Source organism: Mustela lutreola, chromosome 5 (assembly GCF_030435805.1).
Source record: "Mustela lutreola isolate mMusLut2 chromosome 5, mMusLut2.pri, whole genome shotgun sequence".
NCBI classification, from domain to species: Eukaryota; Metazoa; Chordata; class Mammalia; order Carnivora; family Mustelidae; genus Mustela; species Mustela lutreola.
The window spans coordinates 26,038,510-26,110,598 of record NC_081294.1 but is presented as its reverse complement, the minus strand read 5'-3'; the positions used below and the strand labels follow the sequence as shown (position 1 = coordinate 26,110,598).

General features: G+C 39.3%; 1 long non-coding RNA gene across 1 annotated transcript; it reads left to right on the top strand.

The window, feature by feature from the left end:
* The first annotated feature begins 30,764 nt into the window (after positions 1 to 30,764).
* On the top strand, positions 30,765 to 65,084 carry LOC131831317 (uncharacterized). Its single transcript, XR_009353595.1, has 3 exons — positions 30,765 to 30,858; positions 33,425 to 33,586; positions 64,992 to 65,084. It is a non-coding gene; the product is annotated as an uncharacterized LOC131831317 (long non-coding RNA).
* The last annotated feature ends 7,005 nt before the right edge of the window (positions 65,085 to 72,089 follow it).

Sequence of the window (72,089 nt, the reverse complement as noted above, 5' to 3'; positions counted from 1 at the left end):
TGAGAGTAGGATATATTTTGTCTACATTTAGAAAATGGCTTCAAGTTATTGAGATCACTCTCTTTTTTTCTCCTGATTGATTCTTTCCAACTTCTAGAAAGTAATGTATTTCTATCTTCTAAAATCTTCTAAAAAGTTAGATATCAGAATTTAAAGGTATTTTTTAGTCATTCTACTCTAAACCATTATTTTACAGAAGGGAAATAAATCTCAAATTCACAAAATTAGCCTTTTCTGTAAAGAGATAACCAAAAGAGGATAACCAAGTACCTTTGTCATAAAGATATAGTGAAGAAAAACTTCGGTAATGCCTGTAGAGCACTTAGCATAATGCCTAGTAGCAAGTGCTCAGTATAATATAGATCCTTGTCATTGAGAAAAGCCAAGTACCATGGTCTGGTCTGGGTCACGTTGCTAATTGTTGGTAATCCCGGATTTCCAGGGCTTTGGGTACTGAAACTCTTAGATTTCCCCCAAATACAAGCCCAGTGCATTTTTCTGATAATGATAAACTTGATCTGATTTACAGTAAATTTGTTAGGAGCCTGATGAGTTCTTTGATGGGAATTTGTCAGTAAAAGTCACAAAAAAAACTTGGGGAGCTGAATGGTGCAGATCTGCTCATAAACCTTTCACTTGGCCCTTGGACTCAGTCAAAGCACACTAAACTACTGAGCCTACAAGTTAACACCCCAGAGGCCTTTTCCCCTGGAATAAAAACAGATACACAAAAGGCAGTCCAGCAAAAGCTAGCTGGCCCACAAGCTCATTTGATGGGAACATCACCAAGGGTAACAACTGGTAGCCTGAGTTTCATGGGAACCAGTCCTCACAGGCCACCATCCTTCAACCTGGTTCACCCCTAATCCTTCAAAAAAAAAAAAAAAGTCCTGGGTTTACCTTTGACTCTTGTCCTTGGCTATCTACATGGATTCTCTACTGCTTTGTTGAATCATTCCTTTCTACTTCTTTATCTTTGCTTTCCCAGCATTTCCTTTGCTAAGTAACATTTCCCAATTTTCAGTTTGGATTTCAGTGGAATACTCCTTTATATTAGGCTTTGAAGGCTATAGAAAGATTGTATTAGGGACAGTTACCTGCCAGCTATTAACCATTACTTCTGGTCTGACCTGAATTCACAGAGGGCATGGTCTCCTGACAACTTAATCAATGAGCCTCTTTGGCGTTAGAGTGGCAGGGGCCAAGAGCTCCATCAAAGAAGCCTATGTGCTTTCAGCAACTCAGAAGATTCCAGTTGTTTTCAGCAGGCCTGAGAGGTTAAAATAAACAAATATGAAAATGCCAGATTGCCCTCTCATTTCTTCTCATACCTGGTGCCAGACAGGGCCAGTGCTGGACCGGCTGCCCCCAAAGAGACTGCGGTGGTGCCTATGAAGCCAAGCCACGTGACCAGAGCTGTCACTGCAGTAAGTGCCTGCCTTTCTCTCCTTACCCCACTCTCCACTTCTAAAAATGCATGAAATGCCCATTTCTGTGTAATTACCAAGTGAATAAAAGGTCCTCCAACCCTCTCTCCTGGCACAGATTTCACCCAGTTGAAGGCTGCAGTTGGCAGCCTTTGACTACGTGGACCCTTTCAGCAGTTTGAACACAAAGCTCTATGCAAAAAAGCTCAGCAATTGTGTTTGCAACTACCATTGGTTAGGATTTCCCTGTCCCATAGCTGTGCAGCATAGGACAAGAGTAAGATCCCCATGATGATATTACAGAGCAAGTACACATGCTCTCTGTGTGCCCTCAGCCTTTACGCCTTCACAGTTTTTTTTTAAAAGCTCATAAACATGTTTGGCTGCTGGACAGTTCACAAAAAGGAGGCCGCTCACTGAGTGATTGTTCAAGCTGAGGGTCCTACACTTAAGGCAGCTTCTGCTTTGCAGTTTAGGTCCCTCTTTCAGATGTGTAGGCCTTTGGAATTGGAATGGAATTGAAAGAATTTTTAACCGTTTATTGGTTAAAATGTTAAATGCTATCATTCAGTCTTTCAACTCAATTCCAGAGTACTGTCCCTCTCGCTTATGGTAAGGAGAAAAACTGTACAAAACATTTGCAAGTGTCTGTCTGCCTTGCGCATTGATACTGAATTTGTTATGTGTACGAACTGTGTTTCTTACGTGAATGCGCATGTACATACCCATGAAAGTAGGAGGTAGTTAAAGCAGGATATCCCCATAATTTAAAAAAAAATATTACAATTCAGTCTTTGCTGATAATCCTCTCAAAAGTCATCAGTGATTTCCTTATTGCCAAATCCAGTGGCCACGTCTCAATCCTCATTCTCCTTGATGCTCGGGTACCGTTTGATACCATTGATCACTGCTCCTCTTTCTTGACACTCTTTTGGGCAAAAGCATACAAAAACCTGCACGATCATGATTCTTTCTGATATCTGACCACTCTTTCCCTGGTCCTCATTCTCTCTTGCTCACCAAATAGCAGAGTTCCCCACTCAGTATGGTCATGTCCTCCTCTGTCTTCTCTTCTTTTTCTAGTCTCTCTTGAGGAACACTGTTCCCTCCCAAGACTATAAATATTGCCATTACGTGAATGATCCGTAACTATATTCCTCTGGCCCTGCCTCTACTCTCAAATCTTATTACTTTCTCAGCTCGACCCAGCTATTGTACTGAGGGGTGAGGAGTAACATAATAAATAATAAAAACTGTGTTGTGAGACAATTAATCTCAGTATAATGCACAGAATGAAATGGAAGCTGGGGGAAGAGAACCATGAAATTCTGCACAATAGACTTTAACATGTCCACGCAACTATCCTAATCCTAGTTTCCTGCTCCTGCTCTTGCATTCCCTATCTGATTTGGATTGCCAGCATCTTGTGTAACCACCCAAGCTTAAAACCCCAGAATCATCTTCAATTCTCTTTCCCATTGCTCCTTCATAAGGAATAGTTAATGAACTATCTGGTGCCCTGAATTTCCTCTGTCATTTTTCCTTCTCTGTTCCCTCTGCCACTATACTGATCAAGATTTTATCATTTATACCAACAATATTACTAGACTCTCAGAATTTCATGGTTCTCTTCCCCCAGCTTCCATTTCATTCTGTGCATTATACTGAGATTAATTGTCTCACAACACAGTTTTTATTATTTATTATGTTACTCCTCATCCCCCAAATCAAGGCCCCACTGCCAATACAATAAAATCCAAAACACCTTAACCTAAACTTAAGATCACTCCAGGATTTGGCCACTGGCCATCCTATATTAGCCAAATGGAATTTCCAATATTTCCTATAAATATTTTCCAATAGTATTAATGTTTTTGTTCATGCTGTTCTGTCTGCAATACCTCACCCATCTCTTTGTATTCAAATTTACAGACTTTCTGAGACTTGGCAGAAAAACTACACTCACCTTAAATATTCTTCAGATACCTACTTCCCCAAGCCCAGCATAACACAGAGGTTATTTACCTGGATACTTAAGTGTTTATTGGTGGCTTTCTATGGCATTTCTACCAAAGACTCAAACACATACACACAAAATATAATCTCATCCTCTTATCTAAAGATTCCTTAAGAGTAGGGTTCATATCTTATTGATTATAGACTGAATGTGTCCCCTTCCCAAATTAATATATTGAAGCCCCAGTCTCCAAAGTGATGGTATTTGGTGATGGTGCTTTTGGGAGGTAGTTAGGGTTAGATGAAATCACAAGGATGGAGCCCTTATAAAGCAATTAGCACCCTTTTTAGAGGAGATACCAGAAAATGATCAAGCTCACTAGCTCACGCTATCATTTATCTCTCTTCTCCCCCAACCTTGTGCATGTGCACAAAGTAGAGATCATATGAGCACACAGCAAGAAGGCAGCCAACTAAAAGCCAGAAATAGAACCCTCACCAAATCCCATCCATGTAATCCCAATCTCAGACTTCCAGCCTTCAGGGCAGTGAGAAAATAAATGCATTATTTAAGCTATCCAGTCTATGTATTTTGTTTTGGGAGCCCAACCTAAAAACACTCATTGAGCATCCCCCTTACTTTGCACAGTGCCTGTCACATCATAGAAATTCCTAAATATTTGTCAAGTGAATGAGTGAGTATGTTGCCAAAATTGTCTTTGATCAAACAATGCTAGTGGGTTCTTTGATATACTGTCAGACCTGCCACTCAAGCTCCTCTACCTTCTGACTTCTTTCTTTTTTTTTTTAATCTTTTTTTTTTTGTTAATAAATTTTTTTATTTTTTATAAACATATATTTTTATCCCCAGGGGTACAGGTCTGTGAATCGCCAGGTTTACACACTTCACAGCACTCACCAAAGCACATACCCTTCCCAATGTCCATAACCCCACCCCCCTTCTCCCAACCCCCCTCTCCCCAGAAACCCTCAGTTTGTTTTGTGAGATTAAGAGTCACTTATGGTTTGTCTCCCTCCCAATCCCATCTTGTTTTATTGATTCTTCTCCTACCCACTTAAGCCCCCATGTTGCATCACCACTTCCTCATATCAGGGAGATCATATGATAGTTGTCTTTCTCTGCTTGACTTATTTCGCTAAGCATGATACGCTCTAGTTCCATCCATGTTGTCGCAAATGGCAAGATTTCATTTCTTTTGATGGCTGCATAGTATTCCATTGTGTATTTATACCGCATCTTCTTGATCCATTCATCTGTTGATGGATTCTGACTTCTTTCCACTGCTGCTGCCTCACTCCTGCCCTACCTCAGCACAACCAGCGCAAGCTCATCCCTCCTTCTAAGCCAGAGATGATAAACTGAAAATCCAGAGGCCAGATATTGCCCACAATTACTTTTTGCCCCAACATCCAAGTGTTTTCCCAATTTTGACCAGTTGCCACTATTTACAAATTGGGAAATTTCATATGAAAATATGGTTTTGAGACAATGGTAAAACTTCAGTGATACTTGGCTGCCATTTCTAGATAGGGCTTGTACTCTCCAGTTATAGCCACAGCTAGTTTATGTCACTTGCTTGGCTGTTATGTAACAATTTGAATTTGATAACTACATTCTATGTCTTTTCCCACTCTCCCTCATTTCTGTAACTATTTATTTTTTAGATCTCTTAATTTTGCCCTCCTTACATCAGGAAGAAATTACCAACTACCACAGCATGAAATAGCCCATCCCTCCTGTCTTTGTATTTCTGTAGCATAAGAAACTACAGTGTAGGGACGCCTGGGTGGCTCAGTTGGTTAAGCAGCTGCCTTCAGCTCAGGTCATGATCCCAGCGTCCTGGGATCAAGTCCCACATTGAGCTCCTTGCTCGGCGGGGAGCCTGCTTCTCCCTCTGCCTCTGCCTACCATTCTGCCTGCCTGTGCTCGTGCTCTCTCTCTCTCTCCCTCTAACAAATAAATAAATAAATAAAAATCTTTTAAAAAAAAAAAAGAAAAGAAAAGAAACTACAGTGTTTCAACATTGTACTCTCTCACTTTTCTCATTTCTCATTTCCTCACATAAGAAAGGTTAAGAGGAAGGCTCCAGAAAAGTGACCAATGTATTATTTCTTTTTTTATTATGTTCAACTAGCCAACATATAGTACATCATTAGTTTTTGATGTAGTGTTCAATGATTCATTAGTTACATATAACACTCAGTTCTCCAATGGTATTAATTCTTATAAATGGTAACTGACAGATCTGGTATTCAAACCCAAGTCTAAAATACCAGGTTTTGTTCTTTTTCTTTGGTGAGTTCTTTCTTTACTAGTTTGTGCTGTCTTCTGCAATTCAATCCAACTTAATTCAGCAAATATTTGTTGAATACTGGATATAGCAAAGGAACCCACTGCTCTTTAACATGGTGTCAGTAAACGTTCTCTTTCTAATTACTGAGTTCTCATTCATTGGGTACACTGCCCATAGACAACCACTGTGGATAAATTCTCTCCTTCACTTATTGTATAAATGAATATCTACCTTTGATCTAATGCTAGATCCTAGGTAATTAAGAGATATAGGTAAATTAAGAGATATAAAAAATAAATATTTTAGTTACAGAAATGAGGGAGAGTGGGAAAAGACATAGAACATAGTTATCAGATTCAAATTGTTACATAACAGCCAAGCAAGTGACATAAACTAGCTGTGGCTATAACTGGAGAGTATAAGCCCTATCTAGAAATGGCAGCCAAATGTCACTGAAGGTTTACTATTGTCTCAAAACCATATTTTCATATGAAATCTCCCAATTTTTATTTTTTTTTAAATTTTTTATTTTTTATAAACATATATTTTTTATATACATATATTTTTATCCCCAGGTCTGTGAATCACCAGGTTTACACACTTCACAGCACTCACCAAATCACATACCCTCCCCAATGTCCATAATCCCACCCCCTTCTCCCCAACCCCCTCCCCCCGGCAACCCTCAGTTTGTTTTGTGAGATTAAGAGTCACTTATGGTTTGTCTCCCTCCCAATCCCATCTTGTTTCATTTATTCTTCTACCCACTTAAGCCTCCATGTTGCATCACCACTTCCTCATATCAGGGAGATCATATGATAGTTGTCTTTCTCTGAAATCTCCCAATTTTTAAACACTGGCAACTAGTCAAAATTGAGGAAACACTGTAAATAAGCACAATATTTCCTTTTCCTCATAGAACTTAAAATATTTGTCTTAACTATATATACTGTTTTTCCATCAAATTACAAAGTCCTACAGGCAGGAGCTGAGTATGACTACTCAAAGGGAGTTATTCAGTAGATGCTTAATTTTTGCTATTTATGACGAATGTTTCCAGTGACTCCCAGGTGGAAGTGGTAGTTGTCCCCACCTTCTCCACTTCCCTTCAAATCTCTCTCTTATTCCTAGCAGCTAGGTCTTAAAGAACCAGAGTTCCTAATCCTCAGAACAAGAATAGGTAGGGCCAACTTCATGGGTGTCACACATGAAGTCACACAGGGACCTGTGCTTAGAAGGGCCCTGTGCTTGGTTTAATGCTGTGCTGTTATCATCTTGAAACTCTTAATAATTTTAAAAACAAGGAACTCCAGCAATTATGTAATCTGTCCTGAAAACAGAGTTGGAGATATTAGCCAATAAAATTCTAATGTCAACACCATCAGTTTGTCAACAGACTCCTCTTCAGTATATCTTGACTCCTGCTCAAATGCAGAAAAATAGCAGAACATGGTGAAAAATATCTTTATATTTGAAGTTATATATACTCTGTTGTGCCTAACAGTGCTAGTGCTGTCTTCAGATCCAAGAGAAATAACAATGGCTCTAAGATAATAATGTTATGTTTGTTCACCTAGACTACTGGTATCTTTAGGTTCAGTATGCCAATGGTTCTTAAAGGATGAGACCTCACCAGCAGCATAAGAATCACCTGGGAACTTCTTAGTGCAAATGCTTGTACCCCACCCCAAACTTACTGAATCAGACATTTTAAAGGCAAGACCCAGTTATTTGTGTTTTAACAAGCCCTTTAGATGATTTTGGTGTATGCTGAACATTGGCAACCACATAGGTTGTGGCACTGCCAGCCTCTTAAGAGCACAGTCTATGTCTCCTACTGTTTCTCAGTCAGGTGGGGATTATTTAATATAGACTGGCTAAAGGACAACTGGGAAATATTTGGGCTTAGAAAACTTTGCTTTAGGGGCATCTGTGTGACTCAGTCAGTTGGGTGTCTGACTCTTGGTTTCAGCTGAGGTCATGTTCTCATGAAGATTCTCTCTGCCCCTCCCTCACTCATGCACACACTCTCTCCAAATAAATAAACAAATCTTAAAAAAATAAAAAAGAAACCTCTGCTATAATGAATTTGTATGAATAGAGGGGAAAACAGCAAAATTGGACATTCTTTTGGCAATGATTTGTTTATCCCATTCCTTTGAAGTCAGAACCAATAATATAGAAGGCTTTGGTGGCTACAACTTGACATATGAGTGAAATAGAGAGGCCTTCTTTTAATTCCTCTCTTGAACAGACACAGTTTGGAGACAACACCATAGAGTCCTATTGCTGAAGATTGATCTTAGATCATAAGACACCATTGTCACATTTTACAAATGAGAAATCAGGGTCCAGAGAAATAAACTAGCTTTCCAGATATCAGTCAGTTTTCACTCAGGCGTTCACTAAAAGAAAAAGTTTTATTAAGGTAAAAGTCAGAATCCCCTTGCTGATCATTTGGTGGCCTTCATAGCTGGACATTTAGAGAAACCGCTACTCTATCCAGAATCTCTATTAATTCCATCACCATTGAGCATTAATTTCCTCCCAATTATTTTCAGATAGTTTGATTTCAGAACACATACATATTTTTTTAAGAGACAGCCTTCATGTTCTCTACTTTTAAATGCTCAGTTTTTTCTTTGCAGTTGGACATCTCAGCTAAGGAAGACAAGGCAATAGCCAGGCTGTGTGCTTGACTGACTCTCACGCCTCGGAAGGAAGGTGAGCCCTGCTTGTAGGTGGCCATGCTTAGCTCCAAGCTGCTTTTCTCCACACCTGGTTCTCGTTTGTAACACCGAAAGCATTTCATGCTTATTAAGCATCATCTGGTCCCAATTTTTAAACCACAAGTTTGGCTTGGTTTGTTTGTAATAAGTGGTTACAACAGAGTCCACCTTTTCAGTGTAATGATGTCCCTTAAACTCAGCTATTGGCATCTTGGAGATTTAGATTAATATGGCTGTTATAGGGGGTTAAAAACATGAAAGACACAATTCGAATGACATGAAGGACTGAAATTTGACTTTATTGTGCCTAGATAAGATGCAGATTTATTTTCAACACATATATTTGAAGGAAAGAATGATCAAGTTCAAAAGGAATTGTGTAATGGTATTTATTTTTGCATGGTAGACCACATCTCCATTTTTCTTCCCCAATTTTGAATTTAAAGAATTCCTAGATTTTATGCAAAAGTAGTTTGGGGAGAGAAATAGAATTCTTCATCATTGCTCAATTTCTAAGTGCTTTGCAGTTAGTGTCATTTAGTGTTTTGACAGCCAGTGCTTCTTCACCTGGTACTTTGTCATTGTACTTGACCAACCTAAGAGAGGAGAGTTATGACTTTCATCTTTTAAGGAGAATTAGGAGTCTGTTAGTTCCAAGTAAAATACAATTATAAAGTCACAGGATTTTAAAAGGATATATAACTGAGAATTAAACTTTAACAGAATTTTCCAGCTTTCTTTATAATGTATTTTTAAATGCCCATTGCCTGGTTTTAAACATTCATAACCAGGGATATTTTAAATCTAGTGTGTGAAATTCCTTGTTGTTGAGTTAGTATCACAGGTTTAGACCACTGTGATGCATGTTTGAAGCTATCTCAATTCTCTTCCTTCAAATCAGAGGTCTACCTGGATTGATGGGAATGTTTACTTCTTCTTCCAAAGTAAGTGTAATGGATATTTTCAATTTCTACCTCCAGGAGAAACAGTTCTCATATGAATGATCAATAACCAATCTAAATCATCTTCCTGTGTGATTTCAAATATGTGCCTCTACACAACTATCTCCAAAAAGTTCTAAAACATACTTATATGTTTCACAGAGCTATCCTACCATAGTCTTTACTCCATCCTATGCTGGGTCCAGTATCATCAGCTCTAAGCTAAAATAGATGAAGTTCTTTCCTGTCTCTTCACTACTAAATCCTCAATGCCTAGAACAGTATCTGGCATATGATGGATACTAGATTAATCTCTTGGATAATTACCCAGGAGATTAATTATGGTTTGTCTCCCTCCTGATCCCATCTTGTTTCATTTCTTCCCTCCCTAGCCTCCATGACCCCGACCCTCATATCAGAGAGATCATATGATAATTGTCTTTCTCTGATTGACTTATTTCAATTAGCATAATATACTCTAGCTCCATCCATGTCGTTGCAAATGGCTAGATTTCATTTTTGATGGCTGCATAATATTCCATTGTATGTGTGTATATATATATATGTGTGTGTGTGTGTGTGTGTGTGTGTGTGTGTTTGTGTATATATATATATACACACACATGTATATATACACCACTTCTTCTTCTTTATCCATTCGTCTGTTGATTGACATCTAGGTTCTTTCCATAGTTTGGCTATTGTGGACATTGCTGCTATAAACATTTGGGTGCACATGCCCCTTTGGATCACTACATTTGTAACTTTAGGGTATATACCCAGTAGTGCAACTGCTGGGTCTTAGGGTAGCTCTATTTTCAACTTTTTGAGGAACCTCCATACTGTTTTCCAGAGTGGCTGCACCAGCTTGCATTCCCACCAACAGTGTAGGAGGGTTCCCCTTTCTCCTCATCCTCGCCAACATCTGTCATTATCTGGCTTGTCCATTTTAGCCATTCTGACTGGTGTGAGGTGGTATCTCACTGTGGTTTTGATTTGTATTTCCCAGAAGCTGAGTGGCGTTGAGGACTTTTTTATGTGTCTGTTGGCCATTTGGATGCCTTCTTTGCCAAAATGTCTGTTCATGTCTTCTGAATACCACAATATCTTGATCCATTCATCCATCAATGGACATTTTAGTTGTTTCCATATCTTGGCAATTATAAATGATGCTGCTGTGAACACAGAGGTGCAGATATCTTTTCAAGGTAGTGTTTTTGTTGCTTTTGGATATATTCACAGTAGTAGAATTTGGATCATATGATAGTTCTATTTTTTAGTTTTTGAAGATCCTCCATATTGTTTTCTGTTATGGCTGTACCATTTTACAGTTCCACCAGTATTGCACAATGGTTCCCTTTTCTCCACATCCACATCAGCATTTACTAACTCTTGTCTTATTTATGATGGCCATTCTAACAGATGTGAAATGATCTCTTTGTGATTTTAATTTACATTTCCCTAATGATTGTGATGTTGAGCATCTTTTCATATACCTTTTATATATCATCTTTGAAGAAGTGTCATTCAGGTCCTTTGCTCATTTTTTTAACTAGGTTATTTGTTTTTGTTGTTTCTGTTTTGTTTTGTTTTTAGTTTTGGTGTTTTGTTTTGTTTTGTTTTTTGACTATTAAGTTATATGAGTTCTTTATATATTTTGGATATTGACCCCTTGTAAATGTATAGTTTGCAGATATTTTTTTCCCATTCAACAGGTTGTCTTCACTTTGTGGACAGTTTCTTTTACTGTGAAGAAGTTTCTTAGTTTGATGTTGTCCCACTTGTTTATTTTTTATTTTGTTGCTTGTGCTTTAGGTTTCATATTTTACCAAGATCCCTGTCAAGGAGCTTTGTTATTATGTTTTCTTCTAGCAGTTTCATGATTTCAGATCTTACAGTTGAGTCTTCAATCCATTTTGAGTTAACTTTTTTAAGTGTTGTAAAATATGGTCCAGTTTTATTCTTTTATAAGTAAATATCCAACAATCCCAAAACCATTTATTGAACAGACTATTATATGTCCGCTGAGTATTTTTAGCTCCTTTGCCAACTTGTCCTTATTGCATGGGTTTATTTTGGGCTCTCAGTTCTGTCCCATTGGTCTGTTTGTCCTTTTTTAGGCCTGTACCATACTGTTAGATGACCATAGCTTTATAATATAGTTTGAAATCAGAAAGCTTTGTTCTTCTTTCTCAGGATTTATTTGTCTATTCAGGGTCTTTCATGTTCCACACAAATTTTAACAGTTTTTTTCTACTTCTGTAAAAGTACCATCGGAATCTTGATAAGGATTACATTGAATTTATATATGACTTTTGGTAGTATTGATATTTTAACAATATTACTTCTTCTTTTCCAATTCTGATGCCTTTTACTTCTCTTTCTTGCCTAATTTCTTCAGCTAAGACTTTAAGTACTATGTTGAATAGGAGTGGGGAGAGTGGGCATTTTTGTCTTCTTCCTGATCTTTGAGGAAATGCTTTCAACCTTTCACACTGAGTATGATGTTAGGTGTGGGCTTGTCATATATGGCATTAGTTATGTTGAGGTATGTTCAATCTACATCTAATTTGTTAAGAGTTTTTATCACCAATGGATGTTGAATTTTGTCAGATGTTTTTCCTTCATCTATTTAAATGATCACATGATTTTTTTTCTTTCATTCTATCAATGTGATATATCACATTGATTGATTTGTATATGTTGAACTATCCTTACATTCCCAGAATAAATCTTGCTTGCTCATGGTGAATGATCCTTTTAATGTGCTGCTAAATTCAGTTTGCTAATGTCTTATTGAGAATTTTCACATCTATATTCATCAGATATATTGGCTTATAGATTTTTTTAGTATTCTCCTTTCTGGTTTTAGCATCAGAACAATATTGCCCTTGTAAAGTGAGTTTGGGAACATTCTCTCCTCTTCAATTTTTTGGCAAGAGTTTGAAAAAGATTGGTGTTATTTCTTTTTAAATGTTTGGTAGAATTCACTAGCTCAGGCATCTGGTCCTGGGTTTTTTTCACTGGGAGATTTTTTTATTACTAATCCACTCTCCTTACTAGACAATTGGTCTCTCCAGATTTTCTGTTTCTTCCTGATTCAGGCCGGGTAAATTGTATGCTTTCAAGAACTTTTTCATTACTTCTAGATTTTCCAGTTTATTGGCTTATAGTTTCATGCAGTAGCCTCTCATGATCCTTTAAATTTCTGTGATATCAGTTGTAATGTCTCTTTTTTCCTTTACAATTTTGTTGTTTTGGGTCCTATCTTTTTTTCCCTTGGTTAGCCTAGCTAAGGGTTTGTCAATATTGTTTATCTTTTCAAAGAACCAACTCTTAGTTTGTTAATCTTGTCTATTGTTTCTCTGTTCTCTATTTCACTGATTTATGCTTTAATCTTTCTTCTGCTAACTTTGAGTTCGGTATGCTCTTTTTCTAATTTCTTAAAGTGTAGAGTTAGGTTGTTTATTTGGGATCTTTCTTGCTTTTTTTTATATATAATTTTTTATTTTCTATAAACATATATTTTTATCCCCAGGGGTACAGGTCTGTGAATCACCAGGTTTACACACTTCACAGCACTCACCAAAGCACATACCCTTCCCAATGTCCATAATCCCACCCCCTTCTCCCAAACCCCCTCCCCCCAGAAAACCTCAGTTTGTTTTGTGAGATTAAGAGTCACTTATGGTTTGTCTCCCTCCCAATCCCATCTTGTTTCATTGATTCTTCTCCTACCCACTTAAGCCCCCATGTTGCATCACCACTTCCTCATATCAGGGAGATCATATGATAGTTGTCTTTCTCTGCTTGACTTATTTCGCTAAGCATGATACGCTCTAGTTCCATCCACGTCATCGCAAATGGCAAGATTTCATTTCTTTTGATGGCTGCATAGTATTCCATTGTGTATATATACCACATCTTCTTTTTTTTTTTTTTTTTTTTTTTTTTTTTTTTTTTTTTTTTTTTTTTTTTTAAAGATTTTATTTATTTATTTGACAGAGAGAGATCACAGGTAGGTAGAGAGGCTGGCAGAGAGAGAGAGAGGGAAGCAGGCTCCCTGCTGAGCAGAGAGCCCGATGTGGGACTCGATCCCAGGACTCTGAGATCATGACCTGAGCTGAAGGCAGCGGCTTAACCCACTGAGCCACCCAGGCGCCCTATACCACATCTTCTTGATCCATTCATCTGTTGATGGACATCTAGGTTCTTTCCATAGTTTGGCTATTGTGGACATTGCTGCTATAAACATTCGGGTGCACGTGCCCCTTTGGATCACTACGTTTGTATCTGTCCAATGGAAAAAAGACAACCTCTTCAATAAATGATGCTGGGAAAATTGGACAGCCACATGCAGAAAAATGAAATTGGACCATTTCCTTACACCACACACAAAAATAGACTCAAAATGGATGAAGGACCTCAATGTGAGAAAGGAATCCATCAAAATCCTTGAGGAGAACACAGGCAGCAACCTCTTCGACCTCAGCCGCAGCAACATCTTCCTAGGAACAACGCCAAAGGCAAGGGAAGCAAGGGCAAAAATGAACTATTGGGATTTCATCAAGATCAAAAGCTTTTGCACAGCAAAGGAAACAGTTAACAAAATCAAAAGACAACTGACAGAATGGGAGAAGATATTTGCAAACGACATATCAGATAAAGGACTAGTGTCCAGAATCTATAAAGAACTTAGCAAACTCAACACCCAAAGAACAAATAATCCAATCAAGAAATGGGCAGAGGACATGAACAGACATTTCTGCAAAGAAGACATCCAGATGGCCAACAGACACATGAAAAAGTGCTCCATATCACTCGGCATCAGGGAAATACAAATCAAAACCACAATGAGATATCACCTCTTTCTTGCTTTTTAATGTCAGTGTTTATTGCTATGAATTTCCCTCTTATAATTGCTTTTGCTGCATCCCACAAGTTCTGGTATGTTGTGTTTCCATTTTCTTTTGTCTTGAGAAACTTTATTTCCCAGGGTGTCTGGTTGGCTCAGTCGGTTAAGCATCTGCCTTCAGCTCAGGTCATGATACTAGGATCCTTGTATTGAGCCCCACCTCATGGTTCCTGCTTAGCAGGGAGTCTGCTTCTCCCTTCTCTCTGTGTTCTCTCATTCTCTCTCTCAAATAAGTAAAATCTTAAAAAAAAAAAAAAAAAGAAGAAGAAGAAGAAGAAACTTTACTCCCCCCCCCTTTTTTTTTATCCATTGGTTGTTCAGGAGAGTGTTGTTTAATTTCCATAAGTTTATACATTTTTCAATTTTCCTCTTGTTGATTTCTAGTTTCATGCCATAGTGGTCAAGAAATGCTTGGTGTGATTTCAATCCTCTTCAATTTGTTAAGATTTGTTTTGTAGCCTAACATATGGGCTATCCTAGAAAATTTTCCATGTGTTCTTGAGAAGAACATACATTTTGTAATTGTGGGATAGAATGTTCTATATGAATTCTGCTATTGTTGGATAAAATGTTCTATATATGTCTGTGGGTCCAATTGATCTATGGTGTTGTTCAAATTTGCTATTTCCATATTGATGATCTATTTATTTTTGGGAGTGGGGTATTAAAGTCCTCAAAAATCATTATATTGCTGCTTATTTCTCCTTTTAGCTCTGTTACTTTTGCTTTATATATTTAGATGTCCTGATGTTAGTGGATTAATATTTATAATTATCATTTCTTCTTTATGTATTAACCACTTTATAATTTTATAATGACCTTTTTTGTCCCTTTTTGCCATTTTTAATCTAAAGTTTATTTTGTCTGATGTAAGTAGAACTTCCCCTGCTTTCTTATGGTATCCATTTGCTTGAAATGGTGTTTGTTTTTTTTTTTTTTTTCATCCCTGTACCTTTAGTCTGTGTATGTCTTCCTGGCTAAAGTGAGTTTCTTGTTAATAGCATATGGTCAGATCATCTTTTTTACCCATTTGGACATTCTGTGTCTTTTAACTGGAGAATTTAATCTGTTAGCATTTAAGGTATTCTTGACAGGTTAAGGGATTACTATTGCCATTTTGTTAATCATTTTATTGTGTTTTTTTTTTCCTTGATTAACTGTTTCTTTTTTCTTACTCTGTTATCTTTTTTGTGGGTTTTGCTGTCTCTTTATGTCAGCATACTTTAACTTCTTTATCATATTCTTTCATCTAATCACTATAGGAACCATTAGGCTTACATAAAATATCTTAAACTTATTATACCTTATTTTAAGTTTATAACAATTTAATTTTAATAGAATTTAGGGGTGCCTGGGTGGCTCAGTTGGTTAGGTGTCTGACTTCAACTCAAGTCATGATCTCAGGGTCCTAGGATCGAGCCCCACATCAGCCCCACATTAGCAGAGAGCCTGCTTTTCCCTCTGTCCCTCCCCCTGCTTGTGCTCTCTCTCTGTAACAAGTAAATAAAATCTTTTAAAAAATAGAATTTGTAAATTTTACACCTTTACTTCTCCTCTCCCTTACATTTTAGGTTATTGCTGTTGCAATTTACATATTTTTTGCATTGTCTTAACTTATAACAGATTATTATAGTTATGGTTGTTTTTATTACATTTATTCTTTTTAACTTTTAAACCAGAGTTATAAGTGAATGTATATTCTGTTATTGCTAGATAGCAGTCCTATATTGCAGAATCTAACTATGACTACATATTTAGCATTCCTAGTGAGGCTTATCCTCCCTTTTTATGTTTCTAGGATGTTAATTAGCATTATTTGACTTCCACTCAAAGAGGGCTTTTTGGCATTTCATTAAAGGTAGGTCTGGTGGTAATGAATTCTCTCAGCATTTGTTTGTGCAGGAAAGTCTTTATCCCTCCTTTGTTTCTGAAGGACAGCTTCACTGGTTATAGAATGCTTGGTTGACAGTTTTTTCCCCCAATATTTTGAATTTGTCCTCCCATTCTCTTCTAGCCTAAAAGTTTTCTGTTAAGAAATCCACCAGTGGGGCACCTGGGTGGCTCAGTCATTAAGCATCTGTTTGGCCTGGGTCATGATCCCAGGGTCCTGATCCCATGCTCCCTGCTCAGCAGAAAGCCTGCTTCTCCCTCTCCCACTCCCCCTGCTTGTGCTCCATCTTTCTCTCTGTGTATCATTCTGTCAAATAAATAAATAAAATCTTTTAAAAAAAAAAATCCACCAATAGTGTAATGGGGGATTTCTTGTATGTAACTTTTCTTTCTTCTCTTACTGCTCTTGAAATTCTTTTCTTGGTCTTTGGCTTTTAACAATTTAATTATAATGTGTCTTGCTGTAGCCCTACTCAAGTTCAACCTATTTGGGGTCCTATTTGAGCCACATGGATATGGATGTCCATTTCTCTCCCCAGGTTCAAGAAGTCTGGAGCTGTTATTACTTTACACATAATTTATGTCACTTTCTTTTTCTATTCTTTTTCTGAGATTCCCATAATGCAAATATTGTTTCCTTTCATTATTTCCTACAATTGTCATTGGCTTTCTTCACTCTTTCTTGTTGTTGGTTTGTTTGTTTGTTTGTTTGTTTGTTTTCCTCCTCTGACTGGGTAATTTCCAATGACCCATCCTCCAGGTTTCTGGTGAGTCTTTTCTGCATGGCCAAATCTCCTTTTGGAACTCTCTATTGAATTCTCCAGTTAGGTTATTGTATTTTTCAACTCTAGGATTTCTGTGTTTTTTGTTTGCTCGATGATTGCCATTTCCTTGTCAAACTTCTCATTTTGTTCATGTATTGTTTTCCTAATTTCATTTTGTTTTCTGGCTGTGTTATCTTGTTGTTTGCTAAACTTCCTTAAGAGGATTATGCTGAATTTTTTGCCTGGTAGTTCATAGGTCTTCATTTCTTTAGGATAGGTTATGGCATCTTTACTATATTCCTTTGGTAGTGTCATATTTATCTGATTTTTCATGATCCTTGATTCCTTACATTGGTATCTGCACATCTGAGTAATTGGACTCCTCTTCCAGAAGTTATAGGTTTACTTTGGCAGAGACTGTTTCTCACCAGTCAGTTCAGTTTGGGTTTCTGAGTTTGTCTGCTGGTAATGTCCTTGGGCAGGTGGAAACTACTATTATGGTCTATTTTTGGATGAGGCAACTGTTTGAGCTCAGAGGACAGGAATGGGGTGGGGGATGTGCTTCTGGTTCAGAACAGTTGGATAGGACTCCTGGCTTGGTTCCCTGCTCAAGTGGGCTATGAAATAGGCTCCATGGTTTTCTGGATTCTCTGGTCAAGCTTACTAGATGATTGAGCCTAAGTACTATATTCAGTGATAGCTGGGGACATAAATTAGCTTCACTGACCCAGGAGGGCAACAAGATGGGATCCAGGCCCTATATAGCTTGTTGTTTGGGGATCTGAACCAGGCCAAAGGGTGCGCTGAATTTCCTGAGTCAGATAAGGCCATTTATTTTGCTGTGTAGACAGGGTATGCTGTATCCTTTGTTCAAATGTCACCGTATGTAGGTTTGTTGAATGGACTATATAGCTTTGTTAGTTAGTTAGTTTTTCTGGTCAAACAGGTTGAAGGTTATATTTAGCAATGAATGGGGCTATGAATTAGTCTCCCTGCCTAGGTACAGAAAGAGAAGAAGCTCTGAAGCCAGTAAACTTCTTTGTTTTCTTAGCCCAAGTTTTCTTCAACTCAGCCCATACCCCAAGTTCCATGACTGAACAGAGGTTTTCTTTGAAGACTATTGGCTCTTCCTGCCCTTCTTTGGGCTTAAACACCTCTCAGCTACACCATTTCAGAAGTTGTGACCAGCCCTACTTTCTAGTCAAATGGGGCCAGAAGACACTCTCCACAGTAAGTGGAGCTATGTCTCAGCCCCCTTGCTTGGGTGGGAGATGAAGGAGCTGATCCAAGCTACTCTTAGGTTCCCAAATAGTCTCTGTTGTTGAGAGGGACCAAGAACTTCCCTCAGCCTTGACTATGAATTTATTCTCCTGCCTCTACATAGCATGGGTATGCTCTACACACAGTACTGGCTTTGCTCTACACACAGTACTGGAGGCAATCAGTTCTCTTGCCACTCAGCTGGAGAGTCACCAAGCTTCATATCTTCCAGGAGTTGTTGCCAGCCCTTCTGGTCAGGTGGGGCAAGAGGACAATCTGCACAGTGGATGAGGCTGTATCTGCTCCCTTGCTTAAGCAGGAAGGGTCAGGGTTGCTCCCGGCTACTCTCAATTTTCCAAACTGTCTTTCTCTTTGAGGTGGGGACAGGAGCGACCCTCAGCCTTAGCTATGAACTAATCCACCTACCTTTGTGTAGCATGAGAACCCTCCACACCCCATACTGCCTTTGTTTTGGGGGCAATCAGCTCTGTCCCTCTACTCGGCTGCAGCAATACTGGGCTATATAGTTCCAGGAGTTGTTGACAGCACTTCTGGTCGGATGTGGCTAGAAGACATTCTCCGCAGTGGGTGGGACTGTGTTTCTACTCCTTGCCTGGGTGTGGGCAAACAGGGCTCTGGGGCCAACAAAACTCCTCATCTGAGGATCTGAATCAGGCCAAGTTCCCTGGTCATAGTTCACTTCCAACTGCTTCTGCAGATGAGCAAAACTGTTGGTTAGGATTACTATTTGGGCACTGCAGGGATGAATTTGGTCTGCCAAGATCTGTGTGCTGGTTTAAAGTCCTTTCTCTTTCTCCATCACAGTCTGATTCCCAGTGGTTGAACTCCACAGATTCTCCTCAATTCCATGTGTGAGATCTGAATGGGGACTCCCACAAAATGGCCCAAATGCTGGGAAAAGAAAAATGATTATCCTCCCTTACCCCATGTTCTCTTTCCCACTGGAGGAAACAGAGGTCAGGGGAGACCTCTTCTTTTACCTTTCTAATGCAGTCTGTCTTGATCTCTAAAGTGCTTCAGTCTCACCTCTTTGTTTAAGATTCTCTCAGTAGTGTTTTGTTCTTGAATAGTTGTGGTCGGGGAATGGGTGAGGGACAGCCTATCTCACCATCTTGGTGACATCACTCCATATCTGTCCTTTTTATAATCACACAGTGATTCTCCATATATTGTCTCATTTGACCACAGTCAAGTTTTAAAGATGATAAAGACAATATACTATAATGGTTAGGGGTACAGGTTTTACAGTAATGCTGAAGTATTACCTCTGACTAGTTGTGTGAACTTGAGCAATTTTTTTTCACAATTAGGGGTTCAGTTTTCTCATTATAAACAAGAATACTATTGCTTACCACATATAATATTAAGAGAATTAGACAGGAGAAATGCTTGGTAACAGGGACTACCTCTGCTGATGCTGAGATTTAGTTATATCTTACCTGTGAATTTGATCAACATATACACTGACTTCAAGCTGTGTGGCTTTTTTCACTCAAACATATATTTGGGGATTGTAGGTATGTTGGAACAAAGAGATTGGCTTTTTCAACAACCATATAGTATTTCTTGGTATAAATGCTCCACACTGTTTTTCACATGTCTTTGTTTACATTTTTGCTTTTGCCTTTATTTTTAGTTGATTCCCTAAGCATACATGGCCATTTAGGTTGCTGCCAACAATTTTGCTATTCTGACACTAATGCAATGAACTTCTTTTTTATTTTTGCCCGAAAAAGCGTAATAGTTTTATTAATTTATTGTCTGTGCCTAATTTTTTCCATGATTTCTTTCATATTATAATAATTTTGTACTATTTTTATTATGTTTTATTATGTTATGTTAGTCACCATATAGCATCATTAGTTTTTGATGTAGTGTCAATGATTTATTAGTTGCATATAACACCAGTGCTCCGTGCAATCCATGCCATCCCTCCTTAATACCCATCACTGGGCTTACCCATTCCCCTACCCCTCCTCCCCTCTGAAACCCTCAGGTTGTTTCCTGGAGTCCACAGTCTCTTATGGTTCACCTCCCCCTCTGATTTACCCCCTTCAGCTTTCCCTTCCTTCTCCTGATGCCCTCCATGCTATTCCTTATGTTCCACATGTGAGTCAACTGTATGATAATTGTCTTTCTCTGCTTGAATTATTTCTCTTACCATAATCCCCTCCAATTCCATGTTGATGCAAAAGTTGAGTATTCATCCTTTCTGATGACTGAATAATATTACATTGTGTATATGGACCACATCTTCTTTAGATCCATTCATCTGTTGAAGGACATTCAACTCCTGCCATAGTTTGGCTATTATAGACATTACTGCTATGAACACTGGGGTGCATACGGCCCTTCTTTCACTGCTTCTGTATCTTTGGGGTAAATACCCAGCAGTGCAATTGCTGGGTCATAGGGTAGCTCTATTTTCAACTTTTTGAGGAACTCCACACTGTTTTCCAAAGTGGCTGTGCAAACTTGCATTCCCACCAACAGTGTAAGAGGGTTCCCCTTTCTCCACATCCTCCTCAACACTTATTGTTTCTTGATAATTTCTGCCATTCTTACTGGTGTGAGGTGTTATCTCAATGTGGTTTTGAATTTCCCTGATGGCTAAAGCCAACTGTTAACCAAAATAAAGAGACATATTATTAATAATACATTAATAGTTAGAGACCTCAACACTCCTCTCTCAACAATAGACAGATCATCTAACCAGAAAATCAGCAAACAAGAGCTTTAAATGACACACTGGACCAGATGGATCTCATAGATATATACAGAACATTCTACCCTAAAACAACAGAATACTCATTCTTCTCGAGTGCACATGGAACTTTCTCTAGAACAGATCACATACTGGGTCACAAATCAGGTCTCAACTGACACCAAAAGACTGAAATTATTCCCTGATATTCTCAGACCACAGTGCTTTGAAACTGGAACTCAATCACAAGAAACATTTTAGAAGAAATTCAAACACTTGGAGCCAAAGACCATCCTGCTCAAGAATGTTTGGGTCAACCAGGAAACCAAAGAACTTAAACATTTCATGGAAACCAAGGAAAATGAAGACACATTGGTCCAAAACCTATGGATTATATCAAAGGCAGTCCTAAGGGGAAAATACATAGCCATCCAAGCCTCACTCAAAAAAAGAAAAGAAAAATCCCGAATACACAAACTATCTTTACACCTTAAAGATCTGGAGAATCAACAACAAATTAAATCTAACCAATGCATGAGAAAGGAAATAATTACTATTAGAGCAGAGATCAATGAATTAGAAACCAGAAATACAGTAGAACACATCATTGAAATTAGAAGCTTGTTCTTTGAAAGAACCACTGGACAGATTTATCCAAAAGAAAAGAGAAATGACCCAAATTAATAAAATTATTAGTGAAGGGGGAGAGATCACAACTAATGCCAAGGAAATAAAAACAATTATCAGAAATTATCATCAACAGCTATATGCCAATAAATTAAGCAACTTGGAAGAAATGGATGCATTCCTGGAAACCTATAAATTACCAATACTGAAACAAGAAGAAATTGACAACCTGAATAGATCAATAACCAGTAACAAGATTGAAGCATTGATCAAAAACCTCCCAAAAAACTAGAGTCCAAGGCCTAATGTATTCCCTGGGGAATTCTACCAGACATTCAAAGAAGAAATAATTCCTACTCTTCTGATGCTGTTTCAAAAAATAGAAACAGAAGGAAACTTCCAGACTTTCTATGAGGTCAAAATTACCTTGATCCCAAAACCAGACAAAAACCCCATCATAAAGGAGAATTTCAGACCAATATCCTTGATGAATATGGATGTCAAAATTCTCAACAAGATCCTAGCTAATAGGATCCAACAGTACATTAAAAGGATTATCCACCACAACCACATAGGATTTATCCCTAGGATGCAAGGATTGCTCAACATTTGCAAATCAGTCAATGTGTTAGAACACATAAATAAGAGAAGAGACAAGGACCACAGGGTCCTCTCAATTGATTCAGAAAAAGGATTTGACAAAATACAGCATACCTTCCTTATTAAAACTCTTCAGAGTACAGGGATAGAGGGAACATTCCTCAATTTCATAAAATCCATGTATGAAAAGCCCACAACAAATATCATTCTCAATGGGGTGAGGCTGAGAGCCCTTCCCTTAAGATCAGGAACACGACAAGGATGCCTACTCTCGCCACTATTGTTCAACATAGTGCTATGTACTAGAAGTCTTAGCAACAGCAATCAGACAACAAAAAGAAATGAAAGGTATTCAAATTGGCAAAGAAGTCAAACTCTCTCTCTTTGCAGATGACATTATTTGGACATGATGTGGACTTTATGTGGAAAACCCAAAAGATTCCACCCCCAAATTACTAGAACTCATACAGCATATCAGTAATGTAGCAGGATACAAAATCGATCCACAGAAATTAGTTGCTTTCTTATACACTAACAAGAGAGTCGCTTCCACTTACAATAGCACCAAAAACCATAAGATAACTTAGAATAAACCTAACCAAAGAGGTAATTCCTAGAGTACAGTAGTTCCTATACTCTAGGAACTACAAAGAACTTTTGAAAGAAACTGAAGAAGACACAAAAAGTTGGGAAAACATTCCATGCTTATGGATTGGAAGAACAAATATTGTTAAAATGTCTATGCTGCCCAGAGCAATCTACACTTTCCATACCATCCCAATCAAATGCCATTGGCATTTTTCAAAGTACTGGAACAAACAATCCTAAAATTTGTGTGGAACCAGAAAAGACCCCAAATCACCAAAGAAATGCTGAAAAAGAAAAACAAAGCTGGGGACATCATGTTGCCTGATTTCAAGCTTTATTACAAAGCTGTGATCACCAAGACAGCATGGTACTGGTGCAAAAACAGACACATAGACCAATGGAACAGAATAGAGAGCCCAGAAATGGGCCCTCAACTCTATGGTCAACTAATCTTCGACAAATCAGGAAAAAATATCCAATGGAAACAAAGACAGTCTCTGATAAATGGTGCTGGGAAAATTGGACAACTACATACAGAAGAATGAAATTCTATCATTCTCTTATATCATACATAAAGATAAACTTTATTAACCTCAATATGAGACAGTAATCCATCAGAATCCTAGAGGAGAACATAGGCAATAACCTCTTCAACATCAGCCACAGCAACTTCTTTCATGACATGTCTCCAAAGGCAAGGGAAACAAAAACAAAAATGAACTTTTGGGACTTCATCAAGATAAAAAACATCTTCACATCAATGGAAACAGTCAATAAAACAAAGAAGCAACACACAGAATGGGAGAAGATATTTGCAAATGACACTACAGACAAAGGGCTGATATCCAAGATCTACAAAGAACTTCTCAAATTCAACACCTAAAAAACAAATAATCAAGTCAAAAAGTGGGCAGAAGACAGGAAGAGACAATTCTCCAAAGAATACATACAAATGGCTAACCAACACATGAAAAAATGTTCATCATTAGTCATCAGTCAAAAAATTTTTGAAAAAGAAAAACAAAGTTGAAAGATTTATATTTCTAATTTCAAATCACATTACAAAGCTGCAGTAATCAAAGCAGTGTGGCACTGCCGTAAAAATAGACCAGTTGACTAGTAAAGAAAGCCCAGAAATAACCCCTCTCATATGGTTAAATAATCTTCAACCAAAGTGCCAAGAGCACTTAATGAGGAAAAGACAATCTCTTCAATAAATGTATTAAGAAAATTGAATATCCATATGCAAAAGGATGAATTTGGACCCTTACCTTTATTTATTAGTTTCAAGAGTAGAATTTAGTGATTCATCAGTTATATATAACACTCAGTGCTCATTATATCAAGTGTCCTCCTTAGTACCCATCACCCAATTATCCCTCCCCCCCGCCACACCCACACCTCCTCTCAAGCAACCCTCAGTTTGTTTCCTAGAGTTCAGCATCTTATGGTTTGCCTCCCTCTCAGTTTTCATCTTATTTTATTTTTCTTTCTCTTCCTCTATGCTCATGTGTTTTGTTTCTTAAGTTCCAAATATGAGTGAAATCATATGGTATTTGTCTTTCTCTGACTGACTTATTTTGTTCAGCATAATACCTCTAGTTCCATCCACATCATTGCAAATGGCAAGATTTCATTCTTGTTGATGGCAGAAGAAAGACAATCTCCTCAACAAATGGACCCTTATCTTAAACAATATATAAAAAATTAACTCAAGACAGTAAAGGCCTAAACAAAAGACCTAAAGTTTAAAAATTCCTAGAAGAAAATGTAAAGGGAAATCGCATGACATTGAACTTGGCAATGATTTCTTGGATGTGACAACAAAAACACATGCAACTAAAGTCAAAATAGATGGGACTACATCAAATGGGACTACATCAACTTAAAGACTTTGTGCATCAAAGGACACAATCAACAGAGTGAAAAATCAACTTTCAAAAGAGAAGAAAATAATTGCAAATCATATACCATATAAGGAGTTAATATCCAGAATACATAACTAAATCCTACAACTCAACAACAAAAGATCAAATCACCTAATTTGAAAATGACAATATGATCCCATTTATATGAGGCACTTAGAGTAGTCAAAATCCTAGAGATGAAAAAAATAGAATTAGGATTAGGGGAGGGAAGAATGGGGAGTTGTTGTTTAATGGGTATAGAGTTTAAGATTTTCTAAATGAAAAAAAGTTTTGAAGATGGCAGTTGGCAATGGTGCCACACAATATGAATGTACTTTTTAGCATTGAACTATATGCTTTAAAATGATAAAATTTATGTTATGTGGATTTCAACAAAATAAAAGGGGGATTGAGAAAAGGACTTGAATAGACAATTTTAGTTTTACAGATGAGTGACAAGCATTTGAAAAGATGCTCAATGTTATTAATCATCAGAGAAGTGCAAATCAAAACCACAATGAGATATGGGTTCACACCCATAGGACAGTTAATATTAAAGAAAAGAAAATAACAAGGTTTGATTAGGATGTGGAGAAATTGGAAGCTTGTGCACTATTGGTCAGAATGTAAAATGGTGCAGCTGCTATGTAAACAGCATGAGATTTCCTCAAAATTTTTAAAATACAACTACCATATGATCTGGCGATCTCACTTCTGGGTGTATAACCAAAAGAATTGAAAGCAGGGTCTCAAAGAGATAGTTGAACACCCCTTCATAGAAGCACTATTCACAGTAGCCAAGAGGTGGAAGCAACCCAAGTATCCTTCAACAGATAAATAGAGAAACAAAATGAAATACAATGGAATGTTATCCAGCCTTAAAAAGGAGGGAAATCCTCTCCCATGTTAGAACATGAATGAATCTCAAGGACATTGTACTAAATAAAATAAGCCAATCACAATAATTAAATAAATATTAAAAATTTAAAAACCACTGTATCATTTAATTTATATGAAGCATCTAAGGTTAAAAAAAAGAATTTTTAATGATAATGGAAAATAGTTTTTAGATTGTAGCCAAATTGATAAATGGAAAGTTTTCTTATTGCTTCACTAGTGAAGCTAAATAGCTTTTTATATGTTTATTGACTATTGCACTTCTCTGTATTTCCTGTTTCCTGTTCACAGTGTTTGCCCATTTTTCTTCTGCCTTTTTTTTTTTTTTTTTTTTTTTTTTAGATTTTATCTATTTATTTGACAGACAAAGATCACAAGTAGGCAGAGAGGCAGGCAGAGAGAGAGAAGGAAGCAGGCTCCCTGCCAAGCAGAGAGCCCGACGCGGGGCTCGATCCCATGACCCTGGGATCATGACCTGAGCCGAAGGCAGAGGCTTAACCCACTGAGCCATCCAGGCACCCCATCTTCTGCTTGTTTTTTTGGTGTGTGTGTGTGTGTGTGTGTGTTTTCTTACTGAACCTATGAAGGTTTTTAATATGTTCTGGAAGCTAATTTTTTATTTGTTGAGTGTGTGGCAGATTTTTTCTTCCAATTTTTCTCTTGCCTTTTGACTTTGCCTATAATGAATTTCCTTTTTTTTTTTAATTGTGGTAAAATATAACATAAAATTTACCATTTTAATTAGTTTTGTGTGTATGGTTCAACAGTAGTAAATGTATTCACGTTTTTGAGCAACTATCATCACCATCCATCCCCATGACTCTTTTCTCCTTGTAAAACTGGGCACTTGGATTATTTCCATATTTTAGCTGTTGTGAGTAATACTACTTTGAATACAGGTATACAGATATTTCTTTGAGACCCAATTTTCCATATACCCAGAAGTGGAATTAATGGACCATATATAATGTTATTTTCAATTTTTTGAGGAATCATCATGCTGTTTTTCATAGTAGCTGTGCCATTTTACATTTCCACCAACAGTGCACAAGGTAAGGTTCCAATTTCTTCACTTTCTCATCAACCTCATTGTTTTCTGGTTTTAGATAATGGTCATCCTAATGGATGTGATGTGGTATCTAATTATAGATTTGATTTTTATTTCTCTAATGATCAGTGATGTTGAATCTCTTTTCATGTGTTTATATGCCATCCATTTATCTTTTGGGGGGAAATGTTAGACTGCTATGACCCAGGCCAGCTGCTCACTGAATTCACAGGGCTTCCCCCATTCTGTCGGGGCTACAATGTTAAGCCCCAGGGACAGGATCTAAAGCCATGTTGAGCACATACACATTCAGCAGACAGAGGTAGATTTTTGTCTTGGTAAATCTGAAATGCCAGTTTGTAGACTAAAGCTGAAAATCTCTAAAATTCTTAAAGCCACACACTGCTAGTAAAGTGGTTAAGGTGACAATACAAGCTTTTGGTATTGTCTTTTCCCCATGAAGCTAATAAGACCTGTATCTTAAGTAATATTGTCTTAAGGAGGCAGGAGTGGAGTGTTTTGTGGGGTTTAGGGTTTTCCTTTTTGTTTGTTTGTTTGTTTTTGAGAAATGTTTATTCAAGTTCCATTGCCCATTTTTTAATTGAGTTGTTTGGTTTTTCTGTTGTTGAGTTTTGGGAGTTCTCTATATAGTCTGGATATTTTCTCCCAATCTTTCTCTGGCCTTTTGACTTTGCCTAGGATAGTTTTTGATATATGAAAATTTTCATTTTTATTTAGTGTATTATTTTCTTTATACTTAGTTCATTTTGTGTCTTGTTTCAGAAAATTTTTTCTGCACCTAGAAAAAAAAAATTCTCTTGGGTATTTTCAGCTTATGGTGTTTAGGGTTTTTTTTTTCATATTTACATCTTTAATGGATCTGGGACTTATTTTTGTTAATGTCTAGCTTTTCCTTACTTTACCACTTTGAAATGCCATGTTGATTATATTATAAATTCTTATGAATCTTTAAAAATCAAAGTATAGGGGCACCTAGGTGGCTCAGTCAGTTAAGTGCCTGCCTTTGGCTCAGGTCATGATCTCAGGGTCCTGGGATTAAGTCCCACATTGGTCTCCCTGCTCAGTGGGGAATCTGCTTCTCCTTCTCACTTTCCCTCTGTGTGCTCTCTTTCTCTCTCTGTCTCTCTCTGTCAAATAAATAAATAAAATCTTTAAAAATTATTTAAAATATTTAAAAATTAAATATAGTTCATATATAGTGTTATATTAGTTCCGGGTGTGTACAACATAGTAATTTGGCAATTCTATACACTGCCAGTGCTCACCACAATAAGTGTAGTCAGCATACATTATTATAATATATTATTAACTATCTTCCTTATGCTGTACTTTTCATCTTACTGAAAGTTTGTACCTTTCAATCCCCTTTTACTTACTTTGTCCACACTTACCTCCCCTCTGACAATCACCAGTTTTCTCTATTTATGAGTCTGTTTCTATTTTTGTTTATTTCTTCATTTTTTTAATTCCACATAAAAGTAAAATCATGTGGTATTTATCTTTGTCTTATTTCACTTAATATAACATCCTCTAGGTCCATCTATGTTGTCATAAATGGCAAGATCTCATTTTTTTTAATTTAATTTTTTTTCCAGTGTTCCAAAATTCATTGTTTATGCACCACACCCAGTGCTCCATGCAATATATGCCCTCCATAATACCCACCACCAGGTTCATTCTTTTTATGGCTAAGTAGTATTTCATTGTACATGTATACAAAAGTGTGTCTGTGAATGTATATGAATGTATACATACACACACACACACACACCATACCTTACTTATTCATTCATCTATTGATGGACACTTAGGTTGCTTCCATATTTTGGCTATTGTAAATTATGTTGCAATAAACATTGGGGTGCATATCTTTTCAAATTAATATTTTCACTCTCTTTGGGTAAATACCCAATAATGGAATTACGAGATAACAGTGGTTGCACCAATTTACATTTCAGCAACTGTATACAAAGGTTCCCTCTTCTCCACATTCTACAGATGTTTTTTAACTATTTCCAAATATCCTAATTATTCCACTGATACATGGTCCCTTTCTTGTACAAAAATTTGTTTATTAAGTCTTTACAATAGATTTCTGTAAGCAGTAGAGAAAAATATAATTTTTAGAATCAGTGTTTGAAGTGGCATGAAAATTTTTGAGGGGATTTTAATTAGTATCCCATTGATTTTATTGATTAATTTGAGAAAAAATGACACCTTTAAGGCTTAAATTATTCCATCCACAAACATGATGTATTAGCTTCTTATTTTAGTTCTTCTTTCATGTTCATAGTTCTTTCCATAAAGTCTTGCACACTTATTTTTAGGCTTATTTCTCAACAGTTTAGAGTTGTTGCTATAATAAATGAGATTTTTCTATTATTTTCTAGTTTATTATTGCTGGTACATATTGTTTTTTATATCCCTAACTTGTTTTCTAGCTAACTCACTCTATTCCCATCTTAGTTCTGTCTGTTCATTAATTCTCTTGGGTTTTCTAGATGTAAATTATGTTGCAATAATGTGTGTGTGTGTGTGTGTGTGTGTGTGTGTGTGTGTGTGTATACATTCATATACATTCACAGACACACTTTTGTATACACGTACAATGAAATACTACTTAGCCATAAAAAGAATGACCTGGTGGTGGGTATTATGGAGGGCATGTATTGCATGGAGCACTGGGTGTGGTGCATAAACAATGAATTTTGGAACACTGGTAAAGGTTTCCCAAGATTCTCATCTGGAAACTTAGCTGGAGAAGAATCTGCTTCTAATCTCGCTAAGGTTGGCAGAATTCATATCCTTATGGCTCTAGAACTGGGGACTTAGCTTGTTGTTGAGTGTCAGGTTAAGAGCCCTCCATTCATAGAGGCTGCCTCTGCTTCCTATAGGCCCTCCACAAGTCCTTGCCAAGTGGGCATTTCCAACATAGTCACTCATTTCATTAGATCAGCAGCAAGAATATCTAGAGAGACATTTTTTCTCATACTCTTGTTAGTTGAAAATAAATCACAGGAAACTGTCTCTCCTTCTGCCCCTTCTCCCAATCATTTTCTTAATCTTTCTCTCAAATAAATAAATAAAATCTTAAAAAAAAAAAAGAATGAAGAAAGAAAATATATCTCCATGCACTCTACTTTTTCCAGTACCTAACACACTGACTGGCACTTTGTTGACATTTAATTCCATATTTGTTGAATGAGTGGCAAAAATGTTTGTGTTTATAAGTTGGAAACAAGCATAGAGAGAGAGGAAATGAGAGAAAGGGTTAGGAAAAGTGTAATTCATGAAATACTTTTTGAGAGGAATTCCCCCAAATAGTTGCCCTTAATTAGGAGTTTCTTATGAGTAGGCATCATGCTAGATGCCATATACAAATATTTTATATAACCCCTTCAACAACTTATGAAAGAATTATTATTATCCCATCTCACAGATGAAAAAAAGATGTCCAGAATTAAGTAACGTGGCCTCCATTATGCAGGCTGGGGTTCAAATCTGATGAATGCCTAGGTTGCTTACCCATATTCCTACACTGGAAAATAGCAAACTACAATATTGTGGGTTTTTTAAGATTTATTTATTTATTTATTTGGCAGAGAGATCACAAGTAGGCAGAAAGGCAGGCAGAGAAAGAGTTGGGGCGGGGAGGAAACAGGCTCCCGCTGAGCAGAGCACCCAATGTGGGGCTCGATCCCAGGACCCTGGGATCATGACCTGAGCCGAAGGCAGAGGCTTTAACCCACTGAGCCACCCAGACGCCTCAAGCCTATACATTTTTTTTTTAATTGAGTGAAACATATCCATTTAAATTAAGAGGGAGGACTGAGGAGTGCCGTCTAACTCCCTCTAAAGGGGTTAACTTTAGGACATGAGGAAATGTGATCTATGGAGGCTACAACTTTTGAATTTTTTCATGAAAGGCTAAGAATCTAGGATTTTGCTTCTTGATTCAAATGTTGGTAACAAGTTTTAAATAAGAATATAAAAGACTCTTGAGAGAAAACATCTATAAACAGACTATCTATTAGTTTGCAAATTCTAATATATACTGCATCTCCCCAAATAAGTTTTGAACAGCCAGGGGGCAGTGTGAGGGTATAAAGTGTCATTGAGTACGAAATGATAACTGAGAGGCAAGTCTAGTCCGCTTCACGGCATTGCCCAGAGTGCAGACGCAGAGGGCAGGGAGGTCCAGCTATCACGTTGCACAAGAAAAGCCCACAGAGACTGGAGGAGGATGAGGTAAGGCCCCACTGTTGGTGCACATTCCGTTTTCTCCAGGCATCCCCAGGGAGGGCACATTCCTCATGGGCAAGCAGCAGAGCTGTTGATTTAAAAGATTCTTAGAATATTCTGTTCAATACCCCAGTGGAGTTTTCTTTGCCTGGAAACAATATATCTAGGCCATGCCTTGAACTGTGGGATATCCATAAGGAAGTCTGTCATGATTCTAGGCCCCTAAGCAGTTTCCTGGGCCTGGAAAGTCCCTTCAGGTCTTTCATCCACTGACTTCTTTTTCCTTCCCAGGGAAGAGTGCTAGTCACACCACCAACTCTCAAGCTGATTCTCCATTCCTGATTTCTGCAGAAAATTGGAAAATTGACAATTGTCATACAGTGAAAATGCAGTTTATCAATGAAGTTTTAACACAGTTGCAAAGTTACTTAAAATTACTTCTAGGGGTGCCTGAGTGGCTCGTTTGGTTAAGTGCCCAACTCTTGGTTCCAATTCAGATCATGATCTCTGGGTCCTGAAATCAAGCCCCATGTCAGCCTCCCTGTGCAGTGCGGAGTCTGCTTGAGATTCTTTCCCTCTCCCTCTTCCTCCCCCTCTGGTCCTCACCCTGCTCCAGTGCATGTGCTCACTCTCTCTCTAAAATAAATAAATAAAATCTTACAATTACTTCTAGAAAATCTAAGTAGCTAACCAATAAGCCCATCTTTCCTGGAATGCAACATTGCTCTCTGAGATTATTTAGGGAATTTAGAGAAGATGAGATGAAGAGGACTGCAAAGAAGTTTGCACAGGTCCAGGTATAAGAAAAGAGCCCTGAGAGAGAGAAACCTGACTGTGAGCTGTGGGTTGGGCCTGTATGTGATCCACTGTTTCTCTCAATGCGGCATCAGGTACGGAAGCCCACCCAGACAGGCTGCTGGCATGTGCATTTTGAAAAGCTTCTCTGCTGTTTTTGTTATCCTCTCCCCCACCACCCTCTCCAAAGCCCAGCTGAAAATCCCTGTAGTAAAGGAAAAGAAAAATGAAAAAGGCATCCTGGGAAAGCAAGGCTGTGGACTGGCCAAGATGGACACAAAGCAAAGACTGAAGTCATTCCTTCGGAGGGAAGACAGGAAAAGGTCCTTACTGTTTACTGCAACCTCACTGTGACTTGGTTGCCTTCTGACGTTCCCCTAGGGAGATAACAAATAGATACAGTGCTTTGCAGAGCAATGCTCCTATTGTTCCCCTACCCCACAAGGCTCCTCAGAAATGGTGCCCTGGGGCTGTAACCGTAATTTCTTTTTAACGTTCACAGGCAACCTAATGGTGCTTGCAGATAAAGACCCCAGAGATATTGTGCTATTTCTCAATGAAAAAGAATAATTGAGGCCATGCTAAACTCCACTGCAGAACAGAGCACAGTATAATACATTCCATTATGCATTTATTCCCTCCACTGTGGGCATATAATAGTCCCAACACACACACACTCTGCTCCTCCCTTAATGCTCCTACCGTTCCTTCCCCCACCCCACCTTCTGCTCCAGGGCCTTCCCAGAAGCCAGCCAGTGCTCTGCCCCATTACTGACGTGCACACTCCCACCCCGCGGACCTGCAGCAGCACTCTTACTGATGACTCTTACTTTTGGATTCCCAGCTCTCAGTTTCAGCGACATTCCCTCCTTTAATCCTCACACAAATGTTTTGAAGTGAAGACTTTCTTCATTTCACAGATGAGGAAGGAAATTAAAGCAGAGATGTTAAGGGAGTAATTTTTCCAGAATGACAGTTTGTCCAGAATGCAAGTCCAAGTCAAGCTGGACTCCAAACCAGCACTTTCCACCAACTTGCACTGGATTATCCACATATTCAGACTCTGCCTTTCTTTTACACACCTCCCCCCCACTCATCAAGTACACTCTCTTGAACATTCAGTCACACTTTCTCTTTGCTGCTTCTTGCTTAGTTTCCTGATAAAAATTCTTGTCTTATTCTTTCATTCATTCCTAGTTGACTTGTTCTATATGTGAAAAGGTAGTCCTAGGCAGGTATCTATGAAAGAAAAGTAAAGTTGTGCCTTTACAAGTAAAAATAAACATAGTAAACAACAGAACTATTCAAAGATTGGGAGATACCCGAAATTCCTCCAGAATTTCTACAGGAATGCACATCCACTTTCTCCTCTTACTCAGATGAAATGTTTTCAACTTAACCATCAGCTGTAACTTATATCATTTTCAAGTTGGTGTAGTTTTTACACCAAAACTGCAATATTTCAGTTGAAAGAGATCTTTGCAGACTGACCTGTGAACCCAGCTACCAAACATGCTATGGTAACTTAGGAAAAGGAATTTTTAAAACCCCATTTTAGTTGGTAATAGATTTAGTTGGTAATAGATATACATTTGTAGAAATGTGTATCATGGAAAAGTATATGTAGAACATCTCCGTCAAAGTCTGCGCAAGCTCCTGTCTCAGTCAGGACAACAGCCTTTCCTTTCCCATAATCTTATACACCAAAGAGTTGTTGTTTGGTTTTTTTTCCAAATGAGTAACTATCTAAAGGTTTCTATTCTCTTATCCCTTTCAGCTTATCCCTGCCTGCCTGCTTGATCAATGAATGCATGGTCCGTGCTCCTTCCCCTAGTTTCCTGCTCTTTCTCATTATTTCGGCCCCAGTGTGTCCCTGATGAGCTTGCCTGCAAAACATGAAGGTGGGGGGAGACGGTGTCGTAGATAACTGCGAGATGAGGTAAGATCGAGGGTTTCATTTCTGACAACTTGCCTCTTATTCCTTAGTCTGGTGTCAAGAAGACATTCTTTGGTATCCTTAGGAACTGCATTTTGTCATAAATATATTTTTAGAAAGCCTTCATTTTCTTATGAATTCAACATCTATCAAAAATGATCCTTTTTTCAAAAATGGAATCCTGGTGTAGGATTTATGAGAATTCTATCCAGTTCTGTTTCAGGATCATTTATGTGACCTTGGGCCATAAAATAATCCTATAATCCTCACTGTGAATACAACATAGTTGCTTTCCTCAAAGAGAACTTGGCACCATGGACTTGTATTTGTCTCAACCTCTGCCCTCATAAAGCAGCTTATACTTTTGTGGGGAAACCAAATACACATACATAACACAGAGAATAAGTCAATGCAAACTATAATCAAAGTCTAAAATTTGTCATTTACTTCAAAATGCTATCAAAGGTCAGTAAGTGGATGTCCCTATGGACTAATACATTTGGCAATGATTTAATGGAGGAGAAGAGCTTTAAGGTGAGTTTAAACGTGTGGTTAGGTGTATTGGTCTGCTAGTAGTGCCATAACAAAACACCAACTACTGTGTGACTTAAATAGTAAGAGTTTATTTCTCACAGATCTGAAAGCTGGAAGTCCAGGGTCAAGGTGCTGGCCAGTTTAGTTCCTGGTAAGAATTCTCTTCCTGACTGCCTTCTGATTGTGTGATCACATGCCTTTCCTCAGTGCATGAGGAAGAATAGAGAAAGTGAGCTCTCTGTTGTCTCTTCTTAAAAAGGACTAATGCTATGGGACCAGGGTCCCCCCTTTGGGACCCTATTTAATTATTAATTACTAGTGGGGCACCTGGGTGGCTCAGTCAGTTAAGTGTCAGGCTCTTGATTTCTTTTTAGGTCATGATCTGAGGGTTGTGAGATCTCCCCCACCCAGTGTGGAGCCCGCTTGGGATTCTCTCTCTCCCTCTACCTCTCCCCTTTCCCAACTTTCTCTCAAAACAAAACAAAAACTTGATTACTAATAATTACCTTAATTAATTCCTTCAAGGCCCTATCTTCAAATATAGCCACATTAAGTGTTAGGGCTTCGACATATGAATCTGGCAGAACACAAGCATTCAGTCCATAACAGTAGGACATATGACCAAAAAGTGTGTGGGAAAGTGTTTTGGACCAAAGACAGCGTGAAAGGAGATGAGATCATAGGAAAAGTTTATATGGGGTCTGTGTGTGTGTGTGTGCGTGTGTGTGCACAGGCACGCACTTAAGAGAGCATTAATTATTCTAAACAAATACTTATTGAGTTCCTGCTCTAGACCAGGCATTGTTTCTGGCACATGGACTGCCCTCATGAAGTTATTTCTAGCAGACAGAGATACACGTAAACATAATAAGTCAATTGTTTCAGTAAATGTTATCCAATGTGTAAAAGTGGTGAGTACTATGAGGGTCAGGGGTGTGAATGATGAAAGGGAAAGTTTGAGAAGTTTCATGAAGTTAGTCCAGATAGGCCCTGCTGAAAAGAGAAATGAATAAAGATTTGAGGGAATTAGTAAAATGGGTAAGTTAGGGAAAACATTCCAGATGGAGGAAGATAAAGCAAAGGCCTAAAGGCAGAAAATTCTTGACATTCATGAAAGAATGAAATGCCAGTGTGGTCAGAGGGGACTGAGTGAGGGCGGGAGTTGTAGGAAAGGTCAAAGTGGGCCTTGAAGGCCATTGTAAGGACTTTGGCAGTTAGTCCATACGAATCGGGAGCCAGAGCAGGGTTTGAACGAAAGAATGACAAGGCCTGACTTTTTAAAGTCTCACTCTAGCTGATGTGTGTAGGGCTAGGAGCTGGGAGGCCATGAGGTGTTTATTGCAATAAACCAGACAAGATGTGATGGTGGTTCAGACCAAGGTGGTACCAGGGGAGGTGAGAGCTGTGGTCTGACTCTGGACATACATTGACAGCACAGCCAAGAGAATTTACTGACAGACTGAAAGAATGAGAAGAGTCAAGAATGATTGTGAGTTTTATGTTTCTGTATTACACCAAATCATTTTACTACAGTTAGAGCATTTCTACTGTCTCTGCCCCCACTCCATCTCTGTTACTTTGCAGGCAAAAAATGTGGGACTTGGAGAATCTCACTGAGTTAGGACTTAGAACCAAAATTTTGTGTTTGTAATACATGGTATAACTTCATTTTATGTTGTTTTAGAGCAACCTGTACTGTTAAATACGAACATTCCTTGATCACCCTGAAACATTCCAGTTCAACTCCTCCTATTTCTCTTTCTTAGTTAATTTTCCTCCCAGTCCAACAGTTTACATATGATCATATATTTATATATACTTACACATCTTGCTTATTATCGGTCGCCCCAACTAGAATATTAGCAGCAGTTTTTCTCAGTTTGCTCATTTCTGTATCTCTGCTCCCTAGAAGAGTGACTGGTACTCAGCAGAGTTTTAGTAAATATGTATGAAGTGAACATATGCACAAATGTGTGGAAGAAAGAAGGAGAGAAGGAAGAAAGATAGAGAAGGAGAAAGAGGTAGAGAGAAGAAAGGAGAGTAAATGAAACTGAAACTGTTTTGCAAGCACACATTCCACAATGCCTTTGCTAAGGGACACAGGAAATTCAAATTCTCTGGCTTTTTAAATCTCATAGCCACACACATCTGCACAGACAAAATTTTAAAAATGGACTTTAAAGTAATAAAATATAAATCAAATGAAAGAATTGTTAATTTTTAAAAACTAACTTCAACTATTGTGAATTAATTTCCCACAAATGATACGGAGTCTGGACACATTTTCTTTTCTCCAGAAGATTTGAAATCTTGCCACTTTCCACTGGATAAAAGAGATGAAAGCAATGGCAGGAGTTAGAAAAGTTATGATATAGATCTTTTTAATAAATATTTTTTAATGAATGAATGAGCAAATAAATGAAGTGACACCATTCTCCCAAATAATGCTGAACTGTAGCATATAATTTTTCATAATTCTGAATTGCCTCACAGAAGAAAGCGTGCTACATGCTTATGTATGAACTGAAGAACTAAAATTCCAGGTCACAAAGTCATGATTCAGAAAGTTGGCCTTTCCAAACCCCAGTCCCCATGAATCAAAATGCAGCACAGCCAGCAGGCACAAGACTGATTTCCTGCTACTGAATCAGTAGCACTGTCTGCTAAAAACTCTTCCTAGATTTGGACGGTATGAAGACCTACTCTTGGAAACATTAAGTGAATATTTTCAATTAGACCGTATGTAATATTGGATTTCAGTTTGCAGTTAACAAAGCATGTTTATGCATATTACCCATCCAGTGGACTAGGTGGAGCTCCCTTCCCCAGGTAAGATGCACATCTGTTGCACTCTTGAGTCTCTTTGGCTCCTGTGCCAGTTATCTTCTGTTTTCACTCCAGACCAATTCTCTTCTCTTCTTCACCCTCTCCCCCTTCTCTGTCTTCTATTCCTGGAAATCCACTGGCTTGCAGCAAGGACCCCCTGGGCTTCTGGCTTCTCACTGGCTATGGTCAAGGGGAGACCCTGGTAAGAGGGGGAAGGGTGATGGAGAATGAGCCCTACGCATTTATCTCCCCAACTCCCATATTACCAACTCTCAGTGAATAAGCCATATCCCTCTAGGCAAACCACAGTTCCCTTCCAGTGGCATCTCTGGGTTCTAAACTCCGACCCCTTCACCTTATCCCTTCAGGCCTAGATATCATAACATGTTAATGGCTCCCAATACTGCACTGTTTGTTGTTTTCCTTGAACTTGGCCTTTGCTTTGTAAGTAGCACCTGCTTTGAGTGTGCCCTAGTTTTGGTGCTAGAACCCAACAATGTGCAGGTTTAATAAGTAAGGGGAAGAATAAGACTTGTACTCAGATATGTTAACTCCAACTCCAGGATCCTTCCCCTATTTAATTGTCAAGGCTGTCAGTATGATGACGCTCTATACCTTCTAGAGGAAACTTGATTGACCACTTCATTACTTTTAACAATATGAAATGCCTCTCTCATTTTGAATTTCATTTATTCAGACTACCCATCAGCATTTGTTGAAAGCACACTCTATGCCAGACACCGTACTATGTGTTAGAAATATAAAGATGAATAAGGTATCTCTGTCCTCAACTTTCTCTGATCAAATGAAGGTAGGTGTCACACATTGAGATTGCTGGAAGCTGATTCTGGTGGAGAACAACCAGCAGAAAATTGATGAGGGAATTCTTGGAATCAACACCCACGGAAAGGCAGGAAGGAAACAGGGTTAGGCACAGGGAGAAGTTGAGTGTGATACAGTATCAGGACAAGCCACAACTGACCCTGCAGAGATTTCTGAAGTTCTCAAGAGCTTCAGACTTGAACCTCCCTAGGTGTAAGGGCCAAGCCTTTAACCTCTGTGTTGATTAGTCATTGGACACTGACCACCCCAGAAAAGGGATCTAACTTGTCTTAGATGGCTCTTTTCAACAACGGCAATCCCCACAGGGAGCTGACATTTGAAGATTGTCTCCACTGGCACTTCCAGTATCTGAGAGAATATGTTCCTCATTCCAGAAGAGGGATCAATACCTCTCATGCTAAGTAAAGGAGAAGAGACAATATAGGTTAGCCTTGGAGAGATACACAAGGTATTATGGATACCCATAAAAGGAACTTAATCCAGTCTTATGAGTCTTGAAGAAACTCTTTTTTTTTTTTAAAGATTTTACTTATTTATTTATTTGACAGAGAGAGAGATCACAAGTAAGGAGAGAGGCAGTCAGAGAGTAGGGGGCGGGAAGCAGGCTCCTTGCTGAGCAGAGAGCTCAACGAGAGGCTTGATCCCAGGACTCTGAGATCATGACCTGAGCCGAAGGCAAAGGCTTAACCCACTGAGCCACCCAGGTGCCCTATTCTTCTTCTTCTTCTTCTTCTTTTTTTTAAGATTTCATTTATTTATTTGTCAGAGAGAGAAAACACAGGCAGGCAGAATGGCAGGCTAAGGCAGGTGAGGTAGAAGCAGGGAGAAGCAGGCACCCCACTGAACTAGGAACCCAATGTGGGATTCCATTCTTGAGCAAGATGATTCTTTTTTTTTTTTTAAAGATTTTATTTATTTATTTGACAGACAGAGATCACAAGTAGGCAGAGAGGCAGGCAGAGAGAGAGGAGGAAGCAGGCACCCCACTGAGCAGAGAGCCCGATGCGGGGCTCGATGCCAGAACCCTGGGATCATGACCTGAGCTGAAGGCAGCGGCGTTAACCCACGGAGCCACCCAGGCGCCCCGAGCAAGATGATTCTTAATTCTAATCCTAAAGGTGATGGGGTCTGTGATTAAAGGAACGAGACTGATACAAAGCGAAGATCAAGCAAAGCTTTATTTCGCTCCAGTATCGAGAATCAACCCGACTGGTCGGGGCCGCCCCTTATGGAGAGAGCGAGCCCTCCCAGCCTCACAGACTAACTTTTATAGAGCACACACGGGTGGCCAATTGAATTACAATTCACCCAACAGTAGCTATTTGAACTAGCCTATCACCTTGGTCAGAATTGGCACACAAAGGGTGGGGCCCACATTCTTTGGTAGCTAGGGAGATAGTATGTGCACTTTACTGATTGGATGTCTCCACCTGGCCTGACTCGTTTTTGTATTCTGGGCTCTGTTATCTGCACTTGACCTGACCTGTCCTTGTATTTGGGCTCTGTTATCAGGGACTAGTCGACCATATTTTACTGGTTTTCTGGATTTGCTTCTAAGTGGAAACTGGTGGGAGGGGCGTGGGGAGGGCAGGGTCAGTTTAAGTTTTACTGCACAAACAACAAAATGGCTGCTCAACCGAGATGCAGTCGCTCTGGCTAAGTCGGCCCTTACAAAAGGCTGAAGAAGAAATTAGCCAGACAAAGGAAATGCAGCATACAAGGGCAGAGCTTAAATGTGGCATGGCACATACAGAGGGATTGTCTTTTCATAAAGTTTGAGGCTACAAAGGCAAGAAATTAATATGGGAAAGTAAGCAAGACCATATCAGGAAGGCTTTGAAGACTGTGTCAAGGGACTAGGGCTTTTGGCTAGAGACCAAGGGGAATCACAGCGGAGGGAGAGAAAACCCTCCCTGCCCCTAGAATATTTCCTTCTTTCAGAGGTATACAGCGGCCAAGAAGGCCCTGGTTAAGGTGGGTTTCAAGTTCTCAGCCTGGTCCATGTTTATGCTATGATCACATGCAACCCTTCCCCTCTGCTTAGCTCCTTCTTCTCTACTTGAAGGATATCCTCATTGAGAGGGTATCTGTTCAACAGTGGGCTGTTCACTAAATATCCCATCTCCAGGGGCAGATCTAATTTCAACCCCAGCGAGTGGATTCTGGATAAGGCACAAATACAAGCTAGTGGAACCTCAGAAGAATTGACTGATATAAAGAAAGCACCATTCCATTCTGTTCAGTGTCATGGTTGTAAATCAGTTCCACCTAAGATGCCCAGGAGGATAAGATTCCTGATTCTCATGCTTTTGCTCTTCCACCACACTAGCCATGCCCAACAAGTTGTGCTCTTCTCTCCGTGATGCAAAACTGGAGAAAGACAATTTAACCTTTCTCTGAGGAAGCTCCTAGAGTAGCAACTGTCAAACACAAAAAGATCTCTGGATAAACCAGGTATGCAAGCACAGTCCTGTGTTATGACAAATCCAACCACAGCAATGAATGAGACAGCTGAACATGTTCATGCCTGACATGAATTTTATTCTTTGATAAACGTTCCTGTCATGTCAGATTGGCCTGTGGAAGAACACTACCGTGGACAACCATGTCATCTCATGAGTCTATTTAGACAACAGTTTAGAAATACTAAGGACAGTTGCCTGTGGCCTTGATTCTGGCTAACAGGCTTGATTTCAGTTGAACCGTATGGAATTTGTCAAAACATGATTTTTTTTCCCAAGTTAGAAAAAGGCTCCAAGTTCAGTGTGTTCAATTTAGACGATTAGGGTGTTAAATATATCATGCTGTAAAGATGAGACCGCACACCTGGGTCCTTCCATTTTTCTGAGACATGCCCTTGGGCTCTCCTCACTGGCCACAGAAATTTAAAGATAAAATTCCATGCAGAACATTTCACTCTCTTCTAAGAAGTAAAATGAGAACACCAGGGGGAAAGGAAAGCAGCTTTCATCAGGGAGGAACCCTGTGAGGGTCAGAGTTGAGAACAACCTCAATTTGTCTGAACTGTTACTATAGATTTAAAATATATAGCCATGCAGTGTTTTGGCTGATTTCCCAGGGGGCATATATGCTCCAAATTCCTAGCTCATCTATCAAGAGCTGTTAAGTGTTTAATGTTGCTTAAGACATTGTGGTTGTTGCCAATACAATCTTCCCCTCAGGGAACATGTTTCCCCTTAAAAGTTTTCATCTTGGCTTGTTTCAGGCAAAGGCCTTAAAAACACAGCAAGTGTTTTTGCTCTGGGTATTACCACACCCTGACTGCTCCTTCTTATTCTATACCTCATAGCATATAGAATTGAGTCTTTGCATTCATTCTTTAATTCACTTAGCCTTTAAGCATTGTATTTGTTCCAGATACTAAGCTCGGAAGACTTAGGCAAGCAGGAGAGATCAACAAGTCAACACAAAACCGTAATCCAAGGTGATTATTGCTAAGAGATTTAGAACAACGTGCTTTTGGAATATTTTTCAACAGTGTTGTCCTCAACTAAATTATGGGCTCATCTCAGTGATTTTGCTTTCTTTATGCCCCAAATATAAATATCTCTCCTTTAGCTTGTTTTTTTCTAGAAGAGCCTTATTCTCTATTTTTTTCTAATAGATGTTTTAGAAAGTCTACGTGTGTTTTTACACAAAGCCATTAATTCTTTATTCTGTTGCAGCTCTAGTATAGTCCCCATAATATAAAGGTCACTGGGAGATTTTTGACCCTCTTCTCCAAGGTACTATGCCATTCCAAATAACAACTAAGAAGCATATGGGTTTTTGTGCTGTGAAATCCATTCAAGAGGGAGAGAGGCCTTCTTTTTGAAGGATTTCATGCAAAATATTGAAGATGTGAATTCAGTCACTGACCTCCCAAGCAGAGGGTTCTTTCAAAACAGGAAAGAGCAGCAGCTAAATGTTCTTTTGGTTAAATCGTCTGAAAGCATAAACACAGGAATTCCACTTCCTTATCAATCTATCTCCAACGCCTCTGATGGATGAAAGAGGTGATCTCACATTGTTGATTTGGATGGGTAACTTTTCTACTTGAGCTCTCCTGCAACAAGGCAGTATTTGGAATACGTTAGAGGAAAGAAAAAGTAATGCCAGTTCTTTAGAACAATTATGGAGAAACTGCCAATGGAGCTGGCATTTCTTTATAAACAGCTGGCTTCAAATGGCCCAGAGATTAATGGACTGGAAGCAGGAATGACCTCATCAGCTCTCACCTTGACGTCATAAAACTACTATTGCTTGCTCTTCCCTCCTTCAAACAAAGGGACTCAAAGCTCTTGGTGAGTCCATATCCCTATTCCCATCACCGAAAGCTGTCATGCCTTTAAATGTCAGTGCCTCTCTAAAGGGACCTCGGCCCTGCTGAACCAGGAAAAGGGAGAGCAAACAGATGCTTATCTGCAGGAGCAGAGGAACAAACTGCTCCCTGGGCTGAACCCGAGTCTGCCGCTGAGCTGGGCACCGCGACGATGCTCTCTGGCAGGAGGCCATGGCGCGGCCCTCTGTGGAGGCCGGGCGCCCTGAAAGAGTTCATTCACTCCACATGGGTGAGCAATTTCCTCCCAAGTGGCTACTCACCAATGGCAGACCCAATTACAGACAAGATTGATGGGTCTGCCTGGAGTGCTGAATCTACCTTAGTGCTTTCTTCTGACTTTGAAAAAAAAAAAACTTCACACACAAGAACTAAAGCTCTGGGACAAATCTCATCTCAAATAATGGGATGATTTCTTTAAATGGAGGGGAAAAGGAAACAAAGAGGAAACTCACAAGAAATATTACAGAAAGTAACTCAGGAAGCACTGCCTTCCACACCTCCCTCCTACGCTAGCGCACATGCATACACACACACACAGAGCCCAGAAGGGCAATAATTCTCAGGGCCAAGAGTTGAAGACTCTTTATTACTAGTGTGGGAAAAGCTGTAAGCTCTGCCCACGGGAATGACATGGGCTGTCTGCATTCTCTCCCTTCCTGGCTTCAGTCCTGCAGCCTGGCTCTGAGGCTAAGGGGAAGAGTTTGATTTTATCCCATTTTATCTAGAATAACTTCTTGCTAGAGCAGTACTGGAACCCCAAGCCCTCTGAAACTTCACCTATTCGCCTTTTCTTCCAGCTACATAATTTATGTGTCCCCGCGCAAAACACAAATATAAGAACCTTGTCCACAAAAGCAAAAAAATAAGTTTTCCCTCTTGTTGTGGTTTCTCTTGAGCCGGCCAAGATAAGGGGTTTTTCATTTGGTATTTAATGTTGCACTCCCTTGAGTGTAATAGGAAACTTCCAGATGAACTCACAGATGTCTGTGTCCTTGCCCCACAAGTTTAGTGCATATGCTTGACCCCAACCCTCTTTCCATCCACACCCATACCCCCCACCAGGGGTAGAAGACAGCAGCACTAACTGGGCACTTTTAGGAAGTGGGAGGCGGAGAACCCAACCAGCAGACCTGGTGGGGGAACGGAGCACAGGTAAATCAAGGCTCCAAACCCCCTGTGCCTGCTTCATCGTCCCTTTGGAGTTCACTTATGAAACACAAATTTAAAGAGAAAATTATCTAGAAATTCAAAATGACAACCACAAGGGTGCCTGGGTGGCTCAGTGGGTTAAAGCCTCTGCCTTTGGCTCAGTTCATGATTCCAGGTTCCTAGGATCGAGCCCTACATCGGGCTCTCTGCTCAGCAGGGAGCCTGCTTCTCTTCCTCTCTCTCTGCCTGCCTCTCTGCCTACTTGTGATCTCTCTCTGTCAAATAAATAAACAAAATCTTAAAAAAAAAAACAAAAAACAAAAAACAAAAAACCCACCACAGAACATTAAACCCCAAGGATGAAACCCTTTCTGAACTATGGGAACCTGTGCAACTGTACTGGTTGCCCACTCAGGAAACCAGCCCTGTTTTCTCCTAATACAGGAAATACAGATATGAAGGTAAAAATTGTAAGAGTTTCCTCAAACACACAGATTTAGATAAACAGAAGGTACACACACACATGCGTTTATATGTGTATAACCAGCTCTTCCCTGTACTGTCTTCTTAAGCTAGGTGCTCTGATGCACAATTACTGAGACAAAAGTATAGACATAGTTGGTGTTCTTGTTGCATGTTGACAGATTACTTTGCCACCAGTAAACCCCAGCAGAACAAGCTGAATATATCCATTTAGGCCCTGGAGGGGTACATGTGTTAGTAAACAGTTTTGTTCACATAAACTTTTTTTAATATTTATTTATTTGAGAGGGAGAGAGAGAGAGAGAGACTGAGAGAAAGAGAGAGAGAGTACATACACATGAACAGGGGAAGGGAAAAGCAGACTCTCTGCTGAGCAGGGAGCCTGATGTGGGTCTTGATTCCAAGACCCTGGGACCTGATTTGAGCCAAATGCAGACACTTAACTAACTGAGCCACCCAGGCACCCCTCTATAAACATTTTAATATAAAAAAAAGCTAGCCCAATTTTATTTTCATTTACATTAAAATATTATTTTAGGTACCTTATGTCTGCAATATTTTGAAATTTTTAAAAACCGTCAATGTTTTTCAAAATTAAAGCATGCTATTTAGGGATCTCAGGTAATAAGCAGTATTGGAAAATGTCACCTTTCATGCTGATCTTAATGGTTAAGTTTGTGCCCAGTAGAAAAGGACAGGAAAAGAAAAAAGGAAAGGGAAAATTAAACCTCAGTGGGGAAGTGTCTTACGTTAAAGTCACGTCAAATGTGGCAGTTGGATCTATCCCTTGTCATTGCAATGGGACAAACACATCTGGTCTCATAGAAGACATTATCAGTTCTCATCTTAAATCCTTTAGCACTTGCTGCTTTTACTGTAGTTACTTCTACACGTGTTTTATTCCCCATTCTTCCATCCTCAAACAAATCATAAGCCTCAAGTTTGATGCAGCTTTGCATGACCCCACAATGCTTAGCACGCTGATAAGTACAGAGTTCTCAAGAGACTTTCTAAAAGCATCAGGAAAATTCACTCAGTTTACCCATGTTAAGGTTCCTCATCCCTCACGTGTAGCTATTACTAAATCTATGGGTTTTAGGTAGAATCATATACAGTAACCATGAATTAAAAGATAGCGTCAAATCCAAAAAACAATTATCATATACAAACAATTATAAGTATAGATATGCAAGCACATGCATGTAAGAAAATGACACTTGGTAAAACTGTAATAACTGCACTATTCAGAGCATACAGTATTTCATTTTCCCTAACTTGTTTTCTAATTAACATCTAAATTCAGGGTATTTAGGGTATAATGGAAAAATCATTTCTGACAATAAAACTATATATATGTTAAAAATTTATAATACATGTAAGCTTATAAATACTCTAGTGAAGTTAACAAAAAAATAAAGTTAAGCATATCTGCAAATACTGTTAAACTGAACACTAACATTTTTCTTAAACCAGAGTTAAAACCAATAATAATAAATATAGGCGACTTAATACAAAACACACTACCAATGGAAACAAATATTTTTAAAGGAGATTCACCAGACAATGCAGTTACTAAATGTAAGCATCCAGGCCAGTAAGAAATTTTACATATAGGTTTAGATGTAGATATAGACATAGATAGATAGACAGATATAAATATATATAATGCATAATTCAAAGTGTTATCATCACTGTGTTCCCCAGGAAGAGAAGATACTATATAGAATACTAACATAAATACAAAGTTTATTGAGCATTTATCATGTGAAATGTATTCTGAGTTATTTTATTTAATTCTCACAACTCTGAGGAAATAGAGACTGTTGTTATCTGCTGTTTTGCAGAGGAGGGAACCAAGTCTCAGGAAAGCGAAGTAGCTGGTAAGCAGGGGAATCAGAATATGAATGCAAGCAAGGAACAATCCAGCTTTAGTGTCTACGTTAGTCTGCCTCCTGTGATGTTATTAGTAGATTTACTACCCTTAAAGTTTGCACCAGGCCACCAACTGCTCCTTGCCTAGGAAACCAATTTGTAGAGTTGCCAGATTTAGCAAATTAAAAATTTAGGATGCCTAGTTAAAATTGAACGTCATATAAATATTACATTTTTTAGTATAAGTATGTCCCAATATCACATGGGACATACTTACACTTATAAATGTTTCATTCTGGGGCACCTGGGTCATTCAGTCAGTTAAGCATTTGCCTTAACTGAGATCATGATGACGGAGTCCTAGAATGGAGTCCCGAATCGGTCTCCCTGCTCATTGGGGAGTCGGCTTCTCCCTCTGCTTCTCTCTCTATCTCTTTCTCTCTCTCTGTCAAATAAATAAATAAAATCTTTTTAAAAATTAAGAAATAAAAAAAAAGTTTCATTGTTTATCTGTAATTCAAATTTAACTAAATGCCCTGTATTTTATCTTGCAACCCTACTGGCCTGCCATCTCCCAGTACCTCTGAGTGACCATCACAATTTCTTAAAGGACAGCAATATGGCTTTTTGAAAAAGATGGACTAATTCTAGGTTGAAGTTGGCATCAGAGACAAGGGCAAACCCTGTTTCCATAGATAAGATCTCCACTTCATAGCAAAAAAAAATGAAAATCCCTCTTAAGCTTGCAGATTGGGCCAAAGAGCCCCATTGAACCTCACCTTTCATAGGCCATGTAAACCTTAAGCAATATTTACAGAATAAGGGCCTTCTGACCTTTATGTTTCTCACCCTGTAAATAATGATAACATTTCACTGGGCTGTTCTGAAGGTCAAGTGAGGTTATTTATGTAAACATTTACTGTAAATGCTGCCTGGGGACTTGTGTTTTTGGACGTATAAAATTAAGAAGTTGTGTCATTTTTTTCCAAGAACCGAGAATAAATATTGTTAATCCAAGCCACTTTCAGTGCACATATAAACCAAGAAGCCTAATAATTAAACAGATTAAGATTAAAAACTAACATGCTTGAAGGTATATTTTTTCAAAAAAAGAAAGATTTAAATTTTGAAATCAGCTGTAAAAATCAGTGTCTGTTCAGTCAGCCATATACAAGTAAAATTAATCTTTTTCATTCCTTATTTCCATTATTATCCAGTGTCAATAATAAAAATAAAAAGATAATAATTTTTTTATTCTGTTCAGTTAGCCTCATCCTTAGTTTTTGAGGTAGTGTTCAATGATTCATTGGTTGTGTATAACACCCAGTGCTCAGCACATCACATGCCCTCCTTAATACCCATCATCTGGCTACCTCATTCCCCCAGCCCCTCTCCTCTGAAACACTCGGTTTGTTTCCTAGAGTTCAGAGTCTACCATTGTTTTTCTCCTTCTCTGATTTCTTCCCATTCAGTTTTCCCTCTCCTTTCCCTGTGGTCAGTGTCAACTATTTTTAAGTGATATGATATAAAAAGCAGGTAATAAATAATATTAAAGATTATCCTTTTTTCTCTTTTTAGCTGAAAAGTTACCAAGATACAGTTACATAGAACAAAAATTTAATTAAAAGAATTACTAGTAGTCAAAAATAATATGGGAACAGGAAAAATATGTGTTATATACATACAGGATGATAATGAAACAATGAATTTTTTTAGTGATGTTTTAATTTACCAACATTTTTCAGGTATCTGCTCAAGTACTTTTATTTTAGAAAAGTCTTGGTTTTCTTTTAGAAATCTCCCCAAATCGGAATTTCAACTCTTTTTTTTTTTTTAATAGAAAACCCCTCTGGAGAAAAATTAATTTAATAATAGTTTCAAATATTCAAGTTGAATTGATTAACTGAAACAATTTGTTCCCCCAATTCCTTTGTAAACTGGCAACTGTCAGTCTGATCAGGTCAGAATACTTGAAATATAACTCTACTACTAGAAACTCCTGAAAGAGTTTGAAGAAACTTTAGAGTGTTTGAGGATAAATGTTGGAGATACAGAGCAAGAGAGAAAAAGCTGAAGCTGATGAAACTGAGTGTGAACTTGTGGCTTCAGACAGCAAGCAGCTGAGGAGATGGGGTTGTCAGGGAAAGAAAGAGCTTGGAAGGCAAGAAAATCTGAATCCTTGTCCTGTGTGCACTACTAACTTGCTGTGACACTGGGCAAATCACTCAATCCCTCTGAGCCTCCATTTTCCCATCTTCAAAACGGAGATGAGTTATCACAGGGATATTGTGAGAAGAAAATGAAGTAATGTGACCAAAAAATGCACTTTTTTAAGGTTAATAAGTTGTTGTTATAAACAACATTCTTACCATGTTTATCAGGGAGTGGCACCTAAAGGCTAGATGCTCAAGAAAGAGGGAATTCAATGAAGGGAGAATACATAGGCAGAATTCAAGGACTTTATACAATGGAGTTCATCTGGGTACAGGAAGAAGAAACTGGGATTGGAAAGATAGATACAAAGTGCAGAATATGAAATACAGCTCCAGAAAATTCTGATGTTAGTGGTACATGGAACTGGAAATTGTTGTAAAGATTTCTATTGTCCATACACTCATAATTAAGTCATTGTACATATAAGTGGTCCTTCAAAATCTCTTCATTTGTTCTGTTCCTCATTTGTTCTGTTCCTGAGTCTACTGAGTGGAGACAACCCAGGATAGGAGCAGTGACTCAGGAGAGTGTGAAAGAACGATTGTGGCTTTGGAGGAGAAATCTGTGATTGGATATGATGGAAGAAAGTTTCTCAAGTGTCAACCAAACAAGATAGCTGCATTCTACTTGGATGATTTCATGTTTTGCAATGATTCCAAATTAGAAACAGTTGGCAGGCCGTCAAATCAAATCACATTGAGTTCAGTCTCATCTCTTCCCTCTGTTGCCCTATAAATGGGAATGAGGGATGAATGAGCTACCAGGTACCGTGTCCTGAAAATCCCAAGGATGCATAAAAGGTCTTCTGAGTGAATCTCTTGAAGTGTCCTCCCCCACTTGACTCAAGGTGAAAGGGGAGTATTCTCTGACTCTACCCCAGGATGGGAGCTATACCCACCATTCCAAAAATGTTCTCCAGAAATATACTTTTATTGACCTTGCCAATCTCCTCTTTAACTTATAGCCTTCTCAAAAATTTAGCTTCTTATATGAACTAATAAAGGAAGACCTGAATCACTCACTTTGCAAATCCTACATAAACAGTCTGATAACCTCACTCTAGAATGTAGATGTAGACACCTATTGTTTTATCCTTGATTTTATGGGCCTCTAGCAAAATAAACACTAAGAAAATTCTTCCTTTTTTAATATTTTATTTATTTATTTGACAGACAGAGATCACAAGCAGGCAGAGAGGCAGGCAGAGAGAGAGGAAGAGAAGCAGGCTCCCTGCTGAGGAGAGAACCTGATGTGGGGCTTGATCCCAGGACGCTGGGATCATGACCTGAGCCAAAGGCAGAGGCTTTAACCCACTGAGCCACCCAGGCGCCCCAACACTAAGAAGATTCTTAATTAACATCTCATTTCATTAGTATATTGATAGAAATAATCTAAAGGAGTATGCGCAAAACTATACAGTGATTTTCAGGAAGTGGAAATGATCGCAAGGGACTTTTTCTACATGACACAGTTCTACTAAGATCAAATTTCTTACTTTTGTGATAAGGAAAAAAATCATTAATATGAATGTCTCCAAGATCCTAAGCTAAGGTATTCACGTGGAATATTGAATTGATTATGAATCTCTCCTTGGGAAGAGAGCCGACTCCAGTTTTAAGGCATGAAGTTTCAAAAGATGACATCAGCTCTCTGCCCTCTCTTCATGTAAAACTTGGCTTTGTCTTCCTCTGAGTTGGCTTCATTCCCAGGCAGACTATCTCCATGTGGGAGCCAATGTGCCTCCCCAAAGTTCCAAGTTCACCTTGTTTCTTGGTCTTCACAAAGTCAGAAATACAGAGTCTCTCCTTCGTAGAGTTTACAGTGATCTCTCCTACTCCCGAGATTCTCAGTGACCCTGCTACGACCTTTGGACAAATCACTCTATCCAGAGACAAGTACTTCGACTGGTGGGCTAAGTGGCTTAGCCATTTAGTGGCTCACCAAGCGGCAGGTGAGATGAGATCCACTTGATTGTCAGCCCCATCTAAAATATATGTAAAAGAGAAGAGAATGTTTTCTAAAGTGATATAGAGGCAGGCTAAAAAAAAAGGGGGGGGGGAGAAGGAAAGAAGGTGGGGAGGAAGGGAAGGAAGGATGGAAGACGAGAGGGAGGGAGTGAGGAAGGGAGGACAATAAAACCTGACTTACTGGGCGCCTGGGTGGCTCAGTGGGTTAAAGCCTCTGCCTTCGGCTCAGGTCATGGTCTCAGAGTCCTGAGATCGAGCCCCGCATCGGGCTCTCTGCTCAGCGGGGAGCCTGCTTCCTCCTCTCTCTCTCTGCCTGCCTCTCTGCCTACTTGTGATCTCTGCCTTTCAAATAAATAAAAATAAAATCTTTAAAAAAAATAAAACTGACTTACTACCTCAGAGATGCTGTATCTGTAGAGCACATTTATTGGCAGTCATCTACATGTATGTTGCCAAAGATCCTTGGAAATCTAGGATTTAACATTGAAAGTTTTAGCTATAAGGGACTTCAAAGATCCAAGATAAGATGGTATATAACAAATTCTATGGTGCTAATGTTTCCTACTTTGGTGGGTCCCAAACTTTATTGTGTATCAGAAGCCCTTAGAAGACTTAACTGAAACACAAATTGCTGCCCCATGAAGTCTGGGGTGGGCCCAAGAACGCTTATTTTTAGGAAGTTCCCAAGTGATGCTGATATTGTGAGGCTCATACGTTGAGAACCAGTGTCCTACGTCAAAGGATTTCATGAAAACAAAGCAGATAATATATGGTGGTTTCTGCTCATTTGAATCTCTAGTTCAGCAAGAGTACTAACCTTATTTGATGAACAAATCAATTCAATTTCTGCTTCTCAATTAGTGGCATCCTTGAGTTTAAAGAAACCATAAAATCAATGTATGCATCAGAATTATCAAAGTTTGGTGTTCAAAGTTTAATCAAGGCTCTCCATCCCGGAGAACAGTGAAACTCAGTGTCAAATGCTGGTTCTCTCACTGAGGCTAAAGCCTGACGCAAGTGTCCCATCCTTACATTTCCCCACTGCTGCCTCATCCTATGAAAAAATGACGCAAGGCATGGTCAAGTCAAGGACACCATCAGAAAGAAGCCAACAAAGCAGGCAGAAAAACACCAATGGCTTTAAACTCAAGATGCTTTCACCTCCAAAACAGCATGTTCTTTCTCTTTGGTTCATCCAGTGTTTCTGACGGAAGTGAAATTCTTCTCTGGCATCCAAGAAAGATTTATGACTGAGTAAGAACAGATTTTACCTGGCAACGGGTGCGGACAAGGTTTGCTCTTTCCGAGCAGGCCCAATTGCTTTTTATTTTGCAGATGCTAATATTAGACTCACTTAATCATTGCACATTCCTTTTATTAGGTGAGGAGCTACATTCTTGAAACCACTCTCAAGAAAACAATCCTTCTCTTCCAGACCACCCTGAGTTGTAGACTTGGGGTTTCGGCAGCGGTAGCGCTGCTGGGTCATGTGGCCGACGTCTGGGCAGCCCAGAGACATCTGTTCTTTAGCCTCAACCCTTTGCAAGTGGTTCAGGAACTTCCTCTTTTCTTGTTCACTTGGCCCAAAGTTGTTCCTTGTATAAACATCCAGAAGGTGTTAGTACCACCAGAGTATCAGACTTTATTGCCTCTTTCCTGATGGGAAAATCGGCCCATAAGGAAGGCAAGCCTGCTGGAATAGGATGTATTCAATCTACTTTATTTGAAGCCCTAATTCAGACAAGTTAGATCCATCTGAGTTTTGTACAAAATCTGAAATAGACCATATTAGCTCTGTTGGTTTTCAGTGAATATGTCTTGTTCTAATAGTCATTTCTAAGTTGATAATTGGCAAATTAGTAGCCAATTTGCCATAGAAACATTGTGGTTGGATTCTGAGTCAATCCCCAAATACTTCCTTAATTCATTTTTCTCCTGAAGTATAGTGCTATGCTAGTAGTTCCATGAGATCTCATCATAATTTCAAATATCTATTTCTGAAATTAAAACATCCCAAGTTCCAGCAGAGGCCTTTAGGGAGTCATGCAGAAACTCTCCATCATTCCTCCCTGTTCAACCCATAATAACCTGCGAATCTTTCAACAGTGAGATGGGGATCCCGGAAAGCAGAAAGGGGATCCTGGGAAGGAGACTTGAGATGATGGCACCAGCAGAAGTCTAGGCCTTTGGTGAGCATCAGCAGGCAATAGCCGATGTCCACGGTTTGCGTGGCAGTCCCAGTCCTTGCCAAGTGACAGTAATGGTAGAAATGGGGAGTAAGGAAACAGGAGGAAGGAAAGTTGGCCCTTCACAGAAGCAGTGATGCCCGCAGGGAGATCAGCTTCTGGTTTGGCCTCCAATTCACAAGAAGAAAATACTAAAGAGTCTTGATTAAAGAAGTGGTTCATTTGATGACCACAGTGGAACACACACACACATACACACATGTACACATACACACACACACACACACACACACACGTTGCCAACAAGATACTCAGGGGAATTGCTTCACCAAAAAAAAAAAAATAAAATGATGTATAATTGGCACATCAATTCAAAACATAAATCCATCCAATATGCTTAAAAATCATTTATTCCTTTAAATCTTTTAACACCTACTTCTCTGCCCACCCCCAGATTCCATTATCAGACCTCACCCGGCGACTATTTATTGAGTACTTACCCTGTGCCAAGACCAACCTCATTCATGTGTCTACTGTTAGTTTGCACAACCCACGAAGCATTGCCGTGCCTCAGAAATAAACTCACTCGCCCAGTTCCTTCCCACACACCGCCTCCGGCCCCCTCTTTCTCTTCTTCTTTGCTCTTTCCCTTCTCTACAATCCGACTGGCCTTCCTAGAAGGTCTTGTGGGTACTGCTCACTCTAGAATCCCACTCCTGGTCATATCCCAAGCCCCGATAAACAAGATTCCCCCCTTTTCCCAGGATAAGGAAGCAGACAACAGTCCTGGCTGCCGCGAGGCCGTGCAACAGGACGAGTGCATTTCTGTCTGCGTTCCATTTGCTAGGCTCGAAGCAGACTTGCTTCTTTTTCTTTCTTTCTTTCTTTCCCCTCATTCCATTTTTCCTTTTACATGCCTTTGTCTTTCTTCTCTTTCGTGCTTGTTTTCCACCTTTATCTGTGAAATGCCTGCATTTCGCTAAGTGGCGTGGAAGGTCAGGGGAGATAGCAAGCACACACGTGCCCAGGTCACACAAAGGAGCAATGCACATGTTAGGTGGCAGATGATGAAAACAAAGAATCGAGAAGTACATCCCGAAAGAACTCTTCTTTGGGAAAACTCCTTACAGGCATTCACAGAAGGCTCCAGCCTCTTCTATTCATCTACATTTTATGGCATTTACTGAATTTTCTTCAACTGTCTCTCCAAACATACTTCTCTGGTCCATAAACCATGTCCAGTGAAACTTGGATCATATTGGTATAATTCCTGTAACTTTGCAAGAATATGAGATGGAGGGACGCCTGGGTGGCTCGGTTGGTTGGACGACTGCCTTCGGCTCAGGTCACGATCCTGGAGTCCCAGGATCAAGTCCCGCATCGGGCTCCCAGCTCCATGGGGAGTCTGCTTCTCTCTCTGACCTTCTCCTCACTCATGCTCTCTCTCACTGTCTCTCTCTCAAATAAATAAATAAAATCTTTAAAAAAAAAAAAGAATATGAGATGGACCATTCATTTCTAAACAAAGCTCTCTATTCAAAAGATCATGTTTGCCATTTCTCAGTCAGCGTTGTACTATCCTCCGTCATTCTGATAATCATGGTGGTCTGTATCTCCCCCAACATAGTGCTTACTGGGACCTTGCATGCCACTTTTAATTTCATTGCTTCTCTATAGACATTTATTTATTAAACTATGAACATCTGTTCAAACTGCATGAGGCGAAATGTGAAAGAAATACTAAGAACATTGGATATGCCCAGCCTTCCCCAACCTAGTATGGCTTTTAAGTTAAAATATATATATATACTAAAATTAGACAACATATAAGGATTGGAGGTGACTTCTTTCAGCACATTGAGTTTCCCTGGGGGATAATACGATACGGAATTCCAGGGAGGAAGCATCCAGGCTATGTCGCGAAGTTTGTGAAATATTTGAGCACTAAGGAAACCACTTACTCCTGTGAGTCTGGCTCTGAAAAGTCACAGGAATTGCTCACGCTCACTGCTTCCTGGAGTTTCCCTTTTAAAATGATTAGGGTGTAAGTAGTAGGGAGCCTGATCCGTAAAGACCCCCCAAGGCAAGGAATTTCCCTTGTAGGATAGACAGTAGCTCTGCCTTCCTTTCTCCTGGAACGTGATGAACACACAAAGGCAAGCTCTTCTTTAAGCCCCCTGGGAGGAACAGAATATCTCTCCCAGCAGTCTCACCAAGGAAAAGAACGTTTTGTTAATCATTACTTATTATCAATTTGGCCCAAGGATTGTAGGTTTATTTTTTTGCATCTGGGTGGCGTAGACTCTGGGCAAACTTTATGACATGAACAATTAGTTTACAATTCTGGGTGGTTTTCCTGGTGCAGAAACTCTCACACTGTCCTTCTGAATTCCTAGTGGGATGTATTTCACCTTAATAGGCTTGGCATTTTCAGTCGTCCTCTTGACTGAGTAAAATGGAATCTTCCTTGCATCTCTTCAGAGCTCAGGAGGGTTTTCTGGGGGAAAAAATAATTGCTTAGACAGACTGTCATTTTCGGTTACAGTTACCCTAAAATGCAATAATCATTAAAAACACTTCTGTGCCTTCTTCGGCCCCATCATCTGATGCTGTGGATGCAAGGATACAGCTAGCCTTCTGGAACGGGGGATGCTTTTCAATACTAATAATGGATCTAGCTTTTCTTCCTTGAGATTATTTATTCAAACAGTGACATTATTTAATTTAAACAAGCCATGTTGGTCCTTCTGCCTTCAACAAATAGGAAAGTCCAATAGGAAATCCACATTAACTCTTATGGATAGCAGAGATGCATTTAATTAATACTCTAATCCCCAAAATCACTTAGAAACACTTAGATGTCCCTTCCCCTTGCCTTAGATATTTCAGGCAAAAAACCATTTGCTTAGGTAGGCAGGAGATTGTTAGGTCTTTCATTTTGGTTCTTTTCCTGAGAGGACTCGGAAACACTGAGAGAGTTCCACTCCTCTGATATGAGACATAAAAAAGTAAATTGAGGGGCCCCTGGGTGGCTCAGTGGGTTAAGCCTCTGCCTTCAGCTCAGGTCATGGTCTCAGGGTCCTGGGATCGAGCCCCGCATCAGACTCTCTGCTCAGCAGGAAGCCTGCTTCCCCCTCTCTCTCTGCCTGTCTTCTGCCTACTTGTGATCTCTCTGTCAAATAAATAAATAAAATCTTTAAAAAAAAAAAAAAGTAAATTAATATATTCTGTTTAGAACCCACCACCAAGCAAGATGGACTAGCCAAGTTGTTCCTAGTCTAAGAAAAAGCCAAGTCATTTAGGCAAAACCAAATTGTACTTTTCTAGAAAGTAAATTTGAGACAACATTTTCAAACATTTGTCTTTACTACAACCCACAGCAAAAAACATAATTTAAACATTTACACACAAGCACACACACACACATATACATATATGTGTATATAAATACACACACATACATATATATATGTATATAAATACACACACATACACACATATATATTTGTGTATGTGTGTGTATTTTTTTAACCTGAAATAACATTTTGGGGCGTTTTTTGTGGGTTTTTTTTTTTAAAACATTTTGTGAAACATCACTTATTCATACCACATGCAGTGACTTCTGATATTTTCACCTCTTTTATTTCATCCTATTCAATTCTATTTCATTCTTTTTAAAATCCTATCTGCAACTCACAAAATTTGTTTCCCAATCCATGACCCACAGTGTGCAAAAAAATGATACTCCTGGGGATGGGGTGGGGGAAATAATTTTATCATAAATCTCCTACATCCTGCCACTTCTATTGGAGATGCTTAAATTCCCCATTGAGGATGACATTGTTTTGGCTAAAAACGTTCTCTGCTATTAAAATGTAGATGAATCCTGAATGGGTAAGAGAATAAACTTGGTCTATCATTTACACCTTTATGAGACTGAAAATATTACATGACGTTGCATCACATCACACCGCAACAGAAAAGAGGTCAGCTTGAGTAAGGGAGGTGGTGTGAGTGACAATAAGAATGCTCTGAGGCAGGACTGAGTGGAGGGCTTCTCAGGAGATTAGGGCACCTTGGTGAACCCAGGTGCCCTCTCCCCATGTGAAGGTATAGAGAATGTAGGCCTTTTTTTCTTAAATAACTTTTTTTTAACGTTTTTTGGTGTCACTTATGTTAGAAAAAAGCATCTAGAGATGTGTATGACCCAGTTGTTAAATAGAACATTTCCAAGGTGAACACGCGCCCTAGCTCTTTTACCCACTTTCTAAGAGAGCCAATCCCTCCTTTCTCCCCACCGCAAGGCCTCCTCTGCACACCTTGAGCTCCTTGGCTGTCCGCCTCCAGTCCAGCACATATCACAGGACAAGAATAGGAAATGCAGTACAGAAATGGAAGAAACAGAAGCCAGCAGTGGGCCTGCACTGAGGGTCTGCAGTGAGGCAGGGAACAACCCAGGAACAGGAGCCCCACGTGGCCCCACCTCTTCCCCCTTCTCCGTACTCTTTCTCCCTCTGGGAATGTCCTTCTCATCTCTCTCCACCTTGCTGCCCTTTCCGCATAAGAAGTTTCCAGCTCTGCCAGCCCTGCTGTGAACCCCAGGAGCACTTTCTGCCAACACCTCTCCTCTGTCGTTTCAAAGCAATTTATGCATTTGTCCATCAAATCACTGTTTGATTGGCTGCCTCAGACTGTCAGTTCCCTGAGGGGCCTATGGTCGTACCATAGTACCCAGGACAGTGACCATGCCCCCGACTCATTCATATCTTTCATTCATTTAACAAATACTGATATAGTGCCATACACTGGGCCGGGTGTAAGTAGCGCATTCATGAGCTGCCATTCTGGAATACCTTGTCTATTTCTCAGCGTTGCCTATTTGTTGGTTAATAAATATTTGCTGAATGAATGAGGTTGTGGAGGAGTGAGTAAATGAGCCCACACCACCATAGGTTGTCACCTCACCACTTCCATTCCAAGACAGCTTTGATTGTGAGGAAGTCCTTGCATTGAATCAGTCTGTTGCCCTGAAGCTTCTGTGTATTGGCCTACAAAGAATAGGAGCCACTGACAATAGCTTCTATGTCTCAGGGCTTTGTCCTCTCCAACCTAAACAACCTCAGTGTTTTTGGGGTCCCCAAGATGGCTGCATCAACAATAACATGGGACCATTTGAGTTGCATCACCCATCTACTTGCACTCCTAGAAACACCTTCCATGTGGTCTGTAATCTCCTATAAGCATAGACACCATGACAAAACCCCAGCCTCCAGGTGTGCTAACTGCTAACTGCACCCCAAACTCTACATCAACAGACCCAACCCCAACCTCCTGCTACATCGGCTTCTCTGAAAAACACATTCTCTCTCTGACTTCATATTAATGTTGGCCACGCACTTATACTTGAACTATATAGGGCTGTTTATCCAGAAACTCCCTTTACTTCTTAAAATTTTGGAGTGGCCCTCTTCTTTTCCCCTGCCCATAAGCACATTTAAATGGTTATTTTGAAAGCTTCCCGTTTTTACACGATTGTGTTTCCCTGGCTACAGGAGAACCCTTACTAGGTGTCCTATCAGAATTCTCCCACAGAATTTTCTGGGCCTCTTTCAAGGGTAGTAGCTAAAGTCAGAATAGGTCAGTCTCACAAGCATTTAAAGGTCATAATGTTGCCTAGAGTGGAAGGATTGTCTGTAGTGAGAGAATAAAACCCAAAGGAGAGAATGCCACCCTAAGAGAAGCCAAGACTAGGATGGAGAGCCCCAGGGCTCTTGTGTCCCTTGCCCCCATTTATCCCTGAAACCTAACAGCAATATTCCTTCCCTCAGTCTGGTGGTTCTTGGATTCTAAGAGCTAATAAATTCCCTTTTTTGCCCTTTTGCCTAATTCCAGTTGGGTTTCTGTAAGATGCAACCAAAAAATTCCCGACAAATACAACCCCTAATTTTTTCTTCCTGAGTGTTGCCGTGCTGTTCCTAAACCAAATATTCTCATCCTGTACTTACATGGTTTTCAACTCAAAGGCAGGATCTTACATTCACTGCTGTGGAACATCATCTTGTTTTATTTGATTCATAATTCTAGTGTAGCTGGTCACAAATTTGTACACACTGCTGTCAGCTGTCCTAAGAAAAAGTGGCTTTTGTAAACTTTTGGTAGCAGAGCTAGTCACCCTCATAAGACCCCGCTGAGTGGCAAGAAAAAAATAAATTTTCCGGTAACAGTGTCTCCAAAAAGACTTTTAAGCCGAAAGAAACTGACTTGATTCTTTTGAGTAAATTTTTAGTCCTTTGAAACACTCCAGCCCCTATTCTCTAAGATTTTGACTGGCTAAAGGAAGGAATCATGAGATTTCATGATGATGGAAATCTCATCCAGGTGACTTCCTCTGGTCCTCCCTGGTCTGTACAATGGACCAATTTGCCTGGTCTCGTCTCAGAGGTGTTGATGACCTTACCTGAGCATTAGGTCATCATACTGACATCCACAGCTGAATCAGTGGCCCTGACCATTCGACTCTGGTTACAAATTTACGCTGTTATCAAATAAAACAAATCCAGACTTACTAAGACTTTATTCAAAAGGATTGTTCCAAAAGGGAGAAGAGCAGTAGGTGTAGGCGCTATTGTTATAAGAGGACCTCTTGAGCCTAAGGTCTGCAAGCATCTCAAGAACTCAGCAAGAAGAGTTTCTCTTTTTTTTTTTTTTAAAGATTTTATTTATTTATTTGACAGACAGAGATCACAAATAGGCAGAGAGGCAGTCTGAGAGAGGAGGAAGCAGGCTCCCTGCAGAGCAGAGAGCCCGATGTGGGGCTCGATCCCAGGACCCTGAGACCATGACCCGAGCCGAAGGCAGAGGCTTAACCCACTGAGCCACCCAGGCGCCCTGAAGAGTTTTTCTTTTATATGGAGGAGTAAACACGGCTAAAAAGAACTGGAAGTGGAGAAATGGAATGAAAGGGTGCTGTGATGGAATAGTAGATCAGAGAATATTTTACCCTGAGGCCAGCCTAGTCATAGGAGGGCTTGAATGCTGGTTCAGGCTTAGGTGAGGCCAAAGTTCAGAGACCTGGGGTAAGGAGAGAGTCCTAACTAAAGTTCACTTACAGGGCACTTGGGTGGCTCAGTCAGTGAAGTATCTGACACTTGATCTCAGCTCATGCCTTGATCTCAGGGTCATGAGTTCAGGGCTCTGCACTGAGCAGGGGAGCCTACCTTAAAAAAAATATTAGGGGTGCCTGATTGGCTCAACGGGTTAAGCCTTTGCTTTTGGCCGAGGTCATGATCTCAGGGTCCTGGGATAGAGCCCCACATAAGGCTCTCCAGTCAGCAGGGAGCCTGCTTCCCCTCTCTCTGCCTGCCTTTCTGCTGACTTGTGATCTCGCTCTCTCTCTCAAATAAATAAATGAAATTGTTAAAAAGAAAAAAAAAAGTTAAAAAAAGAAAATAAATGAAGTTCAATTAAAAAGTATTTTTTCTTGGGGCACCTGGGTGGCTCAGTGGGTTAAAGCCTCTGCCTTCGGCTCAGGTCATAATCCCAGGGTCCTGGGATCTAGCCCTGCATTGGGCTCTCTGCTCAGCGGGGAGCCTGCTTCTCCCTCTCTCTGCCTGTCTCTCTGCCTACTTGTGATCTCTGTCTGTCAAATAAATAAATAAAATCTTTTTTTAAAAAAAGTATCTTTTCTGTTTAGTCAATAGACACAAGCAGTTAATCTAATCATTTATGAGGCAAAATGGGAATTTGGAAGATCTGTGTATGGCCTTGTTGTAGATAAACCAGAAAGCATGGGGAGAATCTTCTTTAAGCCATATGGGGGAGGGTGGTTCTTTGCACTGAACCCTTTCCTGGAACACAAAAGGATGGGGAATTTTATCCCTTTCTCGGTTTCTAAGATCACAGAGCTCAGTAAGGCCCAACATTGTCACTATGAACCTTGGTTTTTAGTCCAAGCCCTCTTAGCATCTCCATATGCCCTCTCCAGGGCACATGAGAATTCCTGGGCTCTGAGAATGACACAGATGGATCACAGAAAGCTGGAAGTGGTGCCTTGGATCCATCTCTCAAGCCACCTCCCTGTCAGTGATACACCATACTGGAAGCTATAGATGCCCAGTCCATTGTGAGACCAAATCTCACAATGAATTCTCACAATTCTCACAAAGAAGTTTTTAGGTAATCAACTGGCTCTGCCTATAGAAACTGACCAATCATCCCAACATGACTGGATTCCATTCCATAAACCTATCTGGATACTTCAGCACCCTTGAATTTTGGGGCCCTTGAATAAGGTCCCTAAGGGCCCTACCATCAGACCTTCATACCTTACTCTGTCTTTTCTCACCTTCCCACAGCCCTCTGAGATTACAAAGGGTGAGTTTTCCTTCCTTCCTTAATGGCTTCTGTGACATCATACCTAAGTCCCCTCTGCCCTCAAGGATCAAAACTCAATGATCAAAACCATTAGTAGGAACTAAAGAAGTTTAGAAAATCTATTCTCCCCCACCAAAGCTTGTCTTTCAAAATATTATCAGTCTGTGAACTCAAAACTTCCATTTTGGAATTTAAAGTTCAGCATTGCCTTTGTCCTTGCATTCTTGCTGCAAAAATTCTAATTTTCTGCAAGGCAAATGGGTGCCTCTGGCTGTCTAGGAGGTTACATACAAGGAAATTCAAATATGAGGGTCATTTTATATAAATCAAAAATATTATCCTCATTACATTAGCATGAAAATAAAAATGGAACCTAATTGTGACATCCAAATTATTTGTTAACACTGATCTCATTCACCAATAAATTTGAAAAACTCATCTTTTGTACCTTCATTGGTAAAAAGGATAAAATTATTGAACAAGGTAGAGGATCCTGGAGATGCACTTCTAGAAATATATTTGCAAATTGACCATGATCCACAGTGAAAAATACTGCTTGCCTCAAATTTATTCTGATGTTAGCCCAAATAGATCATTTTGGGGGGCTGTAGTCTACTGACTCTAAAGTCCCCCTCAAAGATCATCTTCTTCTGGTATTCATGCCTTTCTATCATCTCATTGCCTTGAGTCTGGGTGCTACTTGTGAGTTGTTTCTAACCAATAGAATATGGCAATGGTGATGCAAGGTCTCTTCTTGATTATGTTAAGTCATATAAGACACAATCTTATTAGAGACTTTCTCCCTTGCTGGGTTTGAAGAAGTAAATGTGCATGTTGGAAGGCCCACACGTCTAGAGAGTGAAGGTGGCCTCTAGGAGCTGAAGACATAGAGTATGGTGTAATAGATAGTAGATGTATATTGTTTTAAGATGCTGTGTTTGCTGCAATTTGTTACATAGCATAGAACACTAATACAGAATCATAAAGTAAGGGGACAAACTGTTCAGCTATGTGTCTTGGTTGCCTCAGATTACATTGCCTTTTTAGGCAAGTGACTGAATCAGTACTCAGAAGAGCTAAGATCTAAGACAAATCCCACTAAATTATGACAAGCAATTCCCTTCCCTTCTCTGTGCCTCACTTTTCTCATCTGTAAAATAAGGACATCATAATAGGTGAACTCTAAGGGACTATTCAACTCCAAAATGTTATACCTTATTATCCAAAAAGAGGGGGATACCCTTGAAATGCATTTGAAGTGAGGTGAAACAGAAAGGAATGAAATTTGGAAATAATGGAACAGAAATGAGCAAGCATTGAAAACTGAAAGGAAATTCAGCTCTGAATAAAAAGTTGTAAAAAGCCCATATACTGACAGCCCCATAGAAGTCAATAAAATGAAACAACCCAGACCAGTCACAGATGTGATGCTGGCTCATCTAACAAGTGGGCAATAGGGCCGTTAGTACTCCTCAGACTGGTTTTATGGACTTCATTTTGGAGACATATATTGTTTAAAAAAAAAAAAATTCTGGTTCAAATATTTTCCAATGAAAGGAAAAAGAACTTACCCTCCGCCTGACTCTGAGAAACTTTATATGGAAATCCTCTTTGCGTTCTCCACCCTAATAACAGACATTGCTCAGTTATTAGACCGCTGTCATGACTTCCGGTTAGTAGGAAGAGCAGAGCCAATGTTCTTAGAAGTAAACCAGAGCAACAAACTCATGTGAAATAGTTTTGTGGGTCTCCATTTTCTAATGCTACATAAAGAAAGGCTTTGAATAGTGCTGGATTCTGGGAAGAACCACGGTGAGTATTTTCTAAGATTTCAAAGTCAATGGGGGATATAACTGAGAACATAAATTCTAAAATCATCATAAGCCGAATGTTGGAAAAAGAGAAGCAAGTGTTCTTTTCAGTGTGAAGAAAAAAAAAAACCTGCTCATTAGAGCCTTAGAATGAATCTACTCTTATAACTCTAATCCATGAATAAACTAAGAAATAGAACTTTGCTGAAAAATTCCTCATGGATTTACAAGTTGCTATAAGTCCCCAGGGAGTGGGGTTTGAGCTATAAAGTTGCCTGAGGTACACAGCTCTGTACAGTGTAGTGCAAATTTGGAAACTGACATCTCTCCACAACAAAGACACTACTGATACCAAAAACCAGACCTATCTGGCTTTCTGTCCCCTGTGTTAAATAGTACTTAGTGTGGGTTTAAGAGTAACTTAATGGTTGCTGGCTTTAAGAAGAGGGAATTTTTGAAGGACTATTGGATATGTGAAAGCAGAAGTGCCTATCTAGATTTCTTTAAAACCTGGGATGTGAAAGTCATTTAATTAATTTTTTATCTTAAATTGATAATTATGAATGGTGTAATAATACTCAAAATTCTTAATTACTGAACATATAAGACCTGAAAACGAGTGTACATATACTTTTATTTTTCTTGTCAAATGAAATTACAATGTTAGAGAATCCAGAAAATATGTTTCAATAAATTTAGGTTTCATTTAATCTTCCATTCTATGTTTTATCCAATTTCCCTATAATAATGGACCCATTTTTTGACAACTCATATTTTGTAATGAACTCAGCTAAATGTTAAGTGTGTTGTTTTGGATGGACACCCGTTAAAAACAGTCACAAAACTATACTATAATAATACTAAGCTGATAATATTGACCATCTTGCAGGTTTTATCAAGATCTGATGCTAAATCCATTTTTGAAGTCTGCTTTGACCAAATGTAACATTTCTTACTTCCTCAATTGAAGAAGGATCCAATTCGGTAGTACTACAGGAAATAGGATAATGATCAACTCTGGTGGCATAAGAGTGCTGGTCAGAGTAAGGATTATTTTATCTTCTGTATGTTTTGATCATTAGATTGATTCAGAAAACTGGAAGTCAGTGATTCATAATGATCTTACCACCTTAAACAGACAGCTGGATGCTCACTAGGTAAAGGGCTTCAGGTAAATGTTCCATGACACTTAGATGTCTCCAGGATGAGATTTTTGTTTGCCTTTGTCTTCAATCAGACTTTGTAGTTCACATTCAAGAATTCCATTTTTTAAATTAACAATTGCACTAAGTGTTTTTAATTATTTAGCAAATACTCCTTCACCAAAGAATATATAAGTGTCTAACTATATTCAAAATACCCTGACAGTTAGGTAGAGCAGTCTGGGGAGAAAGACAAAGACATAAATAGGATGTAATTTCTGGCCTTCAAGAACACCTTTTCTAGTAAAAGAAATGAGACATAGTCACAAACAACCACCCCACAAAGTAGGATATTCCCTGACAGGAATACAGGTAATATGCAATATGTGTTCAAAGGCAGGATTATTTTATATTGGCAGGATTAAAAAAAAAAAAAACAGATTTGACAGTATTTATCTTTGATGCCACAATGTGCAGCAATCATAATTACCTTAGAATCAAGGATCTCAGAAGTAGAAGATTCTGAGAAATTATCAAGTCCACCCTCTGTCCCATGGGTTCTTAAGTAAAAATTCATAGACTAACCTTAAGATATTCAGATCTTTTACATTGCATATCCTTCTCGGTCTCCTTTGGAGACTCATACTCTTTTATCCTGGCATTATACCGAAGTGTCTCAAGGATTCATCCCAAGCACATCCATCTATATCCAGGACTTCAGTAAGTCTATATATCAGTGACTCCTAAATTTATCTCTCCAAACAGGATATCATTTCTAAGTTCCATATATTTCAGTGCCTATCTGGCATCTTCAGTAGGAAAACTTAAAGGCAGATTACATTCAACACCTCTGAGATGTATCTCATAATCCTCCCCCTCAATCCTGGTCCTCCTTTATACCTACCCCTACGCATTCATCCTTAAACCCCTACAATAGCACTCTCAACCCTGGAACTAGACCATCTTTTTGCAATTCATCTCTGACTATGTTACATTTTTGCTAAACCCCTTATCACCTTCCCATTGTTCATTAGTTAAAACCCGAACATGGCTTCATGGTTTTGGATGCTTTGGGTTGGAAATAATGAAGAATCCCCACTCAACTATCTTAAACAATAATTTTGTCACTTAATACTAAATCTTTAAAATGGTGGCTCTGGATGGATCATCAATGTCATCAAGGACCCATTGAATTTTTTCCCAAGATTTCTGGTTTATGCTAACCATAGTCTTGATCATAAAAAAAATCTCCTTCCCATACCAATCCCTCACACATTTATTTCTGCAAGACATTTTCAAGTGTGAATATGTATGGTTCATGGGATCTGTTGCCTCAACAAGGTCCCCAGTTTGAGAACCATCACCTTGGTCGCATGACCAAAAGACAGCATATCAATTTATTTGTCCCATATGAATTTATTTGTAAAGCACCAATAACTGAGGAGTTTCAAGGTCAGAAGCATTCAGTTGGATTGGATTGAAATCTCTAATGGTGTTTGGTCAAGCACAGGCTGGCTCACTATGTTGCCCTCAGTCTACCTCCCAATAAGATAAAATATTCATCAATTGTGAGTCATAAATTCTCTCCTTGCCATGTTCTTTGCTGTAACTCAAGAGATAGTAAGGAAATAAAAGGTAATACAAAAGGTATGATTTATTATTTTAGAGCCTTGGAGGAGAGGTACACCAGACAGAAAGTCATCATGAGATACCGTCCTTGGGAATGGCATAATGCTCTTGGGAATGCAGGCTGTCACGGTGAGTATACCAGGTTTTGATCCAATATCAACTGCAAATAAAATCTAATGAACAAGAAAGTCATTTACAGTGAAAATATGTTACTTGGGGTCATAACTTAGAGGTAGCCAAGGTGACCTTTGTGACCTCCAAAAGAAGCCAACCACCCCAGTTTGAAGAGAGACCAATATTTAGAATTGGGAGGGATTAACGTTCTATCCTAACCCAAACATATAAAAGACATTGCACAATGACCTTAGCATGAGCTCACAGAAGAAAAGCAGAAGCCAAGATGAAGTGGTCTTTCCATCATTAGGAAAACACACAGAAGTCTTATAAGGAGAGCATTATAAAGTTTATGTAAAGAAACCAGGTGGAATTTGGTGGTGAGCATTAATTGAGTGATAATTTTGGATGGAAAACAAACATGAATGTTCTGGATGTTTTCCACTCTTGATCAGAAAACTCTTAATTTGTCACAGTTTCTTTGAATTTTGAAGATCATTTGGGTAGCCATTGAAAGTCAAAATGAGAAACCAGATGTTGGCTGATCAGATATTTTTAAAACATCCATAATCCCAGCAATCATATGAAGAAGTATAAGAAAGACATAACCACCTTACAACAATTAGGATGGTTACTATCAAAGAAACAGAAAATAATAAGTATTAGCAAGAATGTAGAGAAATTGGACTGTTTGCAGGAATATAAAATGCAACTGCTATGGAAAACAGTATGGAATTTCCTCAAAAAAACTTAAAAATAGGACTACCACATGCTCCAGCAAGCCCACTTCTGAGTATATACCCAAATTTAAATCAGGGTCTCAAAGAGATATTTGCATACCCATGTTTATAGCAGGACTGTTAACAATAACCAAGATGTGGAAGCAACCCAAGCGTCCACTGACAAATTAATGTAAAAACAAAATGTGTATACACACAGTAGAATATTATTTGGCCTTTAAAAAGAAGAAGTCTTGCCACATGCTACAACATGGATGAACCTTGAAGACAGTATGCTAAGTGAAATAAGTCAGTCTCAAAAAGACAAATATTGTACAATTCCACTTACATGAGGTATTTAGTAGTCTAATTCATAGAAATAGTAGAATCGTGGTTACCAGGGAAGGGAGGAGTTTTTGTTTAAAGAATATAGAGTTTTAGATTTGCAAGATAAAAAAAGTTCTGAATCTGTTTCACAATATTGTGAATATACTTAGCACTACTGGACTTAAAAATGGCTGAGTTGGTAAATTTTATGTTATGTACTTTTTATCAAAATAAAAAACTATGAATTCTCTCATTGGCAATGAACTTCAATAGACATCTTGTTAAAAATTTCTTCACAGACAACAGAAAGAATACAGAGTTTTAAGGGGTCTGGACTTGTCTGTCCTTCCTAGTAACTTGGGAAGTATTGAGTGTAAATGAAGACAGAGCTGAGTTAATAACCTCAGAATACAAAAGGGATTGAAGAGGTTTGGTTTTGTTTTTAAATATTTTATTTATCTGTCAGAGAGAGCCCACAGGCAAGGGGAGTGGCTAGCAGAGAGAGAAGCAGGCTCCCCGCTGAGCAAGGAACCTGACCCAAGAATTGATCCCAGAACCCCAGGACCATGACCTGAGCCAAAGGCAGAAACTCAACCAGCTGAGCCCCCAGGCATCCCAGGATTGAAGAGGTGTATGCTAAGCCTGCTTCCTGCTCACTTCTGGTCTCCCCAGTTCTGAATGTCTTGATAGATCTGCATCTTTTGATATCACAGACCCACCCACTCTCTCCTCCTTAGAACCTGAACTGTCAAGGCACAGTCTTCATATGATTTGCCCTTATTCATTCTGGGGAGAAGGCTAAAAGAAACTTATATCCTGGGAGCCAAAGCACTAGAGTGGGTTGGGCTTGGGGGAAACCTGGGGACCAGGTGAGCGGCCAAGGGGGCTCTGCATACATAGTTCTTTAGTTTGAAGAAAGGCATTGATTCAAAACATTCAGGCAGTGAGAAACCAGAGGGTAACAAAAAACTAAAAACAAAGCTAACTAGTGGGACAAAGCCTGAGGAGCACAGACCAGCAGTCTAGACCACAGGCTTGAATAGGAGCCTCAGTTCCCCAGGGAGTAAGTACAACTAAGGGAGGTTTAGGGACACTGTTAGGTGGTCCAGGTAGCACACCCAGGAATCCTGCAGCAAATGTACCTGATGTCCCATAAGAAAACTCTTCTCAGGAGAAATACATTCCATACAGAAATTCATCTCACCTCAAAGACCCAGGTAAAGAGACCCCATCAGTGCTTGACCTTTCCAACTTTAAATAAGAAAAGGCAACCACTGTTTCTAGCTTGATTTCTTTCCATTCCTTACCTCTAATCAGATTGCAAAGACTTTATTTCTGGCAGTGTGGAGGATATGATTATGTGGAAACTGCCCACTACAGAACAGCTAGAAATACTGGGAAGAGTAAAAGAGAGAGAATCAAACATTCCAGTAAATGTATAGCTGAGCTCATCAAAAAAAAAAAAAATCAAGGGAAATCTCCAAGGCCCCAAAGGGGCCAAAATGTAGAAGGAACTGATAAGCTCTAGACCAGTAAGATCATGAGCCAGAGCCACTGCCGTGGGCACGAAGGGAAGGCAGGGAGTTTGACAGATAACAGGACTTCGGGGGGGGGGGGGGGGTTGTTTTTGTTTTTTTTATTTTATTTTATTTTTTATAAACATATATTTTTATCCCCAGGGGTACAGGTCTGTGAATCACCAGGTTTACACACTTCACAGCACTCACCAAAGCACACACCCTCCCCAATGTCCATAATCCCACCCCCTTCTCCCAACCCCCTCCCCCCAGCAGCCCTCAGTTTGTTTTGTGAGATTGAAAGTCACTTATGGTTTGTCTCCCTCCCAATTCCATCTTGTTTCATTGATTCTTCTTCTACCCACTTAAGCCCCCATGTTGCATCACCACTTCCTCATATCAGGGAGATCATATGATTAGTTGTCTTTCTCTGCTTGACTTATTTCGCTAAGCATGATACGCTCTTCGGTTTTAACAGCCATGTCAGAATGGAGAATGAATGTTTTAGAGAAATTTTGCCATAACTAGGTGCCTCTCTTGGGTGACTTTGGTGGACTTTCAGCCTCCTTGTCAGAATCAGTCCCCAAATCTTTCTTCCCTTTGGCAAGTCCTGAAGATGAGTGCGATAAACTTTCTTCAGTGCTGCTTCTCGATATGTTTGTCTCAGAAAGCAGAGGACACTGAAGCTTCTTAAGTACAATAACAAACCCTGGAGACCCTCGGAGTCTTCTAGCTTGCGCAACGTTTAGTCATCCATGGGCCTTCAGCTTCTCATCTTCTCACCTAGGTTCACAAAGCTTAGGAATACATCTTCCCACCTGCCTCATTAAAGGCTCCTAGATTCTATACTCTATAGCCCAGAGGATCCTGGGTCCAGAACCTACTTACCTTAAAATGAACAGTTAAACCTAGGATGTTCTTTCAGAAAAATTCAAGTTTCCTTTTAGAAGAAGGAAGCTTGCAAATTTTTTGTTTGTTTCATTAGGTTTCCTACTTCTTCTTCTCCTTCTCCTTCTCCTTCTCATTCTCATTCTTATTCTTCTTCTTCTTTTTTTGTAATCATTATGTCCCCAACATCTAGCAACAAGCACTTAAAACGTTTATTTAAAGGGGCGCCTGGTTGGCTCAGTCAGTTGAGTGTCTGACTCTTGATTTCGGCTCAGGCCATGACCTCAGAGTCAGGATCGAGCCCCACGTTGAGGTCTGAGCACAGAACCTACTTAGGATTCTCTCTCCCTCTCCCTATGCCCCTCCCCCCACCCCACTCCCTTCCCCAACTTCCCACCCCCCACCCCCAGGCTCACAAGCACACACACATTCTCTATTAAAAAAAAATTACTGAATGACCAATGAATGATTGCAGCCCTTTATACCACATCATGTTATCAGTTTTTCAGCACAGAAGAGGGGCTTTTCTGTATTATGATCTTAGTTGCTACTTAGAACAGTAACACACTGGGTGATACCTTCCTCCGTGCTGCACGGGGAATCTCATGCTCAAGGAATAGCTTTTTCCTGTCTTAAAGACAAGTCTCCCAGCCTTTGCTTTATAGCCTATAGCCTCTCACTTTCTTTTTTCTCCTCTTTCTGACTCCCTCCTGCTTTGCAACCTTCAAGTCAAGCAGCTAAGTTGAATTTTGTATGAGCTTAGTTTTTTTTAATCTATTGTTGAAGTATAATTGACATACATACATACATGTATACATTCTATACATTACTCAACATACTGCTTCAACAATCCTGTGCATTCCAGATGATGCAACAGTTCTAGACATAATGACTCAATGCTCACCTCGGTTACTGTGGTCACCATACAATGTTACTGCAATATCATTGACTATACTCCCTATGTTGTACTTTTCATCTCTGTGACATTTATTTTATAACTGGAAGTTTGTACCTCTTGATCTTCTTCATCTGTTCTGCCCAGGTCTCTAATGACCATCTCCCTTCTGGCAACAACCTCACCTGCCTACCTGTTTTTAAAGCCAAATGAATTCTGGAACACTGAAAAGAAATAAAATGGGGGAAAAAAGGCAAAAATAAAATAAAATAAAATAAAATAAAATAAAATAAAATAAAAAAATAAAGCCAAATAGGATGTCTTTCCTTTAACAAGTCTCCATAGTGACAGCTTTGTTCACAGCCACCTTAAGCCTGGAGCCAGTACCTTGGTGAGGATTTAGAGCCCTCAGTAAATGGGACCACATTGTCAGGAAACCAGTAGATATTTAGAAAGAAAAAAGGAGCACATGGTTACAATAAAAACAGAGCTCCTTATCAGTGATGTTCTTTCTCCTCAAACAAGGAATTTTGTGTTTTCCTGAGAAGGTAAAAATGAAAAGACCATTAGCCCTGAGATAACTCACTGAAATGCACCCAGAGTGGCCGTATGTTCACTGGGAGACCCCCATTGGCATTGCTGGCTATAAATTATGGTCATTCCTAAGAGGTAACAAGAGAGGTTCTGTCAGCTGTGCAATTACTTTGTTTTGGCAGGACACTTTGGAGTCAAGAAAACATTGGCTGGAGTTCAAGGCCAAGATTTTGGATCAGCTGCCACCATAATTTTTCAGAAATGTGATGACCGTACCTCAAGAAATAGTTTCCTAAGTAGGCTGCAGGAATGTCTCCTGTACATGTTTGAAAGGGATTTAAGGAATGAAGCTTTTGGGGACTTTACTAGTACAGCTGAGTTACATGGGCTTCTCAAGCTAAGGGCGAGAATTCTGGATCACATCAGGAATCTTCTTCACCAAACACAGTGAAGTAGAGGATGGTTTTAACTGATGTAGGGCACTCCTGATGCCTGGACTCTGTACCTTGTACATGATTCGTGAACACAGCAATATAAAATCTATCAAGGTTACCCAGATCTCTCCTCATCATTGAAAGTTCTGTGTTACACTAAACAGCATAGGATTCCTATACTTCTTAGTATCCTGTTTGAATGTAACAGGAGTGAAGAGGAGAATCATGGGAACATCTAAATGATCCCCAACCTTCCAAGGGGCCAGTAGATGCACTCAGCAAGAAATAAGCATTTCTTGCTTATTCACAGCCCTTCATTTATATATCAGAAAGCATCACTCATACTTAAAGATTTCAAAGGATCATTGCAATTTAAATATTTAGGTCTATGGGTCGATGTGGAGAATATTCCCTGCCCATTTGTATTTAGCATAACATTACATCAGTTACTAACAGTATATATTGTGGTTGTCAAGGGAAATATTCACAATATACCTGAGTTCCCAGGATAGAAAATAAGATAAAATTTGAGTGGTGGGAGGGTGGGCATGAAATTAAAAATCAAATATTGAGTCAGGATTACCATCACAGGGGCACCTGGGTGGCTCAGTTGGTGTCTGCCTTCAGCTCAGGTGATGATCTCAGGGTCCTGGGATCAACCCTGGAGATCAAGCCTGGAGTCAGAACCCATGCTGAGCAGGAAGTCTGCCTGAGAGTCTCTCTCTCTCTCTCCCTCTCTCTGCCCTTCCCACTCATGTGCTTGCTCTCTCTCTCCCTCTCTAAACAAATCAATAAAATCTTTTAAAAAAATAAAGATACATCATCACAGATATAGAGCTATGATGCCTACAGAGGAACTGAACATCCTTGACCAGTAAAGGTAGAAAAAGAACTAGTCCTTCGAGGGCAGTAGCTTGGCCATGCAAATAACATCATGAAACAATGAGGCAAGACATTAAGTCATTATCAATTACCACATTCATTTTATTAATTTTATGGAATCAAACTAAATACATTAAAAACACTGTTCTATGAGTGATTTTTTTAAAAATAGCAGTGGGTCTCAGAGTTTATATAGGAGGCTGCTGCCAGATTCCGCATTCTATTTAGGAAATTATATCCATCACTCCTGAGGAAGCCTCTAAAATTTCTCTGCTGTACTACAAGTGTGCTTAGATTGGTTCTATATCATAAATGTAATATTTAAATGGCCACAGATCTAGCATTTTGCAAATGCATGGACTGACGTCTTACTTGGAAAGCCTACTATCTTCTATATTTCTAATCACGTGTCCCTCTTTACTATGTGTGCCATGTATGGGTGTGCGGTGTGGGGGGCTGGGAGCTGTAAAGGGAGGAGGGTGAGGGTTCTAAAGTTTTCCACAAAAGCAAAGTTTCCAACGATCAGATTGCAAAGGGTTCTTGTCCCTTCGACCTCTCCCCTTCCCATCCTCCAACTTCCACTGTACACGCAAACATCACTAAAATACTGAGGGTTTCTTATCATCAAACAATGTGGAACTATTAGCTGTGGCCATAAAAGCACTTTTATCTTTTAAAGAAACAAGAATCAAATCTTTGATCTCCTGGGAGACCCTCAGGGTAGCACTTTCTCTGGGGCAATTAGTATGTTGGGAAGTTTATCCCAGTATTCAAGGCTCCTTTTAGAGTCAAGATTATTTAGAGGTGCCCTTCATTCTCTAGCAT